Source organism: Melampsora larici-populina (assembly GCF_000204055.1).
Source record: "Melampsora larici-populina 98AG31 unplaced genomic scaffold MELLAscaffold_24, whole genome shotgun sequence".
NCBI lineage: Eukaryota > Fungi > Basidiomycota > Pucciniomycetes > Pucciniales > Melampsoraceae > Melampsora > Melampsora laricis-populina.
Window position 1 is genome coordinate 539,002 of NW_006768788.1, and position 64,816 is coordinate 603,817.

Here is a 64,816-nt window from a genome sequence, read left to right on the forward strand (position 1 = left end):
TCAGGCTTTATCCCTTGAGAATGAGATTTGACCATTGATCCATGTCGTCTTCCAGAATCGAAAAGTAATGGGACATGTTTCTTTCCAATGTGAGTGAGAGCATTGGCACCAGAAGTCAAGCTGAAATCACGAGATGGTCTAATGATCAACTGATAAGATTTTTGGTCTCCACAACCTTCTCCTGCAGTGGTAGTCGGAGTTAGTTCCAAGACTAGAGCACAGTCATAGACAACAAAGCCATTGCTTCATCAATATGATGACAGATATGTGGATATCAATGAGGAAAGGTACTACCAAGCTCCCTCAAGACCATTTAAAGGACTTTCTTCTGTCTTTGAGCTTACCAAGACGACTCAAGGGGAAACCTGCTCAATAACTACATTTTGGATATTTCATTACAATGCTTTTTGCTGAGCACTTTCCAATCACCGATTCAATTCCAGTTTGTTCTCTATTTTGTGATAATGGTTTTAAAAGATTTTGAGGTAATGGTACGGCTGCTGGTATCCCATCCGACTAATTTATGAACCTTTCAGTTGGGAGATATTTATACCATAGTCAACTGTAGTGACTACGGGTTTTGTCGCGGTCATCATAATGTAATGTGCCCGCAATTGTAATCTGGACCGTAACCAGATTTCCCTACCAGGCGTTTTGGTGTGCTTAATGGCCAGTTGCGATACGGTCAAGACCATACCGTACTGCACCGCTGACCGTAGCCATCACGCTGAGGTCCGAGCTTTGCTACCACCGATCATCCTGGATACCACTCTTCAATTGTTTTCCCCTCAGACCGTAACCTACCATGTCACTGATCAACCTCAGACCATATTACTTCACAGTACAGAATCACTTGCAAATAGGGCCTGGCATGTTTGCAAACTCAAACTACAGCTCGTGAGGAATTAAATACACTACTATAGGATTGTTGAACTTCAGACAAGGAAATCAGTGTTGTCAATAAACCCAGCAGGAGAAGTTTAGGGAAACTTGGTAGTCATGACTATCAATTCCCCATCAATAGTGACAGAAAGGCATTGGTTGGACTGGGCTAAGATGAATATATATAGAATTGATTTACTATAAAACAAATGAGACACAACAGGTTAAAATTGATGGGAAGCTTTGAGAGTGAGATGTGATTCCCCATAAAGGCTAAAAGTTTTCTTCAAAAGGATCACAAATAATTCAATCAGAGCAGTATGCAGCGGGATGCCACCATCTGACCATCTGACTGCTGCATCACCAGAGCCACCATCACAAATTGACATTTGGCCACATCTTCAACCAAACCAATGATACTGGCACCAACACTGCAACCGCTCCGCTCAAAAAAGCGCAAGCGGAGCAGTTTTGACATCCACTCAAACCTCTGCTACCCAGAGCAGAGCCTGCGCACCACACTCCAAGGGTATAAAATTCTTGGGCGGCAAATATTGCTCCTGTCAGCCCCAAGCCCTATAGTATTACTAGTACTAAAGGGCTGTAATAAATAAATATAAAATAATAAAAATAATACTTACAACTCATGGCTCAGTTTCTAGAGTCAATTACATATGTAATTACATATAGTTACATATGAAATTACATATGTACACACATGTGAATCTGGACAAGAGGTTGCACTAAGTGAGAAAGCCTTTCACAAGTGCACATCCCATGAGTAACACAAGAGTTACACATGCATGTAATCAAATAATAATTGAATGATTGAAATTATGATTACATACAACAGATGAGTATGTAGTCAAACCACAAGTTGTGTATGAGGATTTTCAGGGTTTTGAGTATATAAAGAGCTCTCTGACCCGCCATGAAAATCCATCATCATCATTACATTCAAGCAAGTTATCAGTGAACTTCATCAATCAGATAAATACAAGTCCTTGTCCCCTTTTATTAGCCATTGCACATTTCTCTAATTGATCATTGCTTTTGTTATTTGTAGAAGTTCTTTTGAAGACTTCTTCATTTTTGTCATGAGGTGATCCTAGAAGTATTGCTCAAGTTATTAAAGGGATTCAATAACTTGAGAAACTTCAACCTCACAGAAGTCCCTCTGTGTTCAGAGTCTAAAGAACTTCAAAATATCACTAGGTGATGTTTCCCTTGCTTAACAACTCTAGAGTAGAGTGTAGTTATCTTGGGCACCACACTGGGTTCCAGTTTTCTATTGTTATCCGGCTAGAATACTCTTGTCTTGCCTTAATCCCTAGATTTGTATCCAAAATCCTCTGTTGAGAGGTCATCTAACTGAGGTCAGTGCTGATTTGATCACACTGCTTCCTTTACAGCCTTATTCAAAACTTTCAATAAGTTTCTCACACGCATAATAAACCCGGTTCATTATTCCAATCCTTTGTTTAGTGACTTACTACCCTAAAAGACGCTAGTAGCTCACAGCTCCGCTCATAGACAGGGCTTGGGTGGCTTATAAATAGTTTTTTTTAGACTTTTCAAGTCCTTTGTAGCGCTGAGCACTGCTATATAGTTTTGTGTGCTACATAGTGGTTTTACACTAAGCACATCCAGGTGAGAAGAAAATTAAAAATTAGCAATTGGGAGTGCTGCAAGTTATAGTGGAGCCCTCCGCTCTCCACCTAAAACAGGCTGAAATCCTGTGCAGTGCATAGCAGTTGTGGTGTTGCTGGTGCCCAAGCTTGCACAGTATGCCTGGTCCACCCCTTCCTCCTCCTTTTTGGAAGCTAAATTAACTTATTGTCTTACTTATTCTTCTTCTGTCTGTTTTCTATTAGTCTCACCAATCAATTTTTATCACATTTTACTTATTTTTGCCGTTGAGGGCCAGTTGAAGTGGCAAAGTGTAGAATTCTTGGTAGTAACATTGAGATCTTTGGTTGCTTGGGCTGGTAAGTGTAATGGCTCTGATGGAAAGACATGAGCAAGAGGTACCAGTTGCGTTGATAATGATATTTAAACATGAAGAGTAGAAGCAACAAGAAGTGTGAGAGCTTCAGGTAAAGTATGTTGAGTAGAGACTACAGTATTAGCATAGTCTAATAGGTGGCTTGTTACAGTAAGGGTGCAGTTCAAAGTGATTCATCTTTACCTGGCCAACTTGGCATTGGCACAAGAGAAGATCCCAATCTCAGTTTGCAATTATTAAGCTCTCTGTCTTGATCTCTTCCCAATCACAAGGATGAATCAATTCCAGAAGATACTCTGCCAGTCCGGTTAAGCAGAAAAGAAGCTGAGCTACCTACCAACTCAGCTGTTGAAAAACTGGAGTGCAAGACCAATCCTACAAAGTTTGAGACAGCAAAGCATCAAAAAACAACTCTACTTGAAGGCATCAGGCAAGTTGAGAATCTCACTCCTTTTAGTTTGATTTGGTATTCATTTGTCGTATTCTGTGTATTTTCTTTCCTCTAACTAATCTGGTCTTTAATCCTCTATGTCTTTTAGTTTATCCTGTCACACAGCAATAGTATATTTTCTTATTTCTATTTTGATCTTTTGTTGCTTATCTGATTTCTTACTTCATCTTTTCAATTCTTTCATTTAATTCTTTTATTTTGTCACTTATTGATTTCCTACTCTAACTTCTCTCACTTATACATAGTTCCAGTCACTCTGTAATTTTTAACTTGCATATGATACTCAATTTGTTTTTATCATATTTTACATGCATGTTGCTTGCAGCAGTGTAAAAATTTGAAAGAAATGTGAATAAGTTACCTTGCCTTGTGCGGTTCCCCTGCCCTGAAAATTAATGAAGCAGAGCAAGAACCACTCCAAAAGGCACTGTGCTGCTTAACTTGTGTAGCAGATGTGTTTTAAAAGTGGATCAATAGCGGGTCCTACCTGTAGCAGCAAGCCACACCACCTCAAAAATTTGTCCAAAAAGCAGAGTGCCTCAGAGTGCCTCAGGTGTTGTGGGGACTGTTGTTCAAGAAAGAGCAAACACTGGTCAAAATGACAAATCCAAAAATTGTTTGAAAGAAACAACTGTGTGAAGGACAACCCCTGATGATATCTATATTTCTACAAATCAAGCTGAAAGGACAGTGAAGGTAGCAAAAAGTGTGATGGCAACTTAAAGAAGCAAACCAAGAAGAGAGAGAATGTTAATCTGTCAAGGTAGGATGCTGAGGTGTATATTCAGACATCTTGGGACAATTAGGGAGATAAGATGAACATTGGATTGGAAGAATGATAACATCTTTTGAGGTCTTAAGCGCGCAAAGTGGACCTGTGTAATGGTGTGACACAAATCAGTAGATGTCAAAGTGTGAAAAGAAGTGAGGGGTGCGTACTGTTGAATTGTATCACCAGGCACACAAGCCTGGTGATGTCCTACTAGGATCAATGGTAGCACCCTTCTTTTGAGGCAGCTTGTTCTTTGGCAGATAAGGTTCCTGATGAATCATCAAGAGACAGATAGAATTGAGTATGATCATTCAAAGTGCACGCAGTTGCCAAATGCTTCTGGAGCTCTCACCGCTTGGAAGAACTTGTGCTTTCTCAGGGAATTTTTTTTAAACAGTGAAGAAATCAAATTCAATCAAAAAATCAATTTTCTGCAATTGAAATTGTAGTTTTAAAGTGCCCGCCTTTGAGTGCAGCTTGTTCTTGGGTGGGCATGGTCTTCTGATCCATAAGCAAATCAACTGAAGTTAGGTCACTCAAAATCATTGCACTTGAAAAGAGGGTCCTTGAGCCCTCACCTTAAAGTAAAGATTGTTCTTCTGTGAAGAGGTTTTCAAATAAGTAGATAGATCAAATTCTGTCAGACCATTTGTTGACCTTTCTTGATCCAGTAGGCATGTTTGGAATATAAGGATTTGTGGATAGAATTGGTGCAAGATTGGGTATGTGTTAAGGATGTAATCTTGCTCGGGCATACCATATTCATATAACCAGTTGACTGCCTAAAGTGTTAGCTTTAAAGATAGGATTGAAAATTATAAAAATATTCATTTTCTAATCTTATTTATGTCAAAATCCATATAAAATGTGCCTCAACATGAAAGTTTGAATGGTGACTAAAGAGTACCCAGTATTTAGAGTGGGTTTAAGTTATGGTGTGTTGTTTATAAGAAGGGTGGTTCAAGAAGTGCTTTTACAGGCTAAGACTATGCTATCTTGTAAGTCAAATCCCTCTTGATCCCCTTCACAAGTTCTGTTTTGAAACTCATATTATGTGTAATAGGTTTTATGAAATTGTTTACCATAATGATAGGGAAGCCTTCACTGGTGAAAAATATTGGCTCAAGATTGTGAAGGAAATCACATTCCACTTGCCATCTGAAGATGATATTATTTCTGGCATTTTTGCAGGAGGGTCAAGTCCCAGGTGCAGGGAACAATCTTGTTGCATGAGACCAAAGGAATGTGTTTGTGATACCAAATAACAAGAGAGAATTTCATTGTTATCATCATCATTGCAATTTATTGTGGATGAGCCTACTGTTTTCCTGCTTCAAAGCTGCTTGTGCAAATCAATTGCCAAACCTTGAGCTCCTGTCCTGTTTTTTCCCACAACATATTGGGTATATTTGTGCCTGGTATTCAATGACCAAATGTTTCTGGTCTACATTAAGTGCCCACAAATACCCAATGCCTGATTGGGTTGTCCTGCAGTGTCCAAAAAGGGACCAGCCCAACTTTGACTGAACCCAATACAGCGGATTTTTCCAGCCTGAGATACAGGTTGGTCTTCTCAGCGTTGGCCTAAGAGTGTGCAGAGCAGCTGCTAAAGGCAAGTTGGTGCTGGTCTGCAGACTTGGCATCTAGTGGACATGGAATGGTTGTCTTTGGGGATCATCCTGGGATTGCCTTTCACCACATACAGATTGGGAGCTTTTGGGAGGTTGGGTGGGACAGCCCTAGGGAAGTCTGACTGCTTCCATAGTGTATAGCCTTAGAATATAAATCAATCAATTCTTCACATGTAGCCAAGTGGACATCATTAAAGGATAAGCTTCTCACCCTTTTACAGCCATTCTAGAAATTAATGTCCTGTCTCAACTTTTTTCTTTTGTCTTTTTTGAAGGTTTGCATAAAATTGGACCAAATACAGCCATGTATCAGCTGAATGATGCACCCAACTGAACAAGAAGCTTCTGATACAGGACTGTATTGTACATATTTTAGTTTGGGGGTTGGTGAATCATTGACAAGAACAAAAAGAAATCTTTTTGAGCAGGATACAAAATTCTTGAATAACTGTGATCCAATTTATTTACTTCATAATATATCCTTGTGATATGTATCATATGTTAATTTTGTTTGATTCTTTATACATTATGTTTTTATCATATAAGAGCAAGTGCACTGGTTGGGTTCTACTTAGATTTTGTGTCTAATTATTTACATTAGGCTTATTAGGGGGGCTCAAGTCAAAATATTTTACTACTTTTATCGTAAAATTTTGTTCCCGATTGCATAAAATTTACGCAAAATTTTATGCAGTTAGAGCACCCACTATGGTTGCGGTAACGAGGTGATTTATCGTAGCTTTACCGCTAAGTTACACACAGGTCCACTATGGGCCTGTTTTACACTTGCGGTCCCTACGACTGCATCAAATTTTGCGTCGCGCTTGTTCAAATCTACGAAAGCTTAAACCCTGATTTATCGTAGAAACCAGGTAAAGCAGACGGTAAATCATCCGATAGTGGATTTCATGCGGTTACCATCTTTGGTAAAACACGCATGATCAAATTTCGCGCTCAGGAACGCAAAATTTACGATAAATCACCCTCATGATAGTGGGTGCTCTTATACGACATCCCAAATTTTTTAAGCAGCAAATTTACACAAATTTGCGTAAATCTGCTGCTCAGAAGGAGATCCGAAAGAAATTTTTACGGTCCTTTTTTACGAATTGGGAAAAGTTTTCACAGCACAGTACCGTAAAAAACTTTCCCCAATTTTTTAAGAAAAGGCCGCAAATTTTTTGACTTGAGCCCCCTTATTGTCTAGATCACCCTGATACTATGTTCTTTGGTTAGAGTCTTCTATTTTCAAGAAACTGTGACTCATGAGTATCATCAGATTTGAGTTACATAAGGCTTTATACCAATGATGAGAATGAAGAAGTAAATGTTCAAACCTGAGTTCTTAGCATCTGTTTGACAAACTTGAACTCTCTCTTCAGCTTGACTGAGTTTTGACTTGGCTCCAGTATGATTCTCGGGGGTTTGGACTCCGCTCTATTTGACTTGATCCACTTGCAGTTGTGCCACACTTGATCATGATCATGTTGTGAATTGATCCAACTGATCAGGAAGGACAGCAAATGTGTGGAAGAATTTGAAATGTGAACTGCACAGCCACGATCATCCTAAATTACATATTACCGCTTAAGTTGGTATGTAGCACATGTATACATAACAGTCTAATTGGATGTCTTCTTGACCTTCACTTTATCATTCAACTCATCTTACCATCATCATCATCAATCATCGACCATCAACCATCCGTCATCAACCAACATGAGCTCAACAAATTCAAGTCCAAATCAATCACATTTCAATAAAATCAAACCATCTTCATCATCGGTTCCTACTGTTTCAACTACTTCAGCTCAAGCTACTTTCTCTCCTACGAATGAAAAAACTCCTAATACTCCCACAAATCAATCTCATGAAAGAAGCCGATCTTTCAATATGAGAGATGCACTCAATCTACCCGATGAACCACCTCCTGGTCCTGGTCCACTTCATACTGCAGCTCAACATGGTGATCTGGCCACTTTAACAGAAATCATTGAAAGTGGTACTGAATCAGTTACAGATGTAGATGATCAACAAATCACTGCTTTACATTGGGCTGCAATCAATGGACATTTACTTCTTTGTTCTTTTTTAATTTCACGTGGAGCTGTAATTGACGCGTTTGGTGGTGAATTAGTGGCTACTCCTCTTATGTGGGCTGCACGAAATGGCAGGGTTTATGTGGTTCATTTACTTTTAAAACATGGTGCTGATCCTAATTTAGTCGATAGTCAAGGATTCAATACTCTTCATCTTGCTACTCATAGTAGTTCTGCACTTACTTTAGCTTACCTTTTGGCTTCTAATCGATTATCTTCTGATTCACTCGAATCAACTGATCCACAAGGTCATACTGCTTTACATTGGGCTTGTTATCAGGGTGATACACTGTCTGTTAACTTACTTCTTGCTCATCGATCTAGTGTCGCAGCCAAGGATTCGACTGGGATGACACCTTTACATTGGGCTGTTGTCAAAGGAAACGCAAGTTGTATCAAACAAATCGTTTTAGGTGGTGCAGATGTTCACGCTCGTACGATCGAAGGAAAAACACCCAAGGAAATGGCAGATGAATTAAAATCAATCTCAGCATGGACTAAAGCTTTAGGAGAAGTAGGACTTGAACCTAATGGGATTCCACGACATTTAACACTTTCACCTTTTAAGACAAAGCTTGCCATTTATATCTTATCAACTCTTACTCTTGGACTCGCTTTCAATACCTTTGAATCTTTACCTTGGGTTAGTGCTTGGCTATTGGCTTTAGCTGAAGGTTATGGATTACATCATGTAGTTAGTGTGACACTTTTAGATGCTAAAAGACGTGGTGGTGGATCTACTGGGGATATTATCACTCGAAGTCCTTATTTCAATAGCGTCATTGTGGCTAGCATCTTCTGGGTTTCTTATACTTGGCTCACAAGACTTGTTCGCAGTTGGTCATCTGTTTCCCTTTCTGATTCTCTTACCGTCTTTTTCATCTTCCCTCAAACTGATCTTGATTTCGGTTGAATGAATCACAGATACCCCTGGTTACGCTGCTACAAATCTCTTTTTTGCTTTATCCTGCTTAATTTGCATGTATAATCTATTTAGAGCTGTTTCACTTGATCCTGGTTTTATACCACTTCCTAGAGGTGAAGGTGAATTAAATCGAGTTGTAGAAGGACTTGTTGAATCGGGTAAATTTGATGGTACTCATTTTTGTATCACTTGTCAAGTTAGTTTTGATTTTAGCTTGATTGATACTCTTATTTGAAACTGATTTATGCAATTACTTTTGGTGGATTAGGCTCGTAGACCTCTAAGGAGCAAGCATTGTCGTTTGTGTAATCGATGTACAGCAAAGTTTGATCAGTTGAGTCTTTTGCAATTGACCCTATATGTGGCTTAAGCTGACGCTTTCATCAATCAGCCATTGTCCATGGATTTGGAATTGTGTGGGTGTGAAGAACCATCGACAGTTTTTGGTCTTTGTCGCAAGCTTGATTTCAGGCATTTCATGTTATATAGTCCTCGCCTATGCATGTAAGAGTCTTTTATATCAGATCAGGCCATTCTAACAAGAAGGCTCCAGGGAGAATTGACAATTGATGTTGTTTTTGTACAGACCTATCAGAAGCGCCAGTATTACCAACAACAGAATCAGCAGAATTACCAGCCTCATGTTCAATCTCCATACTGCTTTGTCAAATCTCATCATTTGATACATTTACGTTTTCAGTAACTGTATGGTCAGCCATTCAATTAACATGGACCATAGTTTTATTATTATCACAACTTTGGCAAATCAGTCGACAAATGACGACATTTGAATTAAGTAATTATTCTAAATTTGGGTATATGGGAGGTAGAGGTGGTTCTAGTTTATCTTCTCAATCTTCACATTCACATTCTCATTTAAATCATCAAGAAGCCATCTCAAGTTTAAAAGCTCAAGTGATTGAAGAACCTAATTGTAAGAAACATCATCAACATGGGATTAAAGGAAAGATGGGATTCTGTTTAAAGATCATTGGGTTAGATCAATTGGTTCAAGGAAAGGGTGCTAAGAATTTAGTGAAAGCTGGGAAAGTTAAGAATCCATTTAATAAAGGGATTAAGAGGAATTGTTATGATTTTTGGAGTAATGGAAATGAATTAGGTGTGGATTATTTAGAATTATTTGATGTAAGTTTGGTTTTTTTTGTCTTTTTTTGTCTTTGTTTCTTGATTTTAAATGTGCTTTCTGAATTTTGAATGTTGATAATCTTGTTTCTTTTGGTTTTGATGTTCTTTTGTACAGGTCCCTGATGGTGGATTCAAGACTAAAGATCAAAGGAAAAGTAGGAAAGGTGGATATGAAAGGGTTGCAATGGACATTGTTTAATGAGTAGTGATTTTTTTATGAATTTGAATGATAATGATGATGATGATGAATGTGGACACATTGAAAGTTTTCTATTTTGGTGATCGAGATATCATCTTTTGTTTTCCAGTTGTGATTATTAATTGATTGAGTGATTGATTGAAATGGGGTTTTTGTATTGATGTTGATTATTTATTGTCGTTTTTTTTCGTTATCGTTTGATTGATTGAGGAATATTTTTGAGATGTTTCTGATGTTGATTCATCATAGGTTTTTTGTAGACCATGATTTGTTTGGGTTGTGTTAATCAAGTTTCCATACTATGGTATCTCTCTTGAGGTTGACCTTCTCCCTCCAACAATTAGATTGCGTTCCCGTTATCATTTCTTGATAGCTCCTCCTAATAAGTACCGTTTTGTCTATCAATAGACTTTCTACACCCATCACTATCAACGTGATTTAGATACATACAAAATTCAAATGAATCATTTAGACCTTGGCAGTTTTCCAAAGACTCGAGAGGCTGGTATCGCTCCGGGTCGGGTTTCTTGATCGCCCTCGATCTATGTGCGGGTAATGATACCGTCCTGGTCACTTGGGGGGTAACGGGTTTGATGGATTTGAAGAAAACTTAAACATTGAACTTTTATTAACTCACAACTCTTGAGGAACCTTTCGCACTATTCCTCGTCAAGGCAGAAATCCAATCCCGCTTTTTTCCCGTCACGGTCAGGTAATCCGGCTCGGAAAGGTTTTGATTGAAGGATGGAAGAAGAACTTGAAGTTTTGACGGTGATCTTTGATGAAGCTGATTTTCAAGGTGAGTGAGTGAGTTTACTATGTTATCATCACTGGAATAGATATTCCATGGAATCAGAAACCAAAAGAAATCTAATCTTTGAATTAATCTTGGTGTAACTTTTGAATAAATTAGTTAAACATGATCCACCGGGATTTCTTATGAGGGTCAGCCCAGAAGAACCATCAGATTCAGATCCATGTGAATAGAACGTTTTTTTTTGCAAAATATATGAACATTCATTTAAAAAGAAAACGAAAACGAACCATTTCTAATGAATTTTGAAAATACCTCTTTGATTGAAAACTATACGGAACAATTGAAAACAAAAGTGGAAGTAGATTTAGATTTAACACCTCAAGATGGTTATCCTACTACAATTCCATTAATTGAGATTTCAGATCGGATTGGAAAACTAGATGATTTTGAAAAAGAGTTACTGATTAATAAACTTACTACAATTGTTAGTCCGATTTTTGATTAGATTTTTGATTTTGGAAAGAACGGAAGGGTTTAACTGAAATTTGAAGCTCATTTGAATCTTTTAATTCTTTCTCTTGATATTTCCTTCTAGGCAAATGAAAGTGTTGGAGATGCTATGGGATATACTCTTTATACTGAATTACGTCAAGAACTTGGTAGGGTTTTGATTGATCGAGAATCTGCACGAAAGAAAAGAGAAGAAGATGAACTAAGGGCAGCAGAAGAGGTTGAGCTCAATTCTATACTTTTTTCCAATACATTTCATTTTACTTACTTTGGCTATTGATTATTTTGTAAATCAAAAAAACAATACGAATATACGATATTTTTTAGCAAGAAAAAAATCGAGCAAAAGGTACACCTGTTAATAAAGAAACTTTTATGATTTGGCGTACAAAGTTTAATGAAACGATTAAATTACAACAAAAGAAAATTGAAGATGAAAAATTAAAATCTTTAACACCCAAAGAAAGAGATGAATTCAAAAATCGATTAAATAAATTTACAGGTTTGTTGATAGAAAAATCTCATGATTCTGTTTTCATTTTTTTTTGGAGAAATCAACTTATCGTAAAGAATTTGATTGTTGATTGATGATTGGTCTTTGGTCTTGGTCTTTTTTGTTAGGTCGACAACTATTCGAATCTAATAAAGCATTAGTAAATTCAGATGCTTCCTTACTTGAACCTGATGCTGAAGAAATCGATCTAAGTTCATTTGAAAAGGCTTTAGATGATATACCATCAAATGGTGATAATCAAGAAACATGAAATACTATGTAGGTCTTTTATATGTGCGTGTTCTTACAATAGATTTGTTTAAATATATCGTTTTAAATGTGGTCAATAAGCATGATCCTTTTTTAGCTCTCAATTGCATCAGTTTATATTTATTGAATCTTATCTGGTGCCATTTATTGATTGATCTTTTTCTTTGGCTTTGGTAATTCTTGTATAAAGATCAAATATCAGGTGATCATGTGATTTTTTAACTGAATCTGTTTCGAGCAGGGAGTTATATGAAGTAAATCTCTTTCCCTTTCACTGTCATTCTTGATTCTGGTTGGGTGAATGTTTATGTCACCCACTAGTGACATACTTGGCTTTGTGTAATGATGGTTAGCCATCAAGCAATCAAAAGAACAGCACAGAGGTGGTGGATGACGTGCATACATTACTGGCATGATATACAGTGATTTCAAGAAAGATTGGCAACTTTTCTTTGCAAAAAGAATATCTCAGTGGGCCTGAACAGATTTTGAGTCTTGTATAGCCTGCAAATCAACAGAAACCTCACAACCATGTACCATACAAGTCTACATGTGAGTACTATGTAACTCATCCTTTAAAAGGTTTATTGGGAGTTTTGACATACTCGCACACTCTGCTCTCAATAACTTTTCACATAAGCTGTCTTTATCATGAGAAATTCAACCATTGCGTCAAGCAATATGTACAAGCATTCAAATTGTCCCCTTTGATGTCCATCTTTTAGTGAATTATGGAGCTGAGAAAAGATGAGTTTGTTGTTAACCCTAAAAAGGTAGTAGGATACCTGTGTCATTAAGTTATCATGGTTTTGTTGAGAAGCAAGCGCAATTATCTACATCTACATCCAAGTACAAGTGTATTATGTTGGGATTGATGGTCCATATTAGATGTTTGAATCAGTTGTTCCATGCATAAGACAAGAACCAAATTATTTGAGTGGATGCGAGATGAATCACCGATAAACCTTCAAGTACAACAAATTAACGATACTGAGGTTACATTGTGTATATTGGGTGTTTGGATCAGTTATTCCTTTGAGCAGAAAAGGAGCTGAATTGTGGTGGCAAAGTGTGAGATTGATCACTGGTTTCATTTTTTGCTTAAGAATGACTTCATTGACTTCCCATTATCCGCTTTATCGGTAGCTATGTTCTTTTTCAGCCTGTTCATGATCAAAAGACAATGCAAACCCATAAAGGTGAATTGAACCAGATCAGCAATGTGATTATAAGTAGCTTGATCTTTCACATACAATGGTATTCTAGCTGCTTCAAGCTAGATAGAATGACATCTTCCAACAAATAAAAAAATGAGCACGTGGAGTGGGTATCACTTACTTTTTGGTCTCTTTTTCTAAATCAGCAGCACCTTTGCCATTTGCCTTGTCAATCTGAGTTGATGGGAACAGATTCAAGATCAATTTTCATTTAATATAGGGTAGTGTGAAGATCACAATATCAATTTATCGCGAATATAGAGTTGAAATACATTTACATAGATATACGTCAGATGACCTTAAAAGAAGACAAAGTCGAATTAATAGATGTCAAAAGAGGCAAAAACTTCAATTCTTTGACTTACCCATTATCTTCAGGACTTTGTTGGCGATCTAAGAGTTTGAAGACATGTTATAGGTTAGCAAATAAGCCCAGTTGATCTTTGACAATTAGCAGGGAGATTTTCATGTAGCGCTTGTTTATTTACCTTTCCTCTCTGAAGTGCTGCATCTTTCCCGCCCTGTGCAGAACAGGGGGCTCAAACTTCAGCCGCACAATCTGGAAAGTAAATCATTGCAAAGAGGTCGGATGCCTAACAAACCTTGATAGCCTTATTGAAGCCTTCTTCGCTTTTACTTGCCACTGAGGCCATGCTTTTTATTTTTTGGTAATCTGACTTGCTAATTTTTTTCAAGTTATCATCTGGTCCGATCACGAGACTATCTGACAATGTCAGCTTGTATGGCGTCAGGAAGACTTTGATGGCGTTTTCTTTTGCCTTTCCAGCTGTTCCATCAGAGATCTGAAATATAGAGGTGCATCAAACGTGATCATCAACAACACAGGTGAGCTTGATTCGTGCAGAAGCATCTTGAACTAAGATTTCATAACGGGTGACATTCCGCTCACCTGGAACGATGCGTAGTCTGCACTGCCACTTTTCTTTTCCTTTCTCCTCACAATACTATGAGTGCTTAAAGTCGACGGGGAAGAGCTTTCTTGTACATCCCCCTCGACCACTGGTAGGGACAATCCGTGCGAAGCGAGAAGAGTGACGATCAAGAATAGACGACAAATGGCTAACATCTTCAAGACGCGAATTATACGAAGCAGACCTGCGGTTCGTGGTACGAATAAAAATCAAAGAAATCAAGTATGTATGATGTAGAACAGAATAAGATTGATAATTGAAGGCCGGTATTGTGAGGTGAGCTTTATGTGCCAGGGCCCTTGTCTTTATATCATCTTCTCAACGAGCTACTGTCAAGCATGCTGGGTTGTCCGCCGTGTGGTCTATACGATACCGGAGGCCGGTGTGGCATACTGGAAATTTATCGTCTCTTCGTCACGTTGTCAAAGCATCCATCGGGAGAGATGAGACTCGAGAGCCGAACTTTAAATTTCTGTAACGCTGACAACGTCCGATCAACATTCCTAACTCTTTTCAGCGATTGGCTTCCACATCGAATGCGTGAAGCAGGGATGGGGCATTTAAATAATCTCTTATCAAGGCGACTCGTTAGCCACATAGCTTCTACATATCCACATAGCTTCTATATGGCCTCATAGCAATAAATTTAATAGGCATATCATCATGATCACATCAGTTGACTTTCGCATTTGGGCTTCTGTCAGAAACCGTTTTCAAACTATGAAGAGGTAGCCAAACTTCAAGGCAGACCAGCGGTCGAGTCAAATGGACAAGCAGCGCAATCCCTGTTGTATAAACCTTACACTGTGTGTAGGGTTTTGCAACTTTTTTATCGGTTGCATATCAAATATTAACTGATTCAAGATAGGCAGTGATTGTACGTGGTTCGCACTACGTCAAGGTTCTTCTAGACGGAGTGGAGGGAACTGTTGAGCGTCCCAACGACAAGCCAATTGAATGGTGACTTCCTCGATTGCGATCTGATCGACGATTGTAAAAGAGGTAACTGTTGGTTAGAGATCGACATCCAGTGCGCCTCGGAATGTCCTGGACTCGATTGATGTCCGCCGGATGACTTGATTGAAGTTTCGCACCGAGTCTCGAGTGAGCCACATGCTCGACGAGGTGGATACCGATAAAATCTCGATACGACGACCGCAGCATGCCGTATATTTCTTCAATCTTGTAGCTATCCTACTTGTGACTTGTAGTTTTAACCAACGGCATTTCTCGGCCTCTAGACGACTCCAGTGTCAAGATCAACTGTTGCCGCGCCATGTGCGACAGCTCTCAAAGCTCGCCAGGCCCTGACTGCCATGCTGGGTAAGATGCAATGCGAGCGAAATTTGATGTCTTCAGTTTGGGGGAGGACGCCGGATCTAGATTGAAGACCGTTCGGCTAGCGGTCCCAAATGAAGGGTTAGGAGAAACTCCCTTTCGAGCAATTCAAGTATAATTTGACGGAACCTGATGGCTCAGGAGATGGCTCTCGTCTCTTTAGCACTTATCCGATTCCTGCTTGCCGGGTAGCATCATGGCATGCCTAGACTGAACTCAATGGTGTCCTCGTGGCGGCGACGAGGCGTCGAGCCGCTCCGAGCCCCCGAACGCGGGATGTGAAAGAGGAGTGCTACATGGCACTGCTGGCTTATGGCGTTCTCAACTGTCTTGAAGTCCTCAGTATGAAAACGAACTTTCTCATTCAAACCCATGCGGTGAATTTTCGACCGTTACCTACCGTTACCACGTCAGGATATCTTTTTGGTACATACAAACATGCAAATTTGCTTGTGTTTGGCGGGCAAAAGTTTCCAAGCTTTCTGAAATCAACTGTACAACTCTTGGTCCCTTCGTGTCCTTTCTTGCTCATTTTGGCCAGAGCCTCTCTGAACACTATAAGACAGTGGACTCCTCAGTCAATCACCAGAAATGTACGACCTCGCTTTCATGTCTTCTTGGGCATCTCGTAAACTTCATCAAAATCTACTCTAAAGAGTTTTCACAATTTAAATATTTCGCAAGCCCATACTTTGAGAGATGGATTTTTTGCCTACCCTTCAAAGTGTTTTGATTTATCTTCTTTTCTGCGTAGGTAAGTGAGAGACAGAATTCTCTGTCGCAAATACTTGTGCTAACTATTTGTTTTTCTTTGGGTCGAATCATTCATGTCGTCACTTGTATCTCGTTGAACTTCAGTTATCTTCACATCATCAATGCCGGTTGATTCCAAGTTCCGAAAACTGGTGGAATAGTACGTAGTTCTTCACGCCGAGTTCACGGTCTGCTCTTTGAGTCTCATTCGAAAAACTAATCCTGCAACGTGACTATGCGGCTTTCATACATCTTTGAGTGTCAAGAAACATCATCACCACCATCATCATCATCATCATCACCATGCCCCTGTAGGTTCACGGATAGCACTTGGCGGTGACTCTTGGTCAGATTGGTGATACAACCCACCATCGGCCATCAAAAGACAAACCGCAATCGGAATTTATCCATATATAGTGCATAAAGTCACATATATAGATTTTAATTTCAATATACAATGAGCATATACCATAATGGGAGGGTCGTTTGTGACTGGTCTTGTTCACCAGAAGTATTGATTATTTTTAGACATTTACTCTTACTCTTTGGACATTCAATTGGCTTTTGGACATTTATTCTTTCATTTTGTAGATAAAATTATTCGTGTTACATATTTATGATATTATAAACCTTTCAATTCCCGTTGCTGGTTAGAGCTCACCTACCAAGTTGTATCATACTCCCTTTTTGATTTAAATGAACATGATTGGGTTGCCAGTTCAGGATCTCTTGATAGGAACATAAATAGCCAAACATGAGCATGAAAGAGCTTTGAGTAAAGTGGAGCTTGAACAAAGAGGAAAGGCAGGTGAAGCGTTCCAAAACTTTGACCGGTCCCTCACATGTATATCTCCGCTCGGGACCGTTCGACGCCGCCTCTCAGCGCCTCCCCAGAAGAAATCAGTCTCGCCGCACAAATCGTGCTGAGACCAATGCGGGACATGTGAATCCGAACGAACGCCCAAAGACTTGATAGGGATTCAAGTGTGTTCAAAGGTGTTCAAGTGGAGTGAATCTATGCAAGTGTCAACAACCTTGCCAAGCCTCCATGAATTAGTTGTCATCTGATACATACAATTCGATGTTGCACAAAACGAAGAATGAGAAAGAATTGAAGTCATCTCATTCTCTTCAAAGACATATCGATCCGTCAACATATCAGAGAAGACAACGCCTCATGCAAGGTGGATGATCTCGATCATATCTCGAAGAAAACCGATGACTAAGCTTGCCCACCTGACTACACTCTGGCCTTTCCGCCGAATCTTGTTTGATAAAAGGCAAATGATAAAAAAAAAGTATCTATGCAGATACCGTGGTGGAGGAAAGCTGACGAGCTCTCGAATGAACCGTGTGAGCCTGTGTGAGCCTGTCTTGACATGGCACGAAGAGGGGAAAGTTTCTTGCTGCTTCTTCCGCCTAGTCCGCGCGGAGATGCATACCCGTCTTCAAGATTGATGACAGGGTTTGATGCTCATTCTTCCAATTCGACTACATATGTGAATGCTTTCTTGTCTATATATAGGGAGTAATCAAGTGCAGATGGCTCCAGACTCTATCTCAACCAACGGTCCTCCTAACTTCTCTAAATTTGTTTCAGGCTGAGGCGTGCCGTAAACTCCATTTATATTCTCACCATCTAAACGCAAACAAGATCCATTCTGGATCCCAGTGACACTTCTTGAATTTTATCCTCACCCTACGCAAATATGAATTCTTTCTCAAACTTGCTACGAGCTTTTGGCTTTTTCTTGCTCTGCAGAGGTAAGCTGATGATCCTTTTGTTTTTTGACTCCAAACATTGATCTTGTTATTCATGAACATCACTGCGCTTCTTGCTTTTCTTCCAATGTGTTTTAGTGATGTTCTCGTCAGCAATCCCTATTGGCCCCAGGATCGGATCAGTTCCAGACGTGCGCTTGTAAGTGAACCATCATGTTTTTTTTGGTCACAGGAATCTCTGACTTTCTATAACTCAACTCTGGGGCTGTATGCAATTATAAGGGCCAAGAGACAGCCCGCTCGACACACTAGCGGACATATCCAGCTAGGCGGCGATGATTATTTTGGTGGCGATTGGTAATGGACACAGAGACATAAATACCGTCTATCCTCGAAGGATCAACATTTAAATTGAGCTAAAACGCTTCAAGGCCAAGTGCACCACTTCTATTGTCGCTTACAATTATGCAGATAGACTTCCTTGTTTTTCCGGAAACGGTTCCTCTTCATCGCCTCGGTTTCACTCATTTTCCATGCCAGACCATCATTTGTTTCTGTTCACTGATCTGCTTTCCAATGATGTTGGCCTTATACTGATTTCAAGGTGAAATACTCATCATTGTTGTACAATACCGTTTGTTCGCCAGATTTCTTCTTTCAATGTCCTTGTTTAATGTGTCTGCGAGCTTTTTTGACTCATATATTTATCAATCGCGCCGGAATTCATACCTTCATGATAGCGTCGGAATTTGTAAACCTATATCAAAGATGCCTTTGCTGTTAACATAAGAGACCAAATTGACAAAGATTGCAGCATATTCACCTCTATGTGAAAGTCTTCCCACCGTTCTCCATCCTGGATTTTATAGGAGAGAGACCCCCGGGAAAGAGGTGTGCGCACTTGATGCTTAGCTAAATGACAGTGATTCGGTTCAAGACCGATGTGTATTGGCGATAGGACATAAAACTGATTGGTGCGCCAAATCCGGTTAGCTTGTGAGGATGCAACTTCCCCAACCCCATGATGCTTCAAACAGGGTGAGATTATGAAATTATATCTGGGCTATCAGGAAACGATGTTTGCCTGAAAGGTCCGTGGTGAGGTTCATGATGCTGGTACGTACCGCACGTGTCATGAGGGTGAGATTTTGCGCAAAACCAACTTTGCCCATCAAAGTTTCGTATTAGCGATACAGGGCCTCACGCTGATGCGATAGGAAGTCGGAAGGCTTGCAATCAAAAGACGCATCCAGATCAGCCGGACCACGGCAGTCAGACTCCCGGCGCATCGTGACATACTCTTACTATTAACTCCTTTGCTTCGCCACCCTTGCTATCAAATCGGTCGAAGTAAGTAATCGGTTCGTTCGTGTAATCGACGAGAGCTCTTTGTATCTCGTCATCACAAGGAGTGTGAAAAAGTAGTACTCGCGAAGGATGAGCTTGCAAGACTTACGGATATCATACTTCCAGCTGCATCACCAGTCCACCCTCAGCCTTCTCTGGTATCTCTTTTTGACTAACATAACACCTGACCGAGTTCACGCCCATAGAAGAGATGATCGCGTGTTCAATTTCACCTAACAGTGGACAAATGCAAGTTGATAGCTGCCATCACCTCCAGCCCCCGACAAATTAAGCGTTGTCTGGTTTAAGTCAGGTTATTTTCACCTCCAATCATCTACTCCTTTGCTTGATCATTCCTTCCAATTCTTTGTTCCTTCACTTGAATATTTTTCTACTCCAAAATCATACAAACAATTTTCGATTTCGGATCTCAAAAAGATTTTAGGCATCACTCAAAAACTATTTTCTTTCGCTACATAAACTTGAAGAATACCCTCAATTTCTTTTTGAAAGATCAAGTCATTAAATCTTTGACTGGATGAGATACCATTCTAGTATGGTAAATTCACGATTAGCTACTTCAAGATCATCATTAGAAAGAAATATTTTAATACTACTAAGATTGACGCAAAACGTCCAATCGGTTCCAAATCCAGCACTAAATCCACTATACGTAAACCCAGTAGGAGTTTCAGGACTTCAGATCGCACCTACACCTCTTCCCACCATCGCACCAACATTAACACAAATCCAGTATGTCGTAGTACCTACGACAGTGACTTTTCAAGCTTCCGCGACAATGGTAGTAGGTGCCAGTGGAGCCGGGCCTACCGCTTCACCCTCAAGTACTTCACGGCCCTCGCACCACGATCCTAATTCAAATGAATGGGAACTTCCAAAAGACTTCACCCTTGATGATCTTGCCGTCCAACGTTGGAGCTGGGGAAGGGATGATAACGTCGAAGTCTTACCTTCGTTGCCCGTGGTGTCAGCTTTGGAAAATACTGGAAGACCAACTATGAACGTAGGAAACGTAATTCAAGTCAGATATCCAGAGGGATCTATCAATCCAGCTAACCGAGAAGCCCCACAAGGAGGAATGGGTTTCTATGCTTCACCACGTCAGTTTGGTTATTTTCTTTATGTTGACGAGCTGAAAGTGCTCATATTCATTGAACTTCTTCACATCTTCCTATAAAAAAACTACTTCTCAATCTGAAAACTTCAAACAGTGAATATATCCCACGCCACAAACGTGACATTTTCTTATAGCGTGTTCTTCCCTCTTGATTTTGATTTTGTCAAAGGTGGAAAATTACCAGGATTATATGGTGGTAAGACAGGATGTTCAGGTGGAGCTAACTCTGACAATTGTTTTAGTACTCGTCTAATGGTAAGTGAATCCTGATTCACTCAAATTCTTTTCAAAAAAAATAAGAAGTTTACTATTATTGAAAAATTAATCATGATCTTGCTTCTAATAGTTCCGAGAGGGTGGGATGGGAGAATTATATCTTTATGCACCTAAGAAGAAGCAAGGTCCGAATGTTTGCAAGATCCCACCAAAATCATATTGTAATGCAGAATATGGTTATTCTATAGGTAGAGGAGCTTGGAAATTTGTTCCAGGTAGTTGGACAGATGTACGTCAAGATATTTGGCTTAATACTGATGGTTTACCCAATGGTGGTTTCAACGTTTGGGTCAATGGGAATCTGGTCATCTCAGCTCATGATGCATATTACAGAAATGACGACAAACCTGGGCCACAATCAAAGCCTCATGGTACACTTCATCCTACGATTGTCAATGACCCAATCCTAGCTACTCCAACTCCGGAACCTTTCCTCGACCCAGCTTCTGCGTTCGGTATCATGCCTTCAGTTTTTGGTGTTCTGCCTCCCGCCCCGACCGGATTGTTTAGGGGTCTGATTCTACGTCGAGATGATGGTCAATCAATTCCTAGAAGCGCACCTCCTCAGATCTACGCTGAGACTGTACCACAAGTTCAAGATGTGTACAACAGCACAACTTATGTCACACCTCTCACCGCCTCGAATGACACATCAGACTCATCAGGACCTACTAGTCGTTATCTAGGCGATTTTCCTGGATTAGGTTATGCACCAGGTTACGCCACTTTATCAAGCGAGACACTTCAACAAACCCCCCAATCAGGAAGCAATTACTTGCTCACTTCGGCTCTTTCACCTACTTTAGCATTAAGTTCAGTGATTCCAACTGGTATACCACAAATCGGAATCAATCAACCTGTCTCATCAGATTTACTTACTAGTCTTTTAAACCTAAAGTTGCGAAAAGTCTTGAACCCTACCAACACTTTACCAGCCAAGTTTATTGGAATCATGGGTGATACTTTCTTTGGTGGACATGATCCATCTTGGGCATCACCTAAAGAACAATATACTTACTTTAACTCATTTAAACTTGTCATCAACTCTTTTGAGACAAGGTAATCTAAACACTTTTCAATTCTTTAATCTTTGCTTTGTTTTGTTTAATCCTAATTTCATTTTGTTTTTCAGTTGTATAGCTTATAATGTGCTTTCTCACACCGTAGACCCTTTTCTTTGATATGATGATGATCCATTTTTTTGAAATTTTCTAAACTATAATATGATCACTTCAAGTTCGTCCGTAAACCCATTTAATAATCCAACAACAAACTTAATACTTCCGAATCATACTAATTTATCTTCTTGTAATAGTATTCTCATACCCTTTATCAATATATATTTTTTTCTTTGGAGGGCACTTTGTGTAATATTTTTCGTTTTTTTTGTCAATTCTGTGTTTGGAACAAGAGAAATGATAACAAAGCTAATCACCAGGTCGATGATTTGCAAGCTAATCTTTACATAATCAAATGAGAGCTACAACAAAACCTTTGATCTTTAAACATCTAGTCAATATTTCCCCTCACATCCAAGTCCTCTTTATCTAACCTCAATTCTGGAACTGGAACCCAAAGACAGTTCAGCCAACACTAACAAGGAACCGTTGTCTATGTTACCTTTCAAAGTACTTTGAGTTTCATTTAACCTCAAGTTCAACTCAAAAGTTTCTTGAAATTATAATACCAAACCTATCCAACCAAAGCTAAATAAAAAAAACACATCAAATTCAACCACTTCAAAAATTCAATACTTTTATATATGTATCAAATGATGAGGCCAAAAAAGAAAATCAAATTTCAAAATCAACCTAACACAAAAAGACCAATCAGTGTACAATGCAAACAGAAAAAAAAAACTTAAAATTATAAAACTCAACAATATTCAGTAAAGAAAAACAAAACAATACATAAATGTAAAAGTCAAAGAGAAAAAGAAATCCAACATTTTCTTCTTCTTAGTCTTATAACTTGCTCTTCTTAAGAAATTTAAACTTTCAAAGATATTTTTAAACTATTCTTCTCTTTAAAAAGAAAAAAAAAGAAAACACCTTTTTCTATATATTTTTTTTTTATTTGTCAAACAATGAAAACTTGAAAACTTGAAATCAAATCAAATCAAAATACAAACGATTATATAATGATCATGGAAGATAGAAGATGAATGATGGATGATATGAATAAGAAAGAATCAAAGATAGAAACCAAAAAAAAAGAAACGAAATGAAAAGAATCATGAAAACTTTGAAATTCATTAAACTTTCAAATCAAAAAAAAAATTCCCACCAAAGAAAAAAACCAAACATATATATGAGCGTACCAAGTGATTTGTTACAAGGATGAAAGATTGGGAGAAAGAAAAAGGAAAAAGGAAAAAGGAAAAGAAGGCAAAGAAGACTTGAGATGTCAAATGAGATTCGAAAAAAATGTCAAGTGAAAATCATTTAAACATTCCTAATCTTTTTTTCAATTCACTAACACTTCCAAATGCTTCAGGTTGATCACTATGGGTTTCTCCTCCGCCTCCTCCATTTATAGAGGATGATAAAGGATGATGTGAAGCTTTAGGTGCTGAAGTCGTCGTCATAGCTCTTCTAGTAGGTGGTGGTGGTGGTGCTCTTTTACCTGTACTAGCACTACTATTAGGTAACCCAAGTTTGGCAATCGATGGTGTATGTCGAACCATAGGTAGAGTAGCTGATTGATGTGGTCTAAGTGCTGCAGCTTCTGATTCATCTTCTTCTTCCTGTTCTTCTTCTTCTTCCTCTTCTTCTGGATCTGCAAACGTATCTGATGTCTCTGGGATCAAAAACTTATGCGCATTATGAACCGTTTCATCGGCTACACAATATGCTGATGGAAACATTCCAGTCTCGCCTGTCGCTTCATTTGTCCCGATGAACCATTCAGCATTGACTTCAGATGTGACTTTCACTCGATCTCCTACTTCTAATTCTAGTTCATCTCCCGCTGTTGCTGAATAAGCCCATTTGGCTTTCAAGACCTTTGTAGCTGGTTTTGAAGGAGCTGTCGAAGATCTTCTCATACCAGGACTAGAGGAAGGGACTTGTTGCTGTTTGAGTACATTCGAAGAACGTCGTTTCGCAGGTGGGTCATGTTTAGGTGAGAGAGATTCTTCAGAATTAGAGGCTGGTGGCATGCCTGGAATCCTGACCCCGCCGTACCGAGGTGGAGAAACGACTTTTTCCCTGATCGAAGAATCACGGGTCACAGGATTTGGACGGGTTGGTTTGACAGACGCTTTTGATTTTCGACGTTGAGGTTCATAATCCTCTTCATCTTCAGGTTCTTCTTGTTCGTCTGATGCTGGTAATTGATCTTCTTCTTCTTCTTGGTCACTTGATAGTCCTTGATTTTTTGCATTGTTACGAACAGCTGGTCGTGCCGTTTTGCTATTGATCGAAGGTTTCGCGGCTGGTGCTGGTTCGGCTCCAAAGGTATGAGCAGTGACCTTTTTACGACCAGCACATTTAAGAGCATTTCTGTAGTCAAATGTGAGATGAACAATCAATAAATGATCATCAAGCAAAGTCAAGAAGAAAACGATGGAAAAACATCACTCAACTGATCTACCCAATGACGTCTAAGATCATCCATAATCTTTTTCTGTTCATCAATCCAAGCCGATTCGATTTCCAAAAACTTTGATAAAGCCGTAAGTTGTTCACTCTCAGCATCTTGAATTCCAATAGCTCTCTCTTGAACTTCTTCACTCGTTTCTTCATATCGATTCTTGGCTACTCTCAAATCATCTTCTAAATCTCGTTTTTCCTTTTTCGATTTCTGTACTTTAGCTAACATCGCATCATAGGTTAATCTACGTGAATCTAATTTTTTCCTTTGGGTTGTATATTCTGACATTTGTGCAATCGATTTTTCTAATGAACTTAACCATCCTGAATTTAATTGATCTGTATAATTTGCTGTGACATTGGCTAATTGTTGTTGAGCTTTTCCAAACGCGACCAATGCTTGACCTTCAAAAAATATCGAAATCAGAAACAAGATCAGTTCGATCAAGATTTCAAAAATCTATATATGAGATGGTATGATAGTTTTAAGATACTCAAATCACATACCAAATGCACTATCATTTCCAAATTCATCACCATGATTGGCAAAGACTAAACCTAAGGCATCAGCCGGTAAAACTTTACCAGTTTCTGTACCTTCCGCTTCGATTTTCTTAGTCAGATGTTTTGAATACTCCTTCGAAACACTGTATATCCGATCTACACCTGCTTTACGTAATTCGACATCTTGTTCTAAGGATTGAAAGTCTACAGAATTCAACCGACAAAAACACGCGATAAGTTAACAAGATGAGTTTGGTTTCATGGATCAAGATTGAAATCGGATTGGGTTTCAAATCACCTTCACTTAATCTATTCAAGAAAAGAAAAAAAGTTCAAAGAAATTAGATATTTCATCATCAAAACTTCGATCATGAAGATGATAGAGATATCCAACTTACTCTGTCTTTTGTTGACCACCTAATTTTTCACCAGTCCACTATTTGATTCCAAGAACAAAAAACTAAATCAATATCTCATATGATCTTCAAAGCGTTGTTCAGAATCAGTAGAATGAAGTTTACCTGTTTAAGTTTTCCAATCCGTTTATTGACCTTCATGATTGGAAGTAGATTGAAAGTTGATCAAGTGAGATTGTATGATTTGATAAAATGACAGATTTGATGGAAGATGGTAAGGTTTAAGATTAAAGTGAAAGAAAGAAAGTGATGGTCAATGAGAATATCACTTCTGGTTTTGAATGATGGTGTAGTAGGTTGGTGGTGTGTTGACTGTTCTTGTGTGTAAGTAAATTGAGAATGTGATATGTAAATTAAATAGTTTTACTAGTGTTAAATTCAAATTCGGTAGGAGGAGAGGATGACTGTACTGTGAACTCTAAAACTCAACCAACTCAAGAGGATGAGTGAAGGTGATGAGCTAATACTTCGGATTGGCTATTCAATCCAATCCTCATCCTCATCAAAGCTCATCCAAGCCCTTTTATATGTCTTCCTTTCTCAGTCTCTCTTTACTACCTCATGAAAAACTTTGATCTCTTGGTCGTCATCTCACTTTCCTGAAAAACCTGACTACAGTTTATCTAACTCAAAGTTTTTTTCGAATAAAGATACTCATAATCTCTAAGCTTCTCAAAATTCAGTCAAATACTTATCAAAGGGTCTACTTTTCTTTATGAACAAATCCAAAATGTATAAATCTCATGGTGTGTTGTAATCTTTCTTGCATACATATTTATCCTTCTTGAATCTTTCTTGGTCTACATCCGGGTTTTCTTGGGTCAAATTCTGGATTGACCAATTTCCTGAAACTCCCGATCATGGGAGCTTGTACGACCGATTATGTATGTACCGAACTCAGTGAAACTTAAAACTCAATCGATCATCAGGATTCAGGATTGAGCGAAACTGATGGTCCCTTTCTTTCTTCAACTGCGTATGTACCCTTAGTTACATACACACACTTGACTTCTCGAACCCTTTTGTGGTTTGTAAATTGAATATGGTGTACAATTCATTTTTCACCCTTTCATGATTCTATGATTCTATGAAGTAGGTGCGCTGAATACTTGAGCATTTTAAATACATCCGAGATGATTCGGAAAGGACTTGTCTGTTAATTCAATAAACTTTGGCTAACTTAGCCCGCCAAGTTTGATAGACTCTGTCGGGAGATGTTGAATCCATACATGAGCTTCTTCTCCTAAACCATACACTACGGTCCAAACTTTAAGGGCAAATATGTCTTCAAAACACCCTCAGTATTTATTGAGAAATTCACGACGGTTGTGTGTAAATCTAAACAGCGCCCATGGTTTTACAGATGAAAAATTTATGTAATGAGCGTCTCTTTGATTGAATCACTGAAATCTTGGTGGTAATCAAGCAAATAGCGGGGTTCAAGTTGACCAGAGTGTCTAAAGTTTTGAGTACATTGGCCTCCCAACCTTTCAAAGTTTCTTTGTTCTTGTCTTTTTGCATATTGTGCTTCTCAGGAATGGCTTCTTCCACGTATTTTTTTGAAAAAAATGAACAAGATTAAGCAGAATTTTGATGTAAGGACACCTATTCTTTGGTCATCTTCCAACTTGAACCAACCTAATAGAGAAAAACAGAATTTGACGAACAAAGACAAAAAATCCTGATGTTTTTTTAAAATCTTAAGAAATCCTGTGATTGGTTTACAAAATCATCGAATCGACCATAATCCAACGCTGCCTTGATTACCTGTTTCTCTATTCCTCATATCTGAATGTGAGTGATGATGTTTAGAGCCGAGTGAAATCAGATTTGATGATTCAGATCATGACGTGGGTTTGCTATATATGCGTCATGATCAGTCCAATGACCTCATTCAATTTCTTTTACTAGAAAACCATTAAAAACCATCAAAAACCAAAGTTGACTTGAAAACCGTCTCAAAGTTTTTACCAATTCACTGCAATCCAATTATCTATTACAAATATTTCCTCCTAAAACCTGTTTACCCACAAGCCCTTTCCAAAAACAAAGCTTTCTTCAGTTAAATAATTCTTAATCATCATGACAACTGATCCAGAAGCTAGGTTTTATATTGATGTGAACGCATTACAAGAATTAGTTTAGTCGATTCTTCATCTCTATCTTCCTCTGATGAATTCCATTTTCTTAATCTTTTTGGTTTTGGTTGGTTTTCTTGAGTTCAATAGGGAATCTCAGCTCAAGATATTAAAAAATTAAAGGATGGTGGATTTGCTACTATCAAGAGTGTTTTAAATGCTTCTAGAAAACAATTAACATCACTTAAAGTAACTTGGAATTCCTAATTATCTGTATTGCGATAAATCTAGTTGAACTTGTTTACCTTTTGTTTTTTCTTTAGGGAATCAGTGAGATCAAAGTTGATAAAATCAAAGATTCTGCTTCTAAACTTTCGGGTCCAATGTTCAAAACTGGTAAGTCTTCAAACCTTTGACTTCTTAATCTCTGGCTTTCTAACCTTGAATGAAAAAAATCATCTATCAGGTTCGGATTTACTACTTGATCGTGATAAAGTGGTAATGCTCACAACTGGAAGTAAAGCGTTAGACGGAATGTTAGGTGGAGGGATTCAAAGTCAATCAATCACTGAAGGTAATTTCTTTGATTCCTTTTATGATGCCTTTTCAGAAGGTAAAAGAGTTTATCAGACTGACTTATGCAAACCTTCTTTCAGTTTATGGAGAATTCAGGTATGTTCAAAGTCATAATCGTCAAATATTTTATCACTGATTGTTTCCATTTCCTTTAAAAATCTAAATGAAAGATGTGGTAAAACACAACTATGTCATACGCTTTGCCTAACAGCACAATTACCAGTTGAAATGGGCGGCGGGGCTGGAAAAGTAAGTATTGGAAGCGTGATGATGAAGAGATATAGATTTCTAGACTTTCTGACACGCGTGTTTTCATAGGTAGCATATATAGATACTGAAGGTACTTTTCGTCCTGAAAGGATAAGAGCTATTGCTGAGAGATTCAGTATGGATCCTGATGCGTCACTCGAGAACATTATCGTTGGAAGAGCTGCGAACAGTGAACATCGTAAGTTATTCTTCTCTGGTTGAACTATTCATAGGAATATATTGAACTTTGAATAGAAAATACTGATGAACCTCATCCATCGTATATCAGAGATGGATTTAATTGTTCATTTAGCTGCCAAATTTGCTGAAGATGGTGACTTTAAGCTTTTGGTAATTCTTTGGTCTCCTTCTTAGACTTGGGTAGATTCTCAAAACTGACCAAACGTTTTTTTTCTCTTCTTCAGATTGTTGATTCTATCTTAGCACTCTTTCGGGTTGATTATTCAGGTCGTGGAGAGCTTTCTGAACGTCAACAGAAGTTAAATCAAATGTTGGCTAGACTAACACGGATTTCGGAAGAGTTCAATATATGTTAGTGATCTGACTATTATCTTGTTCCATTCTCAACTTCTCCAGTATGAAGTCTTAATGAAGTGACTGGGTCCTTACATTATGCTCGACTCGCCAAAAAAATATTCATAGGTATTTTCCTAACAAATCAAGTGCAATCAGACCCAGGCGCTGCAAGTATGTTCTCAGGCGCAGATAAGAAACCAGTAGGAGGTCATGTCTTAGCACACGCTTCTTCTACCCGAATCTCCCTAAGAAAAGGTAGAGGCGATGAAAGAGTTGCAAAACTTTGTGATAGTCCAGACAGTTGAGTTAAGAGATAATACATTTAGTTTTTTTGAGTTGTACTGAATGTTTTCAAACGTTTGAATTTTTTTTAGTGCCGGAAGGAGAAGCAAGTTATAAGATCACAGTTGGAGGCATTGAAGATTGTTGAAGTTTCGTTTCAGTTTTGAATTTTACCTAATATATGTGACTTAACCATCCTTGTAAAAAAAGATTACGAACATTTTAGTTATTTTTTGATAATTAGCAGAAGAGCTTTCAAATGACAGAATAAAAAGACATTTATCTGGAATAATCCTATCCAAAGTTATTTCCATAAACATCTCACTTTCGAATTGAAATTCTTTTGAACCTTGAAGGCTTGCTGATCAGATCAGGATGGGTTCGTTTCATTAACTTGTGATGGCCAGATTTTTTTCGAAAAACCTTAGTCAGACATGGGAATCAACGCATAATAAACTTGAGAGTATGAGGGTACGGAATAATTTTGAGATGAAGAAGCGATTTGTAACTTGATCATTGTCTTCTCACTCTCTTTCACTTTGATTACTTTTCGGGTTTTACTTTGTGACCATATGTCAATTGAACTCACAATTTTCAAATCAGTCTTGAAAAAGATATCGAGAACTTTTGGAACTTTTTCTATCTTTCTGACAAAACAGGGCAAAAGAAAGACAGAAGATCAAATTTGGTGTAAAAATGAAATGAATTTTTTCTTAGAAGTCTACCTTTCATTCATTTCATAGTCGAAAATCCACAGTCACCAAATAACAAAAGAAAACAGTCGAAGAGAACGAAAATCGGGAATAGGTAAACAAAAACATACAGATCTAGAGGCCTTTCTGCCTTGGGGGAATTCTATAGTTGATGGAATTTGTTTTGGTATTTGCGAGGAGAACGAAAAGACTCAGAACTGAAGACAAGCAAGGTATGAAGAAAGTCGTGTATTGAGCTAAACAAAGATATAAGGAAAGACAAAGTTTTTGGTATGGATAAGTCTTGCGGTTCACCACACCTACAGAGCTGTACAGGAAGACCTAAGGATCCATCATCCCCTGAGCCCGGTTTGAAAGCCAGAGACGTAAGAATCGAATCATTATAGCGTAAAGCTTTCGTTTCCAATCATGACGTTGATAGGACCCACGAATGGGCTGATGGACGGGTTCACAGCATAACTCATTTTAGAGATATGAGCGGATATCTTGAGAGTACTACAGCAATCACTAAAAGCCTGTTCTTCTGCATTTAACTGCTTAGATTTAGATGGGACCACAAAGATTGAAAGTCGAATGGATTTAAGTTCTGGCCAAGAATGTGAAACGTATTCAGTCATTTCATTCCAATCGAATGTAGCCGTCGATTCAAGATTAAGTAACTTGATCTTTCGACAATTCTTATATTTCGAAATCGTATCTTCACAACCTGGTCCCAAGATAAAAAGAGTTTCTAACTTTGGTAAATGAAAGTAAACTTCATCAACCCAATCTTCATCAGATTCTTCTGCTTCATCTCGATCTAGATAACTAGTACAGAGATAAAGGGTTTCCAAGTTAGGTGCGATATGTTCGAGAAACGGTCTCATCTCACGAAGAGCTAGATTAGGACATTGAAAGATATATAAGTCTTTGAGTGTTTGAGTCCAAGGATAGTCTAGAAAAGATAGATCGAGAGCTGTGATATCAGAGATTCGTAATTTATTAAGACCCAAACGTGAAAGGTTCCATCCTAATGTCATCTTTGGATTAGTTTTTAAAGGAGATGTGAAACCTGAAACGTTTAAACTTTCAAGTAAAGGTAATTGATTCAAGAGAGCTGCTAAACATTCTTCTGGTAATCGATTTGGACGTTTGTTTTCGAAATTCATGGATTTCACATTACGTAAGTTTTGAGCAAACCGAATTAGATTAGCCACTAATTGAGTTAATTCATCTGAATCTAAAGATTCGCCTTCCAAAGCAGAAGCATCGAATGAGATTGTACGAATGTTTGGACAAAGACTTAAGATTTTTATGATCGTTTGAGCCGAAAAGGGTTTGATGGGACGTTTCCAAGAATGTTGAGGATCCATACGACCAATGATATTAGAAGAGAATGAAAGAGTTTGTTCAGGTGGATGGGTTTCTGATGATGATGATGAACTTCGAGAACTTGATGTAGTACAATCAGGTGATAATCTCATGGTAATCTCTTGTACGAATTCACCGTGTTTTGGTAAGATGGTTTCAGTCCAAAAAGAAATTGGAATAGAGTATCGAGTTGGAAAGACTAGTTTCTAAAAAAAAAAATTAACCAATCCAAAGTATGTAAATCAGGATTCGATTTTAATAAATCAAGACGAGATGAGATCAAATCAGATCTATATAGAGGAAAGATTGAAATCTACTCACATCCCATAAGAATGGTCTACATGCTTCATATAACAATCGATTGACAGCACATAAACTTTGAAGAGTATTAAGGATCGGAACTTGATCATGTAAACAATTGATATAAGCCTTTGCTTGACCTGTTTTAGTGATAAATTTGGCATTTGACCATCTACCAAAGATAGATTGTTCTCTTTGATCAGTTGATGATCGATTTGAATCTTCTACTATAAATTCAATGATCTTTTGTATCACTTCGATAGGTAAATTTACTAGTTTGGGTTGGGGTTTGGGTTTGGTCATTTTGTTTTTTCTTCGAAAGCTTGAATGATTTTTGAGTGAAACCTTTTGCAAGTCGTTTTGATCAGTTTGGTTTGATAGACTCTTCGATCAGTCTTAACTTTTTAGATCGCCCTTGGTACAAGGCTACACCACCGGGGGCTCGTGACTGTCCAGAGGCGGTCACGGACGCCCGCCCCCAGGCGGTCACCCCCTCCGCGAAGCAGGGCGGTCATCGGGTGGTCAGTGAGTTGACCGCCCATGGGTGACCTCCAGGCGCGCCAGCCACTTGAGCGATACCCAGCGTGCCACCGCCCATTGATTGTGTGCTCCCCGGTAGAAGGCCGTCGGGGTGCTCGTTCGGCCGGCGTCAGGCCGCCAAGGGTGTTTCCCAATGCAGCCGACAGGATTCAATTCTCGCATTGGGGGCAGACGGACTGGGGTACTGGGTGGTTCGCAATGATGAGAGTTACGCTGGCTGGAGGCATGAAAGCCTGTGCATTCCGCAGATTTTGTTCCCAAACACGTACGGGATGTACAGACAAGTTGTAATATATCATATAATGGAAGTAGAAATTTTGTTGAAGCGAGCTCGTTTCCTATCAACAAGAGTGAAATAATGAAATGAAAACGCGGAAAACAAGTGCATCCTCTCGCTATGGCTATGAAGTACTCGGTCAATCGTCCAGAGCCATAGGGCCCGCTCCTTCCAAAACCTGCATTTTTTCCCTGATCTCCTCATCAGACGGTAAGTCAAAAGTGACCCCTACGTCAATGTCTACAAAGTACCCTTTCCCATCGAAAGTGGCGCGATCTTCGTCGTAAATGATCTTGTAGAACCTGGATAAACAATATACACCTCCAAGTTTTGATCAGCGTGCATCTTGCGCATCAGTCCGCATATAAAAAACTTACGCGGAAGCATACAAAGGCTCCTCCTGTGCCAATAGGTGCAGCTGGCTGTCCACTCGGTGCCAGATATTGGCTGTGCCCCCGCCGGCTCGAACTGATTGAAAGATGCGAATCGCCTCACGTCGCTAGTGTCAGAACCATCAAATTGTCGTCAGTGATGACAACGAGATGATCGCCGCGGAAAACAAAAGGTGCTTACGAGGTAAGCGATACGGACTCGTTGAGTCCACGCCGTTTGAGCCCACAAGGTATCCACATCGCGATGTTCTTCGGTCCTATTGCAATGTTTCGCAATCTGAACAAGGGGTGCTTGCGTCAGTAGTGTGTTGAAAGAAAAATGATAAAAACAAAGCACCCAATTGGAAACACCCCAGTCACTTACTCGATGAGCAAGCCTCTTCAAGCTGGGGACCGTGCTGCCCTCGTTTTTGCGAATGTTATGCAACACCTGTTGCATAACATCTGTCAGTAACTTCGACAGGACAATGAGACAGGAAGAGTGAGAGGACTCACTTCTTTGTGGAGACGTTCACGGGCGTGTTTACCCGCGTCCTTCACCAGTGTCGTGTACCGCTGGGTGGCCGCAACATCTTGAATGCCATTGACCACCGGGGGCAGTTGAGGAGTCGCCCAATCGCCAGGAATCTCTCTAATCTTTCTCTGTAGGTGTGATGTCAGAGCGCGAGAGTAGGGCCAAAGAGTGATAGTAGTTTGCTTACCTTGATGGTGTTAAAGAGGGAGTGAACTATCACGTCACCATTTGGTGACTTGAGTGCCGTATAACTGGCGATCTCGGCCAGTGACACACAGTCATAGGCGAAATGATACACCCGATCCTGTTTTGAAAGATAGGCATCACCATCAATGACACACAAAACGGTAATCAATTGAGAAGGGGTAAGCTTACTTTGACCTTGTTGGAGTAATTCCAAGGTTCCGGCGCGCTTGGTGGGCCAGGCAAGGTGTTTGATGCCGCAGGTGGCTGAACAACCACTGGGCCATTTGCCCGTAGTGCATCCACCGCATCAGTGGCTTGGTCAAGCTTATTTGACACAGTGATAAACTTTTGGTCAAGCTTGTCTGACACAGACGCGAGATCCTCATCAACCTTATTGGTGAGGGTTGCGATCTCTTCCTCGACGCGGAGAGCCATAGTCGAGAGCTCCTGGTGGATGTGGTCAGACAGCACTATCATCTCGCGCTCGACTTTCAAGATCGCTGCCAAGATTCGATCGGTAGCTGCCCCATCACGGGAACCGGCGTCGTTTCCAAGCTGTTAACGGGAGTACGGATATCAGTAGAAGCAGCCGATGGGGCGGCACACGACATTGGTTTGAGGGCGAGATCGGTTGAGACTTACACCCTCATTGGTCCCCCCATTGAGGCCACGTTGGGCATGCGCGAGTGCCGTAGCGCCTAAAGAGGGAGTTCCTTGAGGCACGGGTCATTTCCAAAACAATCAAGAACGGAAAGGAATGGTTACGGAAGGCTTACTGGGAACCCTTGGGGTCGATAGGGAGTACGGTTGGGCACGGGATGTTTGAGAAGACATGCTGCAAACTAAACGATGTTCGATTATGGAGCCGTAGAAAGTGGATAATTTGAAAGTGAGTCTTAGATGACTTTCGAAATACAGAGGAAGAGAGAGCAGTCGAGGCGAGTGCAATTGTTGAACTCGCTCAAAAATCAATGAGGTGTTTTAAAGGAGAATTAAAGGTGAAGCTGTCTAAGAAGGACAACGGCGCAGCACCTGGCTCACGCGTCAAACCAGGGGTGAAGACCCCGGCTTGAAGCTGATTGGTCGACGGCCCAGGGGGCCCTCGCGCTGGTCCACACGCGAGCCTGCTCCAAGATTATTTCCTTGAAAGGAAATAATCTTGGAGCAGACCAAAGGAATTTTGCAAAAACATTCAAACACAATGTTTTGCAAAGTGCTCAGTGGCATTGGCACGCGGAAGAACAAGATTGCATTGCAAGTTGGAACTTTTCAAGAGCAAACCGATCAATCGGATGCTGATTCTGAGTCTAATTCAGCCAGTGTCTGTTTTCCCTTCCCTTTAGGTACCCTCTTTTTCCGTGGTTTCACCGGGACAGATCGCCAAATGTGTAAACCTTGTTTCAGGGCTTCCAACCACTCAGCAGCAGTCTGCCTTCGAGTGCCCAAGTTCGCCACCTCGTGATGTACCTCAGCCGAGTAATGGCTCGCACTGTTGAGGATATAGTGGTCCGTTTGTTGATGGCTGACACTACTGACTGAGGTAGTGGTATCTTTCCTTTCGAGCCTTTGTTTGCGTCCATCAATTACTGAGCACAACGAGCGATGGCAGTTATGTTGTACGTTTAACAGACAGGCAATGTCCTGCGGACACACGGTCAGTGAGAACTCCCAAAACACTGGCAGGATGGAGACCCAAAGACTGACTGATAATTTCACCCATACTTGATGTTGTGTCCTGACAAGTTCGCGCATCCCATAAAAAGGCGATATCGGTCCCTTTTGAATGTCTTGCAGGAGAATGACGGTTGAGCTGGCGCTTACTCCTTCCGGTTTCCACATGGCCACGACTTGCCCCACGGAGTGACCTCGCGCATTCTTTGGACAGTGTCCCTGTTAGTGTGTTGTTGAAACAGGTGGCGAGAAGGAAGACTATCTAACCTTAACAAAGTCTGTCTTCTCGACCACTTGTCCGTTGCGCAATGTGACAGATGAGTGTTGTAGCCACACCACCCCGGGCGCTTCGCTAAGCAGATACACAGGCACTTGCTCGTGTTCTGCCCTTTCATGACGCGCTGCAAGAGATTCAAGGTCAGTGGCAGCCGATGTAAGTGAAAGACTCCATACTTACGTCCCACCGCGAACACAGACACCCGATCGAGTTTGGGATTGAGTCCAAACGCCTGAGATACTTCCGGCATGGTCTTCAGAAGTCCTTGCACTTTGGGACCTGCTGAAACCCGAGCTTGGAGCTCTTTGTCGACAAAGCTGTTCCCTGAAAGGAGAGCTCGCATGAGTTGATAATTATTGAAGGTGTTTGCGATATCTCGACCGGGGCTCATGCGGTTTGAATGGACTGAAGCGGCACGTAGAACCGCATTGTAACTCTCGAATTTCTCGGTCATGAATAATGACGGCGGTCCAAATCGTGCGATGGAGTCTTTCAAGTGCGTCAACATATGGAACTTGGGCTTGTTAACCCACTGAGCCGAAGTCATAATAAGCTGATAGTAAAAAACTAGAATCGCCTCTTCCATGTCTTGCAGGTAATTATCCATATGCACAATTTCGGTCTGGAAAACATGAGATCCTAGAAGGCACAACGATGTCCAAAGGTGCCGTTTGTTGCTGGGGATATGGTCAAATAATACAAAGGGGACTGTTTGAAGGACCGTCCGGAACTCCTTTCCGACGAGGCTCTGGTAAAAATTAATGAGAGTAGTTGGCTGTATAGGCGGGATCTTCAAACCCTTCGTGTTGAAATCCCTCCACCGCGCCGAGAGTTCGCGGCAACGTGATGAGCCGGGTTTCAGAATTCCGAGCGACTTCATAGTATCTCTGAAGAGGTATTTTGCAATACCCAGTAGAAGAACATGAAAAGTCTCAATGGGAGTATCCCGATGCCCATTGAAACCTGTGATGACTCGGTCAGACAGGATGTTTGTACGCATGGAAGATATTGAACACCGTGAACAAACCTTTTAACCTCAACATGGGGTTAAACAACCGCTCGCCCAGTTGGTCATTCAAACCTTCACAAAGCTGGTGCACATCACAGGTCTCAGGCGAGTCGTAAGCCAGGTGAACCTTTTTGATGAAGTAATCAAGCACCGAATCGCGAAATCCGTACTTTCGAGCTTCACTCTCAACCGCGGTTTTGCTGTGCGGCATCTGTGCCATTGCCCAGATGTCGTGAGCGCGAGCGCGAGTGACCTCCCAATCCCTTTGGGGCAAAGAGAACTGCAGTTGCCGCGACTGATTCGTCAGTCACATGTGTGTGTAAGAAGCAGGGTGACATAGAGAACCAGCGAAATGACCAACCTGTTCGCCATCTAAATCGACGCCGATGAAATCAGAAACGTACTGTTCTGTTTTCTTCTCAATCATCTGGCCAACTTGCAAGTCACATATGCGACACGGCGTTAAAGTATTAGCTGGATTGGTTGTATTGCTGATTTCAGCGTGCATCGGGGAATCGCCCAAGTGGAATAGAACCACGACCATAACCAGGACTTCACTACCACTGACGTGGTCGTAAGCAAAAAAACCGTTGGCACTGTGGTCACTGGGCCAAGAAAGAGCCAGAGGTCAAACTTGTTTATGAATCCACTGTTTGAAGAGGTAATTCAAGTAATGCTTACTTGATATCATCAACAGCCTTGTCCAGTAGTTCCAGCGCGGAGGCACAGTTCGAAGTGGCCAGGAAATGGATATTGTACTCCTGGTTGGTCATCCTTGGAGGTAGGCCGGCGAGGGTAAAAAAAACACTCATGTGTTTATTCCATTTCTTCCCGACATTCCCGGAAGTATTGTCAGAGTACAAGCTGATTGGGATGTGCTTGATGACGCGACCTTGGGCTTGCTCACGCCAAGGATTGGTCATCGGTAAAGGCCGATGCCCGATTGGCGAGTCTTCTAAATGAAAGACATCATCAGGCCGGACGTTAAAGGCCACCACACAAACATAACATAACATGGTTAAAAAAGGGCCCACGAGATATATGACCCCCACAGCGATCAGCAAGGGCCGTGCCGTCTTCTAAGATGATGTTGGCGGTTCCTCGCCAGAAATCCTTCACATCAATTGTTTGGAAATCCATCGAGTCAAAACAAGGTTCGGCCGGGATGCACAACTTGAGCAGTAATGGGTGTTCTGGATCCTCTTGAACGCTCGCCGGGAGGCATTTGGCCAGGGTCTTTCCATGTTGCTGATAAAAAAACGCCGGCACTACAACCGCTTGCGAAACGGTTTGCACTGGTTCGTATATGAACCAGTGTTTGCCACGTGATACCACCATTGGCACCCGCATGTCTCGGGAGAACCCTTCGCGCCATTTTTGCGACTGAGACAACCGGTTGATGGGATCTAGCGTGGTGTTTGTCGGCAACTCGGGCAGAACAACCAGGTGCGGGCTTACCAAAGGATTGGCAAGTTCCTGCAACACCAAAGCGTTGGGTGTCAATGTGACCATCAACGCTCATGAAGAAGAGTAAACGGACGGAGGACCCACATTACTGACAATTGTCTGAACTTTCAACCCAAATACCGGGGTGCCGTGAGGACTGATCCGCTCGGAGACCCGCAGACCAAGATTGTTCTTTAGCTTTTTACTTAAAGCACGTAATGCCCCCCATTCAGGAAGACGAACAAGGCATATCTGGAGAATTGAACGGATTCGGTGGTATTGGGAGCGTGATAGGATGTTTCGAGTAGATCCAATAATCAATAACCCTACGAGGTGCTTTGGTGGAGAATGAATAATTGGATGAACGTGTTATATACGGAATTATTTTGTCGAACACGAAGACATCAGGATAAAGAATTGCGAGCTAGCTGACCTCTTTCTTCTTAAACGGGTACCATTGGGAAGCCTCTTCCACAGGCATCGTGGACGTGCGCAAATCCGCTTCCAGGGCGGCCGCATCAATTGCCTCGTCGCCCTCTTCACCCCACATATCTTCTTCCATGACCCTAAAAGCCTCAGCAAGCTTTTGAAGGTCAACTTCTCCATCGGAGTCATCTGAATCGGAAATCTGACGCTCCTCCGCCATTGCGAGAGTGTGAAGCGCAGTGAAAGGAGAGGGAGCCCTTTCTGGAGTATCAGAGCGAGAGGTGATTTCATCAAAGATGTTATCTTGGACAGGAGCGGGCGAGATGGCACCGGGTGGGTCTGGCTCTTGGAGGCCAGGCATCATCATGTTTTCAGCAGCTTGACGAGCGTTGTAGCGCGCCACAGCTTCCAGGTGTTTCGCCGAGTGTGAGTGGGGGCCATAGTCTTCCATGCCCTTCCGTCCGCACACTAAACACTTCCAGTTGGACACAGAGGGCACTTTTGAGAGCTGTTGGAAATCTGCAATTTTTTGAGAGATGTCACCACCCCACACACTCAAAAGCAGTTCGAATCAACAAAAACATACATGGGTTAGGAGGATGATTGTGAGCCATTTCGAGAGGCGCGGTCAACGTGAGGTTGCTTGTGTGAGTTGATTTGGGTGGGAAGTTGGGATTCTTGGCTGACGACAAACAAACGTGGGTCAGGGCATATCAACATGGATTATGTTGAGAAAAATAGTCGATGAACGAACGCAATTGGCCAGAAGAGAGGAAATGGTGCAGGAAATTTCGGTGGAATTGAGTGCGTGCGTGTTTCAAAAATCAAACGGACACGGTTTAAGAAAAACAACAATGATCTTACCGCCCGGGGTCAGTTGCTTGACTGGATGAGAAATGCCATCAAACCCCAAGGAGAAACCGGTGAGGTCCACTCTGCTGCCGAGAGGCTGTGTTACTCTGACTCGAGGTGCGTGTCAAGGTTGTAATAGAAGGCTTTCGTGCTGAGGCGTTTCAGCTGTTTCATCTGGCTGCATCATGCTCCAAACGCATCTTTCATGCGTGGCTGATCACGATGTGATTGTTTGGACGTGATCTCATGCTTTCTTCTGCGATGTGACCTTGACATGCGTTTTGTTTCGAGAGATGTCTCAGGGTGTGCGTGTTGATCTCAACACCTTGTTGTTTGGTATACTCAACAACTTCCCACACACTGACTCCTTGCGCGCAGTGGGAGGAAACCCAAAGGAAACTACTTTTTGTATAATACAAACACGATGTTTGGAAAGAACAAACACCCACCCTGAGATTCCTTCCTCTGGTGTTTGGGATCTATCGCCAAGGCCCCCCCCCTCGGCCAGAAGGCGGCCGGTGGGCTGGATCGCGAACATTGGGGCAGCAGGTGGATGCGGGGCGACCCATGGGCGGCCCCCGGCGAGGCGCCACGCTGCATTTTGGCCAGGGGGGCATCGGAGGGGCCGACCGTGCCAGGGCATGCCTGGGGCGACCACTGCCTGGCCAGCAGGCGAGAGTAGGGCCAGCACTTGACCCGACCATGTGCAGACCAAGGTCGGGACTCAAAGTACCCCCGTGGTGTACTCATATGACCGGCCAGGGCTACAATCACTCGGACTCGGGGTAGACGGAGCTAGCCCCGATACCAGGTACTTTTAGCAACCCGGAGAACACAAACTGAAAGCTTGGATCAAGGCTGGTTGCCAATTTTGTTTGGCATATCAGATGTTGAGCTTCAAAGAGTTGGGATTGAGGTTTGTACAAAAAATGAGTGAGCGTGATTGTGTGTGTTCAACATTTTTTCTTGAATAATGAAAGACATCAATTACAGCCCTTTGCATAATTGATGACTTTGAAGAAAAAAAAACCTCGAGTTTTTTTCAACCCTGGGCCAGCAACGCAGGTGTTGCGTGTTGCGCTGCGCCTGCGTTGCGGTTTTTCTGACCGCAGCGCAACATAGAATCAAATTCTAGGTTGCGGCCTGACCCGCAGTGCAACATCATTTGTCAAATCGATGGATTTTTTGGGCCGCAACAACATTTGTTGCGTTGCTGCCCAAAAAAAATCACAGTTCGGCGTTTTTTTGGCGCTGTTGCGCCTGTTGTGTTGCGCGACGGTCAAGGCGCCGCGCAACCTGACCTCACCATTTGTTGTTGCGGTACTTACCGCAGCGCAGCATGTAATGCAGGTTTGTGCTGCGTGTTGCGGAGCAACGCACCAAAAAACACTCGTGTTGCGGTGCGTTGCGTTGCTGGCACAGGGTTGTTTTTTTGGAAAGTGACCGAGTTTTGTCAACAAGCTGCTGGGTTTTTCAAAAAGTCAGTGAGTTTTTTTTGGAAACCTGGCCCAGTAATTCTAAAAGAGAAAGAGCTCGCTCAGTTTTTGAAAAACTCAATGAGTTTTTGAAAAAAACTCGCAGGTTTTTTTTGAAAACTCAAGTGTTTTCTCTTTTTCCAAAGTCATCAATTCTGCAAAGGGCTGTATGTATGAGTTTTTATTGATTAAGATGTTTAGAGTCAAGCGTGCAAAGGGACACATCTTGTGAGGACTTGGAGTTGTGAATGTGGTACTCAAAAAAATTGTATCATCGTCAGACTCTTGCCGGTTGAAAGAAGTTTTATTTACAATTCTTCAACTCGTCTACCTCCATATGCAAACGTTTTTGAACTTGAAATCTTGAAAAAAAGTGAGATTTATAATTACTTTGCATCTTTCGTAGTCCCACTTCTGTTCGGTCAGAATTCTTTTTGTGGAATTCAGAAAATCGGAAGGCCAACAAGTTTCTCAGATTTCAATCAGAAGCTACCCTTCTACTTCACAAGATTTTCTATATCTTTTTCAGCTGTATGAACCACTAATTTGGAATATGAAGAGGTTAGCATACTTATTCTTTTCCATGAAGCCTAAGGGTAAGTTGAGCAAATTCTAAGAGTCACGGCTTTGATGTTCATTGTCATCACAAGTCTAACTGACAAATCAATGTTAAAGACTCCATAAGGCATCGAAATTAAGTAATAGTCTTTGATAGATATCTCATTTCTATAGATTAGCAAGCAACCTAAGAAGCGTGTGACACGAGGAAAACAGACGTTGACATGGCTCCGTGAGTCGAGGTATATCTGTCTCTCGGAGATCATCGTCTTGATATGTCCAGTAGGTCTAAATTCGATGTGCATGGTATTCTCCTCTTCTCCGGAAAGATTTCAATTTTACCCATCCGCCAGATATAAAGGATTTCGTGCAAATGATTGCTTGCACCTGGGCCATGGATCATGATACAAGGGATGTAGCAGACAGGAATATAGATTGGCACATTGACTCATATGCCAAAAAGATGTCTCTATTTGATGACCAGATCCCTGCCCGTTTGAGTGATCAATGTATCTTCCTTACTGCATGATTTCATGCGCTGTAAACAACTACTCGAACTGGACACACTTTGGCTGTCCTTGACTTCTTATCTGAAATGACCATAATGGACGCTACCCACCATAACTTTTTGATGGACCCATCGCAAAAAGTTGTGCAAGCTAGAAGCAAAAGCAAAGCTGGCGCCAAAGCCTGTCTCATCAAGTGACATGCAAGATAATTTGAATCGAATGTAGATATTAAACATGGCTCAAGAACGCTTAAGCTTAAAGTTAAATGTACGGGACAATATCTTCATGACAGCTAGTAAATAGTCAGTAGGGTTATATACTTGATGTTTGTACACAAAGGAAGGGAGATGACAGTGAATAAGAGTAGATCGTAACTTGGTCAAATGTGATTACATGAAAAGAAGGTTACTTTCAAGGTCCAATCAGAAAAAAATGTATGAAGAGTAAGAAGACAAGATCCGATCTAAGGAATAGAAAGATATATCAATAAGAAGATGACTCCAATGATTAGCATGAAAGTCGGCATAGATCAGAATCAGAACTCTTCCTTTCATTTGTGAAAGCAGTTTGTAATTGTTTTATATTAGTTAATGGCTAAGGTTATATGTAAAATTTAGAGTTAACTGTTCAACTGTTCTGAGTGATGAACTCAAAGGACGTAAATCCGAGCAAGAGTTAATGAGGCAGGTTTCGTAGTAGAACTATGCTCCTGAGTTGACTGTGAATGACGGTGAGCTTGGAGGAGCCTACAAGATAAAACATTAACACATAAGTCATATGAACACTAAGATGAAATCACTGCATAAAGTCAGCATCTCTTCACCTGTAGATCCCATTCAACTCTGTGTCTCCGGTGTTCCTGCTCCTTTGTGGATGTTGGCAATCGACTTAAGCCGGCCAGATGCCTGGCTCGAGCTCTTGAACTTGATTCGGCTAGAGAGCTCAGCCAGGCTCCCATCTCGTCCGTCAACTCGTGCAACTTTTCGTGGTCTCGTTCTTGAGCTGGCCAGCGGTCACAAGGCGGAGCTACGAGGATAGGTTCTTGGGGACAGGGGGTCTGAGCGATTGTGAAGACGGATCCATTAGAATGTGAGCGAGTATGGCGCTGGGGATCACGCTGAAGTCTAGAACGACGCCGGCTAGGCTGAGAGGATTCGGATGGCGGATTGAAAGACACAGGCGAAATGGAACAAGGTCGACTGATATCAGGAGTAGGGGGCTTTGAAAAGAATGGAGCACTTTGACTGTGAACAATTGAAGGTTTGAGGCTACTGTAGGAGCGTAGGGTGCGAAGAAGTTTTGGCCGAAGACCACGAGATTGATCGGTACTGTTGGTGATATTAAGCGTGGAAGGTTCCGAACAAAGTGATCTCTGTAGATCTATGGTTTGGCGACGCACAAAGGCTGGCGCGTGTGGGTCGTCAAAGACTCGGCTCGAATGACAAGAGAACAGCTTAGTCAGGTACGGCTTCCGGTTTTCTTCCGATCCAGATGGGTTCTTTGTTGAACGGAATGCAAAGACGCGGACGTTGCAGAGAGAGGCAAACGCGATAAATCGATTGGATTTCATCAATGTTGTCATCACAGATTTTGCGCATGGAACGCTAAAGATATCTAATCATGAACGACGCACGCACCTTTCCAAAATGGTATTGTGGCATCATACGGCAACTTGAAAGTTGTGATGAAATTGCAAGAGCAATGGACAACGAAATCCAAGGCACCAGAAGACTGGATGAAGGCAGTCCCAGTCGAGGGCTCCTGTCGGCTAGATGATGACTAACTTGAGACGGGTGGAATGAAGCGAGAAGAGGTTGAGGGAGATAGAGCTGAGCTCGCGAGCCCGCTGGAGCCGAGGGCAAGTTTCGAAAGGGGTTAAGGTTGTAGGTTAAACCGATTCGAGGGATGGTTACTTTTGTAGATTGTGCTGACAAGACAGGGAAATGATTTCAATCCGGCTGAGATCCGGGGGAATGGGTAGAAAAGGAAAGAAGAATGTGAGCTAAAGGACTCTAGTAGAGTCTAGACTGCTAAAGGAGAGTAGATGACGAGCTATTCAGTCATTCGTTCACCCTCATGAGTCATTCCTGCCAAGTTCACTGTTTGTACTGTACAAATTCCCTTGAACAGCCTTGAACAGCCTTGAACTCACGATTGACTTGTCACGCTCAAGCAAAGGGATGAGAAGGGATGTTCAGAATCGATGGCAGTGGCTGATGTTGTATTTATGTACATACATGTTCACCATCCTAATCGAACACTTGTTGACTACATAAATTTTTTGTCCGAGCTTCCTTGAACTATGTCTGGTGCCCACCCGGGCGGTATAGGAGGTATACCGTATACATACATACGTCTTGCAGTCAATATGGTGGCACTGCTCACAATTTAACTGCTCACTGTGTTCAACCCCCACCGAATCCCTCATGAGTCATGGGTGATTTTGTAATGCGCTCCGAGTCCAGCGTTGAGTTTGGTGATTTCGCCTCTCTTTGATTCAGTTCATGTAATACTCACAGTCACCTCTTACAACACATGCTATTGCAAACTCGGAAGGACAAGGATACATACGTGACGCCGAGTCGCGGGACTCTCCAGTCATCGGCATCTATCAAACCTCAAACCGCTGGGACATCGTATGGGAGATTGCTGATTTCAGCTGATTGTTTGGCTTCAAATTGGTCTTCGTGATTAGAAATTCGCATAACTCTGTTCTTGTCAGACACCCTGTCACCGGCACCCTCTGTGGTGGCGTACATGTTTAGGTTTTTGAAGAAGAGCAAGCTGAGGAGGAATGCGTCCTCTGGACTCAAGTCTAACACCAACACTTGGAAGAAACTGAAGTGATATGAGTTAGAGCAAGTAAAGATATGCTTCGCTGAGCCCCTCACAAGCGCACGAGGGGCTTAATTAAGCTTGAAGTCAAAGCAACGGAGTGATAGCAAACCACGAGGACCTCACGCAGAAAGAACCTCCGGACCGTGCTCAAAGTGAACATAGGAATTTTAGATTTTGAGTTGCCTACTTTTTTGCATTGGATTTGCATTTTCCTCAAGATGTAATTTTACTCATCTCAATAGCAGATCTTCTTTTCAAGTGAAATGCAAAATCAAAGAAGAAGAAATATGTGGAACATGGTGAATGATGAAAGTTAGAAGGTATTCCGTCATAAGTTAAAAAACAATCCATTGGAACCATGTCTCAACAGCAATTAAAGATGTCACCAATCCATGCAAATCCCTCTGCTCGCAAGTCAGAGGCATCCTTCATGTTGTACGTGCATATTTGTACACAGACCAGACGCCCATCCTGAGGCTTTTGAGCTGCCGAGTTTTGATGAGCAAGCTTCATGGTGGCATAGGATGGCCTCTACTTTGTATTTGAGTTTCTTTTCCGAAAATAAAGAGACCGGCAGAGACAACTTTAAAAGTGTGGCTATCTTGTGATTCTCACACTTTAGGGGCCTCTTCTAAATTTTGATGAACATCATGCTATTGCTAGTCCAACACATGTTGTCAATTGCAATTTGCAGGCAGGCCACCAAATGCCAGCAAGGGGCTTTGTTGTATTTAAATCTTTCATTTACAAAATTGACTTCTCTAGCACAACCTGATTAATATCTTGCACTTAACCTTTGGATATACTATAACCAACTTGTCAGTAGGTGCTTTCAAACTAGGAAAAAGTCGAAATGTTCACCAGAAAAATCGTCAACTGTGTAATTACAATACATGTGATACAAGACTGTAGTGCAATCATAGTTTTTCATTACATGCTTTTTTGCTCCTTCAAAATTGTGAGGCCCTACGAGGGAGGAGGAGGGAGGCCCTGGGAGGCCCCCTCCAAATACAAAGTTGAACTTTGTGATTGCACTACAGCGATGTATCAGATGTATTGTAATTACACAGTTGCGAAATAGTTACACAGTTCACATTTTTTCTTGTGAACATTTCGACTTTTTCCTAGTTTGAAAGCACCTATTGAACAATTGGTTGGTGAACTTGAGGTTGAAGACTGGCTAAGTTAACTAAGTCCCTCCTCCAATTGCAGGTGTGCTCTGAAGTGTGTTTGATAACCAGTGGCTGGCTACTTACACTCATCTCAGGATGGGGGTGCGGCCTTGTAGAAAGGCGCGCCCTGGCGCGTTTTTGAAAAACGGGTGCGTCTAGGCGCCACTGGCGTGTTAGGCGTGGCCTTTCACCACGCAAAAATGAAAAAACATGAAAAAATGTGAAAAAAAATCAGGAAATGCATTTTAACCAACCTTAAATACATATTTGTTGCTGATAAGATAGAAGATGGATTGTTTGAAGGTCAATTGTTAATTGAAGTTGAGTCATAAAACAGCTTGGAAATGGGGTTTATAAGAAAATAAACATGAGGAAAGCCCCACTTTCTCACTATGAGGCATACAGGCTTTTGGGTGTGCCCGCCATGTTTTCAAGATGTTTAGGTGTGGTTTACGCGTAGGTGTGGCACGCGCCTTGGCACATTATTTATTTTGCACCCCCATCCTGACACTCATCAAATCTTAGTTGTTCTCTGATTGTGATATCAGTGGTATACAAACATGAAAACCCAACCTGAATACCCATGGCCAAAACCCATGACAACCCAATTGTTTTTATTGTTTTTGGGGTTTATCGGATTGTCAGGGGTTTTGTCCATGGGTTTTCAGGTTGGGTTTTCATGTTTGTGTACCGCTATCCTCACTCCAAAGAATTGGAGCCTGCACAAAGCGCGGAAAAATTCCGCGCGGATTTTGAAAGTGCGGAATTCATACTGAGCTGTACAGACAGCACTCAAAGAGCACCGTCTGAATTGGGAAGGTGGCTTCCTTCAAACACGTTTCAACCTAAGAAGAGGGTTGGGCAATAAAAACAATATGTACAAACATAGAACACTGGGTACACAACTAAAGAGACAGGGAACCGTGAGAAACAAGGTCTATCAGTGTTCTTTTGAAAGACCTCATCTCGATTGTTGATGAAAGGTCAAAAGGTTGAACCAAAAAGAAGGAAGGTCGATGTTGTTGATAACGCTTGCTCTGGTGCACAAAACAACGGTCACTCTGATATTCAGATTGTTTACAATTGACACGTATCTTTTACTCTTTCACTTGATTGGAGTCCTTTTGTTTGAAATATAAGATCAAGCATTATGTTGGTATTTGTTCTACTGTATAGTTTGTCTTACACTTGTGGTGTGTTATCTTGGAAAATCCGAGATCAGGTAGACAGATCTATCTTGAAGCCGCATCAATTGTTTTCTAAGATCATCATCTCATGATGGATTGTTCAAGTCAATCAAGTACAACAATTATTGTGATCAAAGTTTTGAATGATATCATTTGTTATCATTCGAGACTTTGATAATTCAGCAAGACTTTCTTTCAAGATGTTATCAGTAATAACATTGTTTCTCAATTATGCTTGGTGGATGCTGCTGAAGTGATCTGATACAATAAAGTCCGTCAAAATCGAATTGAGATCCTTACTGATCATGATCATCTTTCTTTAATTTCAATCTGCTTCAATACAATCAGAGAGCCTGGTAATTCGGGGTGAAAAGTTGTTGGCTTGTTGAGAAGTAGCTCGGCTGGATTTTTTTTGTTGAATGATAGGTGTGGTTGGAACAACCTGCATTGGCAGTAGCTTCAAAATGTCTTTCTGCTTTGGGATCCTGAAAACAATGTGCTCACCCCGTCTACCCTGTATGTCACCCTGTATTTTCTGCGGTTTCCGCACTTTCCACACTTTCCGCCTTGCCTTGGGGAGGCTCCGATGCTCTCCCTCAGTCAACTGGAGTGTGGCTGTTGATCACCAGTCACAAATGTGCCCAACACAAATATCTCACATTGGTCAGTCACTCTTTCCTGTATCTCTCATCCAATGCTATGGTACATGTGGTCCATTTGGTTCTTGCAACTTGAGAAAATGTTCTAGGCTTCCAATAGTGAGGAGGACTGTGCATATTAGCCAAGGGATAAGCTAAGAAGAATCTTGAGATCACCTCATCAAAACATTTATCTCAGTTGCATCAGTACTATATACTCATGCAAAGATCCTCCCAGAATGTTCTGTTCATCACACTTGGAATATCACTAGCCAAAGACACCTAGCAATACATCATCAGGCCCTCCCCAAATTCAAAGCCAACTAACCAGAACTTCCTGATTTATTCTTCAGAAGAGACACTAGTTTTAACTTGTGGTTTGAGTTATTTAAGTGTGAATTTTCAGGACAAATCAAGCACACCACACTGCCAGCATTAAATAGGTTCCCTGGTCGGAACAGGAGGTGGATGGAATTTGATATAAGCATGGTATGAAGCTGATCATCATGGAGGAAGTAGATGAATTGATATTCTTGCATCTGGATTCACCCCCCAAACCTCTGTACCCTGTCACAACTATTGAGAGACACATTTTGTCTCTTTTGTATTCAAGTTTTGGCTGCTGTAAAAGTTAATAGACACTAACATACTCAATCCCACATTAGCCGTTCAATCATAGTTGTTTTCTTGCAACTTTAAACCTCAACCCTAAATCTCCTTTGGATTTGTCCTCCCCCACAACACACATAGATTCTTTTCCTCATCTGGCATTGCACAGGAGGAAAAGAGTAAGTCATATCCCTTGTATTCACACTCAACCTCATTTCTAATACTATCATTAGTCTTATATTTATATAGACTTTCTTTCTTTTGTATCTGTTTCATTTTATTAATTGTTTCTTTTCACTTCATTACACTATTTAATCTGATACTACATCAACACTAGATCAATGAGCTGAAATGCTTTTGCATCCATTCTTCACTTTTATCTTTATCTTTGAAATGAAACCATATAGGTCAGATAACCTTAGATAGTGTTATATATCATTTCTTTCTGCTTTATCATCTAACACCTTTCATCTTTCCTATGTCTGGTTTGTTATAATTATCTGGTTGTATAGGTTAGTCATCAGGTAGTTAGTGATGTGAGGTGAAGAGAGGCTCACCTCAGGCTCTAGAAACTGTCACAGTACATCAGCAATATAGATATGTACCTCAATGGGTTTCTTTACTTTTCAACCACAACAGGGCTCAGAGTTTTGGGTAGGTAAAGAGGCAGGACCTCTCTGCTTACTAATACCACACCAACTCTGGTTCAACTTTCATGCCTGAAAGCCAAAAGCACCTACAACTTGAGTGAAATGTGTGTGCTCCAAAACTTCAATCCTTGAATGTGGCCCAACAGTCTATTGTGTATGATGCCAAGCTTTTCCATTTTGAAGCAACAACTCAAAAACACACCTACTGTGACATTAAGAAGAAAAGCATCTTTGCCATTCTTCTTGATATCTCCCTACACTGTGCCCGTGGAGGGCGCCCTAGACGTCAGGGGCCCTCAAGAGTACAAAGGGAAGCCTTTGTACTTGTTGGAGCCCCCAACGTCTGGGATGCTCTCCACGGGCATAGTGCTATGACTTCTGGTAATGTCAAGCGGGCAGGCCTGTCTATAATCTAGTTGGTTTTGTATTGGCAAGCTATTGTCAATCCAAGTTTATGTTTTGCCAAAACCCAAATACCACTTGGCAAAGATCACCCCTCTGTAAGAGGCCATCACGTCATCACCATGTTGTATTCCTTGCAAGGATTTATTGGCTTGAACCAATGCATGAAGCGATGAATATAAAATTAGTTTTGAAAAGTAGGGGTTTATACACTTGATTGATTTTCTTGAAGGCTTCTTTGGACTGTGATATGTGGCCACTTTTCATTTGATAGTCATCAAGGTATCTTTTATTTAACTTGGTCCAATTTATGGCTGACATGGTGCAGTTGGGAAGTGATGGCTTGGACATCACACCATTATAACAAGCATGTTCTGATACTGGGTATATACACACAGCCACACTCATATTCCCTTGTCATGTCTTGTAGCTTCCATAGCAACTTCTATAACCAAGATTTTCTTGTGGTGTGGAATGTCAAAAGGCAGATCCTCATATCATAGAGAGATGCTACAAATGACATACAGACAATCAATTCAATAAATGTAAAGCCTTTGTACCCTTTTTTTGTAGTAGGTGTGAGTTCAAGTGCCTCAACACACCCTACAACACACCCTACAAACCCTATGTACATCTGAAAAAGGGAGTGCATGCACTATTTTTGCCAAGGCAGCTCATGTTTAAGAAGGGGTTTTCAAGGAAGCCACAATCAACAGGTTTTGAACAATATTCATCATCATTTGAGCTCCAACTTGGTGTATCTGGCCTCCAATATTTCCAAATGTGGTTTGATTGAAGAACATGTTTTTTGAAACTCTTCATCACTTTTGGTGCTTGAAAGGAATTTTGATGAATGAAGAGCAGGGACATCAAGAGTAAAGGAAGGACCATATTCCATATAGATATCAACTTCTGAGGGAATATCTGTACTCAATGAACAAGTTCGTGCAAGCTGATTGGACAATTGAGTATCAGAAATATAAGTGGACGAAGTTTAAATATGATTCATTGAGATAAGAAAGTAAATCCTGTACTTACAGCAATGGATGTGAAGTAAGCCCATGCCCTAGCTGCATTTGCACGACGATAACCTCCTCCTCCCAATAGCAAAACTTTACACTTTATCAACCTAGATTGACGAATGATATCGTTCAAGCAATTTCCCATCTCTTCAAGCCCAAGTCCCCAATGAGACCCACCTATCGGATCACCAGCCAATCCATCTACTCCACATTGTACCACTACAGCGTCCGGCTTATAGAGATTGATGATGGGTAGAAGGAATTGTGAAGAGACATGAGTAAGTTGACCAGGGCTCGAGATAGGAATGTTGAGTGCATGCGAGGAAGCAGGTGAAGGAGGGGAGGGACCTGAGTCAGAAGAACTGCCTGTAAGCGGATAAAATCCACCTTCTGGATCATGACAGTGAATTGAGACAGTCAAGACGCGTGAAGTTGAATGAAAAGCCATCTCTACGCCTGCGATCGAAAAAAAAACATCAACCCAATGGATTCGAGTTGTACAACGGTTCCAACACGTCCATAGGCAAAAAAGCTTACCATCACCATGATGAACATCTAAATCAAGATACAAAACTCGATCAATCTTAGTTTGAGTCTTGTCTATTGGTGGCCGACGAAGTTCCATGATTGCTAAAACAATGTCATTGACATAGCAAAAACCGGATGCCTTTGCTTGTTGGGCATGATGCCTGAAGAATCCAAATCATGAGCGAAAAGTGCACAATCATCAGTTGAAACAACATTGAGCCACATAGGAAAGTCAATTGAAAGCTGTCTTACCGACCGCCATCCCAAACCATACCGATATCGGCTCGTCCTTCACGTAGTTCGCGTGAGATTTGAAGTGAAGCCCCAGCCACTGCTTGAACGTACTCCGCTAATTCAGGAAAATATGGACAATCCTGATAGATAGTAGACATAATCGGTGTTTTTGAGTATAGCCGACATTTTCAGAATCATTCGCGAGTTGACACACACGTGTTCAAGACCGAAAGTAGATCGTCCTCCTTGTGATCCTATTCGTCTACGCTTTCGATGAGTTTCTTTTAATGCATGTGTTGACTGGCTCGAGTCGTTCGAATCATCTTCGCTGCCGCTGCTCGCGGATGATTGGTCACTGTCCGCATCTGACTTGGAGTCAAGGACACGGTCTGAGGAAAGCCATACTATCAGGGATGCCCGCCGATTGGAAAGTTCATTGTCTTACCGACATATTCAGGATCGTGAAATGATTCTAATTCTTCACGCCCTGCTAGTCCAGTAGGCAGCACGCGAGCTCGGCTGAGGGGGTCGATGGCCGAACCAGTGTCGAGTAGGTCTAAGGATTCGATCAGATTGTGAACGGCGGAGGAACGTCCAATATTGGAAGGTAATTGATCGATGGAGCGAAACGATTTAGGACGCGCATAGACACATCTCGGTGAGGCACTTGGCAAGGATTCCATCTTCCCGTTGGCAGTGGCCACATCCCACACAAGCGAGAGACGGTCACAACCAAATTACAGTTACAGTACCATTCTATTTACACAAAGAAAACGTCATCAGGACCAGTCTTTGATCCATTCCAAAGCGGAAGACCCCGGTGGTTCATCTCACACGGCATCGAAGTCTTGATACATCAAACATCAACAAATATTGCACGCCTTTACAACTAATCTCGGATTTTATGGAGTTTCAACATGTATTTGATGAAGGTATACAGACACAAAAGCTACAATATTCCTGGGATGATAGCCCTTCTTTTTTTGGGAATAGCATCTCCAAACTTATCTCGGTACCAATGATGAGTTCGAACTGCCCGAGGTATCAGAACACCTACCATAGCTAGGAAAAATAAACCGGGTGGTGAGTCATAGATACTGAGATCGCAGACGGTGTTTGTCGGTTCCAGGTGTTGAAAACAGATGGATGCAGCATTTGCGAACGAGAACCACTCTAGCAGTTCTGATAGATAATTTGGACAAGATACGCCTCCAAGGGGTAAAGAATATAGAAAACCGTGAGGGACGCTATATTTTCCTGTGCCAATCGATGATCGACGTAGACCATAGAGTATTTCATCATGAATGATGTTACTTATGAAACCTATAGCCCACCCACCCATACATAGGTGGAACATAGCCCATGACCAAGCAGGAGAGGCTATGGTCTTGGAGGATTGGAGAGGAGCAGGTGGACATTGGCCTGAGAGCGAAGTTCCGATCAGATACCCGTTCAAAAGATTGAACATAACGGCCATGATGGGCACTATGACGTGCATCTTGGAGCGGGAAGGGTTACGAAAGGTGGACACCACGGTTCGGTTGAAATAATGAAGTAGAAAAGCTAGTAAAAGGATGAGACGGCCAGTCGGTAGAGTCCAAATACGACGCAGGTCGAAGTTGTAATCGCCATGAGAGTTGCTATCCATAGAAGCTGCCATAAGACAAGTCACAGGGCTGACGAGCTCCATCAAAAACCACGCTATGCTGCCTAGAAAACCAAGAGTGTTTCATGCACCAGTTGAACATTAACACATGTCACTCAGTCCTCGTGTTATTTGATCGGACAAAGAGGAAACTTATGAGGCAATCGACTCTTCGAGGGACCGCTTCTCACTCTACACACCATTGACATTGAACCCTAGAGGGTTTGCGGCTCGCCCGTGTGGCGCATCTGCACGACCAAGAGTTCAAGAATCAGATAAAAACATCAGAAACACTCATGATCATCTCTATGCTGAAATTACAAACCCATGAATAACAAAACGGGAGCGACCATAGGGTACATTTTCACGATAAGTCGACACGACTGATAGAAACCTGTCGATCCTAACTGTCCACGAAGGCCAGCGGCGAAGGATGGAGGGAGGTTAAGCATTTCTGAGTGAGGTACATAAACAATTTGAATGAGGTGATGGTCGCTTTTTGTAGAAGCCCTTTGAGGGGCAAACTTTTCTGAAAATTATGTACCGTAGGGTAAACTGACAAGACCCCTATGAAGTTAACACTACTACTACTTCACAAAAAGCTAACCCGCAGTCAATGATCTCCTACACTGGAGCCAAGGTTTCCTTTATCAAAGACACAATCAAGCAATTGTTAAATATCAAAAAAAAACTTGACTAAGTACCTTGCCCTTGGAAGGACTTGAGCAAGGGACTTAAACCAAACTCACACAGAGTTGGGGTTGGGCGAAAAACCGACCAACCAGTTTCTGAGTGCCATTGAGTTGCGATTCAATTTTTTAGGAATGCTCAGGAACAATTGCTAAAACTGTTGCGACAACCTAGAACACGCGCAAAGAGAAATGGAAAGGGTGTGTATTCATTTCTAATAAGCAATCAAAAAGAGAAGGAAAAACATAAAGGACAAAAAGCAGGAACTCTTACCTAGAACACGCGCAAAGAGAAATGGAAAGGGTGAAGAAGAAGCTCCCTTTCCATGCGCTGTTCTAGGCTTGTTATATACAAGGTTCTTTACGTACAAAGTAAGTAAACACATCGTTGACATGTAGATGGGTACGATGATGGGTGAGAGCATTGATACAATCATGTTATGTACTACTAGTATATAGAATGAATTGTAGAAATGATAAACTAGGTGTGGTGAGAAGCTCTAAGGATGAAAAGCACATCATTGATCTGTGAGACTAAAGAATACTACAACGTTCTCATGATATCGGTGTAGTTATTAGCGGTGTACAAACCTACAACCCAACATGAAAACCCATGAAAAAAACCCATGAAAACCCAACTTCTTTTTGGGTTTTTTTGACGGGTTTTTTCACATGGGTTGAATTTGGCTAGATCTGATCACCCATCAAAAGAAAAAAAATAACTGAGTCTAACGTGCCCCTTCCTTGCCAACACAACATGTCCAAACTGTCCAGAAACCTCACACAAAACAGTCTCACATCCACAGTTCCATTATTGGCTCATTGGATAGTTTCATTTTTTGTACTTTAATCGATTAACTAACAATTGAAGTTAGTTCTAGAAATCGAGTGACTTGTTTCAATCTTTTTTACCTTGATTGATTATCTTTGATCACCTTTTATTGAAAAGTATAGATCACATGGACCGATCACATGAACCAATTGAAGCTAGTTCCAGAAATTGAGTGACTCCTACTGAACTTATTAAATTTCATTCGATTTATGCTGCTCGTCTATCTGATCTGTGGTGATTTGAAGAGTTCGAAAATTAAAAAGTTCTATCTCTATTAAAATCCAAAAACAGTCTGTCTGCTATATAAGATTGGTTTCTCTCTCTTTAGTTTTAAACTCTTGCAATATGAAGAAGTCGAGAGATCGTTTCATTTTGAAGGGAAAACATGTCTAAATCGACTTTTAAGAATTTGAGTAGACTTCCACAAGTCAGATATCGTTGTCTTGTCTAAATCGCTGTTGCTGTCATCGGCATCGGCATCGTACTTCATGAGGGACACCATCATCGAACAAGCAATTGAATTTCGAAGGAAACCGTGGATGAGGTCATGGTGGTGGTGGATGCAAGACTAGCGATGTGAAGTAAAATTGAAGCATCAAGTGATGGTAGGAGCTGCCCGTGTCTTGTGACTCGAGGCACATTTTAGGATGTGATGGGGGTTGAGAGGGGTTGGGGCGTTCAAACCATTCCAGGGCGACCCATCGAAAAAACCCATGAAAAAAACCCAAAAAGAAGTTGGGTTTTCATGGGTTTTTTCGATGGGTTTTCATGTTGGGTTGTAGGTTTGTACACCGCTATTCTAACAAAAACAATATCAAAGCCAACAAAAAAACTTGTCGTTCGCTTTGCTTTGCAAAAGAATCACCAAAAGTTGACTGGTCAGCGGTGTTCTTGCTCATTCCAAAGCCCAAACAATTCAAAAACCAAAAGCACTTTGTGCCACTCAAGCCACAGAAACAACGTCTTTCCACCTTTCACAAAGCAGACCCAGGTACCACCCAGGCTCTTTCGGAGCTCAGCTCAGTTGAAAAGGCCTGTCTTCAGACCCAAACACTGACTTTGAGTGACCTGGCAGAGCAACAGGTCTGTGAAACCTGCACACAGTCGTTTCCGGCCATCTTCGACTTGCTTCGACTCCTTTCTGAAAGGCGCAAAACTGGTTGGTCGGTTTTTCACCCAACCCCTAGTGATTGCTCACCGTCAGATCTTTTGCAGGAGTGATTCTTGCAATCCCTCTGAGAGATTCCCTACCAAATATTCCTTTCTGAAGCAAATACCAAACATGTGCACTGAGGTCTTGTGCAGATTTTGGGCTATTTTTCTGATTAGGAAGTCAATTCCTTCTTCACTGAAACTAGGGCTATGACCCGGCCCCGGGACCAGGCCAGATCCGGCCTTGGACCTGAGTTCATTTTGAAAGCTACCGGGCAACACCGGGCCAGCCCTGGGTTGGGCAAGCCCTTTTTGAGCGCGTTTGAGAGCTTGAAAGGTACACTCAATAACATCAAATTAGATCAAATTCAACCACCAAAAAGTTCAGAACAATAAAACAAATGAGTGTAGCAAAAAAAAGGAATAACAAAAAAAATGAGTGTAGAGAAAAAAAGAAGAAATCAAAACAGACAAATGAGTGTATAGAAAAAAAAAGATAGAACATAAAACATAAAACAGCAAACAAGGACAAAAAAACATTTAAATAGATTTACTTGGATAACCCAATACCCCATGACTTAAGAAAAATCTGTGCCTCAAAGTTTTGATTAGTCATACATGATCAATAATCAGACATCACTCTGGAACCAGCAGAAAAGATATGTTCTGAGGGGGCACTCAATGCAGGAATGGCAAGCATGTACATAGCCATCCTAGCAAGAACAGGCCAGTTTGATTGGTTTGTTTTCCAAAATACTAAGATATCAGTACGTTCATCCACCAGTGGGGCAAGAAGATACTCCTTCACTTCGTCCTCCAGTTGAATGAATTTTCTTTGTTTGATAAAATGATGTGGTCTATTGTCATTGTCTTCAAGCACGGGTTCCGGTTCAACTATCTCAATATCTGGATCCTGAGTAGGTTTGAATTGTCTTGCTTGTTTGATAAAGTACTTGATAAGTTGATCTTTGTCAAATCCAAGCTCCTCTAAAGTGAAATCAGTGACAGCATTTAGCTTACGGCGAGGGTTGAGAATTGGGGAACATATGTAAACTGGTTTCTTCAAAGCCAACGTTGAATATTGAACTAATTTCTTAACCATAGGCAGAATAGCTGCCTTTAAGTTGGTACACTCGTATGTACTCCATGCCTATGTTTGGTAAATACAAAGACATATCAGACATAAAAATAAAAGTGAGTAAATATGAAATGGAACTTACTTTTTCAAGTTTTTCCACGAGCCATTGATAATTGGGCATTGCTTGTGAGAAGGTGGGATAATCATCACTCTTGATCTCCTTGATCACAATTGCAAGAGGTTGAAGAAACTTGACTAAGTTTCCCACCAAGATCCATTCATCTTTGGTTAGGAGGTAAGGCTCCAATGATTCATTGATGTTACAATAGTATTGAAGGACTTTCTTCAATTCAAAGTATTGCTCAAGAGAGTAAAAGGTTGAAGACCACCGAGTGGAAACCTCGTGGATGAGCCCAACTTTTTGAGGCTGAGAGGATGAGGAAATACATTGATCAAGAGCTTGTTTGAGCTGAGTGCTCAATTGGACACGTTTATGGAAACCACGAATTCGAGTAAGAATTGAGTGGACTTCAAGATGAGGAGTAGGTTCAATTAATGAATGGGTTCCATCTGGAAGATTGAGATCTTGAGATAATTGAGGATCTACAGCACTGAGAGCATCCGGGGGAGTCTTGGTGTCAAAAATTGAGACTCCAGCCTTAGCAACGAGGTTGATAATGTGGGCCACACAGCCGTGGAGATTCTTCTCGGGATCAAAGTGAGGTATAAGAAGTTCAAGCTCTCGCCCCATGGTTAGATTGTTTGAAGTGTTGTCAGCTGTAATGCAATAGAGTTTATTGCTGATAGAAAATTGATCTAAAGTGTTTTTAATGAGCGCAGCCATGTTTTTACCCGTATGAGTGCCATTGATTTCTTTCAAAGCTAAAACCACAGATTTCATAGAGAAATCATCAGTCATCCAGTGAGCCGTTATTCCAAGCATTGGTACACTGCTGGGTGAAGTCCAAGCATCACAAGTGATGCTGATGTAATCTACTGAAGAAAGAAGGGAACTGAGGCAATTGCAAGCAAGACGGAACTGAGCAACAATGCCATTGGTGATGGCAGTTTGTTTTGATAAGATAGGAGAGACAGCAGGGTTGATCCAGGCCAAAAGTTCACGGAATTCCGGGGCGTCCACAACTGATACAGCAAGCTCTTGATTCACAATAAGACGGATCACGGCATTGGTGAGGTTCTTCCTATTGAGTGTTCCTAACTAAAAGACATAAGATAGAAGGCTGTAAGACAACAAAAGACAAGATTAAATGAAAAGAATATCATCAATCACTTACGTTAGAAATCTTGCCAGTGGCAGAGAAGGATGCAAGAGTTTGCTGTGAGGTATTGATTGGGGGTTCAATGTGGTGAGCACAAGAGAGGTGATGAATCATCAATTTTGTGCTTCCACTCTTATCAATCACAAGCTCTTCTTGACATACAATGACAGGCGCTTCTGAATTGGGATTGCTGTTAACCTTGTCAGAAAATCCCTTGTTAGCACGGCACACATTCTTGACCGATTTGTCCTTGAATGTGACCGTCAAAAAATACTGCCACACCCAAGAGGTTTGGTTGGTGGCAGTATCTCCCGATTTGACTGTGCTGGCCACCGCTTAGATTGAGTTGGGAGGTGCAATAGAAGTTGTGCTGGAGGCAGTAGAATTAGACATGGCAATGGGATTGGTGAGGTCACAGTGAAGACTTTGATGTAACATTGTGGTGGGAAATTGTGGATTCAGAAGCCTTGGGTAGTTCAACAGTGGTGTATACAGTGAAAGGGGCGGTGTAGTATTTAAAGCTCAACAAGAGCTTTACAACACCTAAGAAGGGATAATCTACTACGTGTAATATAGTAGAAGTTGCCTAAAGACTGCCTTCTTCAAAGAAACCAGCACAAGGGCACTTGCTGACCACTTTGTGATAACAGAGAGAAAGATAAAGCACCAGAGAAATAAAGCAATACTGTTGTGTAGTATTATTCCCAGTTTTGAAGCGCAAAAAAAAGTCACACACTATGTTATTACTAGCAATACTGTTGTAAGTATTATTCCCAATTTGACTTGTAGTCTTCAACACACGTAAATAAATTTCTCCTTGCTTTGAAGGGGCGGATTTAAGTGATCTTAGTACAAATATAGTAAATAAATGATGATTTATAACACTACAACAAAGGTATAAGATGCAGAAAAGGGTGCTACAATCCTAAAATCATCAAGGAGTACTTATATCCACATGTAACAACCTCTACAACAGTCAACAGCCTCAAAAACTGATCAAATCCGCCTGAATAACCCTAAAAACCATGTAATGATCTTGTTACTAATGTATGATGTAATTTTCACAGCCAAAAGTGATCAATGACGCAATGATGTAATGTACAGCACGTCTTAAGATGAATACAGGTGATTTTTTCCTTGTAAACTAGCTGAAACCCAATTTTTGAGATTACGAATTTTTTCAGATGTGCTCCAATTTTGATCTACTATAGTGCATCTTGTAGCCCTCGTGATACTGATCATCTCTGACACCCATATGACCTACTTCTGATGAGTGATGAGTAAGTTATTGAGTTGTGAAGTTGAGGTTTTTGGTGTTACATGTTGACTTGTGACTGTAAATTTGAGATTCACACCAATTTCTTATTTGCCTTATACCTTTTTTCATACACCTCCTTTACTAATGATTTGAAGGTTGTACATTATGTAATCCACTCATCTGCGTTGAATGAGCTATCTACCAACTTTATTTGACGTGATTTGACATATGTAATTAGCTGAAAACCTTCATTTTCCACAAAATTCACCCATTTTCTTCACTTTTCACAGCTGCTACTCTCTTTTTCTTGCTCATGTAATATGACATCATCTTCTATAACCTTAAAAATCCCGGAAAATCCTCCTGGCAACCTTAATTTCCACTACTACCACCATTACATATGTAAACTACACGCATAACCCTTGTTTACCAACTTCGAAAAAGTACCTTTCTGCTAATAACTTCTGTTTTCCCTTATTAACCTTGAAGATTAAAATTGTTACTGTATAATAAACTGTTGTTCTTTCATATTCTAACCTTATAAAACCCATAACTTAATTATAAATAAGCTAAAAACCATTTTCCAACTTTTACACCTATATTTTTGAATTTTTCTTATCTTTTCTTTTTCTGTCTTTTTGTAATAACTTTGTAAGTAAACTATGTTGATCTTAATAATAATTTTGAAATGAGATGACATAATAATGAGCTAATAAGTATACATAAGCCTCTAAGAGCTTCAATTGATCTGAAATCTTGAATTTCGAATTTCCTGCTACACTGAAGTTTTCTAATAACTTGGTAAAGTAAAGATGATTAATTTTCTTGCTTAATATCATAAATAAATCACCACAGCGGTGCAAGGGTTTACGGCAGAAGGGTAGAAAGGGTGTTGACATGCCCTTTTGCCTTTTCTGGGGTGGAAATTTTGTGGCGGCCCCGGCCCCGGGTGGCCCTTATACAGGGCTTTTGGGTCTATCATTAGGTTAGGGAGGAGGCCCCAAGCTTGGCCTTGACCTTGCCCAAAATAACCTTGGGCAGACTTGGCCGGGCAGGGCCAGGGCCGGGTCATAGCCCTAACTGAAACTGTCTTGGAGATTGGGTCTCAATGGCAAATTTGGCTCAAGAAGGACATTACTATATATACCGTAAAAACACAAGCTTTGAGACACTTTTTAGGCAAGAGAGACTCAACTTCCTCAGAAAAAAATTGTGGACTATGTGCACCAGAGCAATGTGCACAACTTTTACCCTTGAACCATGTGGTAATCCTTGGTAGGGAGATGTGTAGAGAACCTTTTATGGTGAAAAATGACTTTGTGCAAGTTTGGCATCAGTCCCAAGCTTGACAACTTGCAAGGGGCAAGTATGAGACTTTGTCAAGTTTACAAAAAATGCAAATCTCAGGACTTCATCATCTGTTTTGAGTCACACAGCCTTACACATCCCCTGCTACAATTGAGACTGCACATACAAAATTTCATCTGAAATCACAACTCTCAAACATTTGAGTATAACCATGATTAAGGCAAATTGATGTGGTCATTGTTGTAAACATCAAACAATTTCCCTTCAATTGAGCAGGTCAAACTGATTGCAAGTATAATTTACCATAAAGGATTGATCACTGCACACCTGAACCACAAAACCCACATTACATATGTGCAACAAGTTGAGTAAATTGTTAGTTTTCATGTACAGTCCCCTCCAAGTGATTTACATAATCATTCAAGTTTTGCAGTGGCAGGCCAGGGTTTGTCCCAAACCCAATGATTACAATTCCTAGGTGTGGGGACATGTACATACAGTATTTCCTACTCATCTGGATTCTGAATAAGTAAATCATGTGATACATCATGTAACTTTTTTCAGTTTGACAAAATCCTCCAAAAATTTGCCTACATATACCTTCATAGCTACTCAGGCAATACTCTGAAAGCCATTTGAAAGTAACAGACAGGGTGTTATATGTACATGATAGCTCCCAATTTACTCATCCTGTTGCACATATGTAGTGTGGGTGATATGGCTCAGGGTACCAATTTTACTTCCAGTCATTCTCCCCAGCTCAATTGAAGGGGAGTTGTTTTTGCAGTGCATGCCATACCACTCTGAAATCAAAAATCACCCAACAGGCACATGAACACAATGAAAGTATAAAACTCAAGTTCAAGTCATCTATGTGAATCATGTTATGGAGCTCTCTCACATTCATGATTCAAGAAAACTTCAAGGCATTTAATAAGGTGTCAGATACAATTCCATTTTACAGTCCAAGAAAAATTCCCATGTTTTGCAAAAAAAAAGACCTTTATTGTTAAGGAATGTTTTTTTGGTTGGGTTACAGCCATTCCAACATTACTTTTTGCTTGCTTTTGAAGGAGAAAAAGTTTGTGAGCTTCAAATCTGAGTAATTACTGGATCAAATTCACTATCTGGCTGTATTTCCTTGATTTACAGTCAAATTCACTTAGGGCGCGTTCACTTAAGCAATTTCTGGTGAGAAATCACATTCTGCAAAATTTAAAGTGTCTATTTGGTGGTGTGTTTCATTTTTGCATCAAAAATTTTACAGAATGTGATTTCTGGTCAGAAATTCCTTAAGTGAACGCGCCCTCAATCATCAATCATCATCTTCCACCACCTTCCACCATCATCACCACCATTACTTACCCTTCTCATTTCATGATGGATCAATTCAACCACTCAACCTGACTCAACTCAACCAACTTGACTCTCCAAGTTTCCCTACTCAAGAGTTGAGACTCGCCTCAAAGAACAGCTCAATCAATTTCACCACCTCTACACTTGATTTCACTACAATTTTCACAGGATCCCTTCTGAGATTGTTCTGATTGCATCTAGTGGGTTGTATTTCCCCATTGCTTCTCGATTGGTGCTGATGAACTTGTTGTTTTTATTTGAATAACTTTTTAATGGCTTTTGTTTTCACCCATCTTTGTCTATCCCTCCTTCAACTTGATTATAGTATGTGTTATTTACCAATCAATTGTTTTCCAACTTCAGTTGCTTCACAGAATTATTGTATTCTTTATTTGTGAATCATGTGATTTGTGCATAATTATCTTAGTTATTGACTTACAAAATGGAATGAGTTTGAATCTGAGTAGTTCAAGAAGTGAAAAAGAGTGAGAGATTGAAAGGAACAAGTTTGAGGTGGTGGATGGGATCATAGCAAACTTACCAAAGTCCTATTGTGCATCGGATTCATTAACAACAAGTCGTTTCCAAGGCAGGATCATAGAAAAGTGGTTGTATGAGTGATTGTAGGATAAATTTTGTATGACCATGTCCTTAATGCTTGTATAAGTAAACACTTTATTGTGTCTTTTTTCACAAATTCTCACAAAGCGTGAAATTTCAGATTTTTCAAAAGACCACTTTTCTACATGTAGAAAAGAGGTGTCCATAATGTGATTTCTAGAAATCAACACTAAGTAAACGCGCCCTTACTGATCATGTCCTTACTTGAAGATTATTGGAAACTCATCATTTGTTTGAATATCAATATCAATTCAGAAAAATAAATGCAATGGTTGATTCTGGTTGAGTGCTAACATACTTATACAGGGGCCTAATTCAGTCGCCATAAGCCCATAGGTACTTAATAAAGTACTTGACTAAGTGTGCTCAGGAGCTCAGGTACCTCAGGTCCAAAATGTGAGGTCAAAAAACAACAACAAAAACCGCCAACCCAGTTGGCTCAGCCAGTCATGATAAGATTAAAGAACCTCTCAATCCCCCAAAACGACTTATCACATCTCATTCATCAGTAGGGATGAAACAAGTTATGTTGTGTAATCAAATTTTGCTTTTACAGAGCGGCTTTGGTCAAGACTAGCCTTGAACAACTGTAGTTTGACTTGCAGCTACGTGGCCCTCTCCCAAGCTTGTCACCGGTTCTACACATGAGCAGCAAGCTCACATTCATTAAGCTAGTGTGATATTCCAGCCTATCAGCCAGTGAGCTGATGTGTGTGAGCACAGCCTGTCAGCCAGGTGCTCTGCACCCAAATCAGCTTGGATTACTTGAATCCTCAATATGTAGCACAATAATATTTGTACTTATATTATAATTTGGTGATTGATAAACCACGCCGACCTGAAATCACATATGACACCGGTTTTCCTTAGGTCGGATTCCTCTGGAAGTTATACAGTCCAGAACTTCCTGTAAAGGCTTCAGGAGCTTTCTGATGCTTTCTGAAGCCGGCTTCTGCCATCATGAAGTGTGTAAAAGTGGGTGTCATGATTATGATCGCTGACGCCGACTTGCCTAAAGTGTGTGACGCCGAGTCTAGATCTCAGCGTAATAGATCGTACGGTCTTTGGCTCGTTTTCAAACACTTTAATCGTTGATTTACGATCTCCAACAGCTTGACCGAGGTTTGCCCCAAAAATCAAGCAATTTGCTGTCAGACCCTTGTCAAGCTTTGTTACATCGACTCACAGTTGGTAGACACATTCAAGCACAGTCAACATAGAGTATGACACATATGATAATCAATGGGTATCAATAGGTATTGGTGTTATCTTTGAAGTTCAAGTTGACCAGCAAAAGCGGAGAACGGCCCTTATGTATTTCGATTCATTCTATGTACAATATGTATATGTTAGGATCAGATTGTATAAGACCTCAATAGGTTCCTTTCAGCGAGTGCAAGGACTTGTTGAGTACAAAAGTTCATCATAAGTCCTTTGATGTCCTTCGATGTTTGTAATTTCAAAAGTGATCATCCTCGGCTGGAAATATAGCCATCCCATATGCTCGAGAGCTTTCAAGTGTATCTTTAACTTTAGGATCCGAGATCGATATCTTTAGATCGTCCGCGATCAGTCTCAAAGAAACTTCGGGAATCAAAACTGTCCGGACCCAGGTTTCAGGACTGAGAGGCTTTGCTTTTGCGTGTAGGAGTCGATTCGGAGCTTGGGGGCGCAGGAATTGCGAATGAAGTGTTTGATAAATGATTTCTAAGCCTCTGCCCCCATAGCTACAGTCCAACATCAGCTTGGAATCAAATGAGAAACTGACTTGAAGAACAATACTCACTACCCTGGTTGTTCAAGTTCAAATGTGAGATCTCCGTGCCATACACTATCCATTCAACGTGCTCCGTGACTCTGCAAGATTTGCAGTGCACCATTCAAAAAGGTGCTGTCAATTTGGTGATTGATGATATGTTGCAGATCAGGGACAAATTTCTCTACACGACTGGTATCACAAATAGGTAATGGATGTTAGAAATTCCATATGGAAGCCATATGACAGTGATACTCACAAATCGAGTTATTTACATACCTAGAGAGTTTGTCAAAATTGATCGATGAAGGCCAACCATTCTGTTTCCCTATGGGGATGTATTTTTCCTCAGCACCATGCATCACACAGAATGCGATGGTCTCAGACATCTGATGAAATTTAAACATGTGTTGATTAGAATGATTGGTGTTACATTAAGAACAAAGAGATGTGAGAGTGTTGGTTGACCGAAATAAGACTTACCGGAAGAGAGACTGCATCAGGATTCCCGGGTCGAGGGGTCTTCTTTGCCTTTGGTCGATCGAGAAGCATTTGCATCAGACTGTGAAGTTTTGGTGAGGGCTGTGATGGGAGTGGGTCATTGCAGAAAGGACATTTTGGTATATTGTCATTGTCTTCTTCCCAATCGGATCTGTGTTGGGCATCAGAATTTGAGTTTGAATTGTCTTTGTCTTCTTCCCAATCGAATCTGTGTCGGTTATCAGAATTTAAGTTTGAATTGCCATCGTCAAGTTCAGGACGTAATGTAGTGGCTGATCGATCAACATTGGTAATATTGATTGGTGTATCTGCATCTGGATCCAGCTGAAGTTCTGCCAAAGTCGGTTCGTGCAGTTGAGGTACAAGTGGGCACTTCTTTTTGTTGTGCCCAGAGCTTTTGCACTTACTACACTTAGGGGGAGCTCTTGGTCTAGGAGCCTTTGGTTCGGTAGCTTTTGGCTCGGGAG

At 40.9% G+C, this 64,816-nt stretch overlaps 12 protein-coding genes across 12 annotated transcripts; 3 read left to right on the top strand and 9 right to left on the bottom strand.

Moving 5' to 3' along the window:
- Positions 1–7,404: 7,404 nt before the first annotated feature.
- MELLADRAFT_43870 (uncharacterized protein) lies at positions 7,405–10,416 on the top strand (the record flags this gene model as incomplete). Its single annotated transcript, XM_007411210.1, has 6 exons — positions 7,405–8,676; positions 8,765–8,961; positions 9,034–9,098; positions 9,157–9,269; positions 9,352–9,911; positions 10,027–10,416. 6 exons carry the CDS (start codon positions 7,461–7,463, stop codon positions 10,108–10,110), a joined length of 2,235 nt encoding a protein of 744 aa, XP_007411272.1.
- Positions 10,417–10,854: 438 nt separating this feature from the next.
- Positions 10,855–12,141, top strand: MELLADRAFT_107594 (uncharacterized protein; the record flags this gene model as incomplete). Its single annotated transcript, XM_007411211.1, has 6 exons — positions 10,855–10,909; positions 11,024–11,089; positions 11,221–11,351; positions 11,463–11,597; positions 11,705–11,879; positions 11,999–12,141. 6 exons carry the CDS (start codon positions 10,855–10,857, stop codon positions 12,139–12,141), a joined length of 705 nt encoding a protein of 234 aa, XP_007411273.1.
- Positions 12,142–13,230: 1,089 nt separating this feature from the next.
- Positions 13,231–14,444, bottom strand: MELLADRAFT_123710 (uncharacterized protein; the record flags this gene model as incomplete). The annotated part of the gene is made up of 7 exons (XM_007411329.1): positions 13,231–13,303; positions 13,479–13,531; positions 13,636–13,655; positions 13,723–13,750; positions 13,846–13,878; positions 13,960–14,160; positions 14,268–14,444. The coding sequence occupies 7 exons, from the start codon at positions 14,442–14,444 to the stop codon at positions 13,231–13,233; spliced, it is 585 nt and encodes a 194-aa protein (XP_007411391.1).
- Positions 14,445–20,005: 5,561 nt separating this feature from the next.
- MELLADRAFT_64138 (family 14 polysaccharide lyase) lies at positions 20,006–21,926 on the top strand (the record flags this gene model as incomplete). Its single annotated transcript, XM_007411212.1, has 3 exons — positions 20,006–20,570; positions 20,682–20,842; positions 20,934–21,926. The coding sequence occupies 3 exons, from the start codon at positions 20,006–20,008 to the stop codon at positions 21,924–21,926; spliced, it is 1,719 nt and encodes a 572-aa protein (XP_007411274.1).
- Positions 21,927–23,766: 1,840 nt separating this feature from the next.
- MELLADRAFT_48813 (uncharacterized protein) lies at positions 23,767–25,757 on the bottom strand (the record flags this gene model as incomplete). The annotated part of the gene is made up of 6 exons (XM_007411328.1): positions 23,767–24,366; positions 24,450–24,861; positions 24,964–25,164; positions 25,259–25,269; positions 25,359–25,396; positions 25,482–25,757. Coding segments are annotated over 6 exons (1,296 nt in total), but the record flags the coding sequence as incomplete, so codon positions are not given.
- A 4,028-nt stretch (positions 25,758–29,785) lies between these two features.
- Positions 29,786–30,495, bottom strand: MELLADRAFT_72142 (uncharacterized protein; the record flags this gene model as incomplete). The annotated part of the gene is made up of 1 exon (XM_007411327.1): positions 29,786–30,495. The coding sequence occupies one exon, from the start codon at positions 30,426–30,428 to the stop codon at positions 30,192–30,194; it is 237 nt and encodes a 78-aa protein (XP_007411389.1).
- Positions 30,496–32,417: 1,922 nt separating this feature from the next.
- Positions 32,418–34,204, bottom strand: MELLADRAFT_88031 (uncharacterized protein; the record flags this gene model as incomplete). Its single annotated transcript, XM_007411326.1, has 9 exons — positions 32,418–32,580; positions 32,656–32,777; positions 32,852–32,947; positions 33,035–33,100; positions 33,166–33,312; positions 33,372–33,488; positions 33,560–33,925; positions 34,013–34,083; positions 34,147–34,204. 9 exons carry the CDS (start codon positions 34,202–34,204, stop codon positions 32,418–32,420), a joined length of 1,206 nt encoding a protein of 401 aa, XP_007411388.1.
- A 3,886-nt stretch (positions 34,205–38,090) lies between these two features.
- MELLADRAFT_88032 (uncharacterized protein) lies at positions 38,091–39,694 on the bottom strand (the record flags this gene model as incomplete). The annotated part of the gene is made up of 5 exons (XM_007411325.1): positions 38,091–38,099; positions 38,207–38,718; positions 38,786–38,881; positions 39,064–39,158; positions 39,501–39,694. The coding sequence occupies 5 exons, from the start codon at positions 39,692–39,694 to the stop codon at positions 38,091–38,093; spliced, it is 906 nt and encodes a 301-aa protein (XP_007411387.1).
- A 2,106-nt stretch (positions 39,695–41,800) lies between these two features.
- Positions 41,801–43,377, bottom strand: MELLADRAFT_116821 (uncharacterized protein; the record flags this gene model as incomplete). Its single annotated transcript, XM_007411324.1, has 3 exons — positions 41,801–42,339; positions 42,417–43,091; positions 43,231–43,377. The coding sequence occupies 3 exons, from the start codon at positions 43,255–43,257 to the stop codon at positions 42,295–42,297; spliced, it is 747 nt and encodes a 248-aa protein (XP_007411386.1).
- A 6,448-nt stretch (positions 43,378–49,825) lies between these two features.
- MELLADRAFT_88034 (uncharacterized protein) lies at positions 49,826–51,031 on the bottom strand (the record flags this gene model as incomplete). The annotated part of the gene is made up of 4 exons (XM_007411323.1): positions 49,826–50,041; positions 50,128–50,567; positions 50,649–50,800; positions 50,892–51,031. 4 exons carry the CDS (start codon positions 51,029–51,031, stop codon positions 49,826–49,828), a joined length of 948 nt encoding a protein of 315 aa, XP_007411385.1.
- Positions 51,032–51,280: 249 nt separating this feature from the next.
- MELLADRAFT_52815 (uncharacterized protein) lies at positions 51,281–51,556 on the bottom strand (the record flags this gene model as incomplete). Its single annotated transcript, XM_007411322.1, has 1 exon — positions 51,281–51,556. One exon carries the CDS (start codon positions 51,554–51,556, stop codon positions 51,281–51,283), a length of 276 nt encoding a protein of 91 aa, XP_007411384.1.
- A 266-nt stretch (positions 51,557–51,822) lies between these two features.
- On the bottom strand, positions 51,823–52,779 carry MELLADRAFT_36857 (uncharacterized protein; the record flags this gene model as incomplete). The annotated part of the gene is made up of 2 exons (XM_007411321.1): positions 51,823–52,579; positions 52,715–52,779. Coding segments are annotated over 2 exons (822 nt in total), but the record flags the coding sequence as incomplete, so codon positions are not given.
- Positions 52,780–64,816: the final 12,037 nt, after the last annotated feature.